We start from the raw sequence: 60,551 nt of genomic DNA, 5'->3' as shown, positions 1-60,551 counted from the left end.
GTTAGATGTTCATTGTAAATTGTGGATTTTACCATTGTAAGGTTTCACTCTTCATCTCATTTAATACTTTTGGTCTGAATTCTACTTTGACATTAGGATCATAACCCTCCATTCTTTTTTCTAATTGCCTGGTTTATATTTGTTCATCCCTTTAACTTTTTTGAGTTACTGTTTTAATGTGTCTCTTATATACAACATATAATTGAATTTTACCCTGTGAGTCAATTTGAAAATCTTTTCATGTTAATGTACCCATTCATATTTTTTGTATGACTGATATGTTTGGACTCAACTCTGGCCATATTAGTCTGTGTTAAAATTACTATGTATTGTTGATATTTGTTATTTTTTCTGTATCTAGTTTGTCTTTTTTGTTATTTTGCTATTTGTATTCAGGAAGGTTTGTATTTTTGTTGTAGTGGTTTTCTTTGTATAATTTTTATAGGGGCCTTTTCTCTTATTTCGCTTTTCCTGTCTTGCCTGTCAGTTTTAAATTCTATCCTCTGACTCCAACTTATTTATTGAACAGTTGGTGATGTTACTCTGCTTCTCTCTCTCTCTTTTTTTCTCCCATTTTATTTAATTAACATTCTTTGAATGTTAGAACATATGACATTTCCATACAGTCAAACAATGTCCCTATCCTTGTTTTATTCTTACCTCTACAATTATATATATTAAATTCATTTTTTTTGTTGTTATTCATACTTTTCTTCTAATCCTCTTGACCAGGTTAACTCTTACTCTGTTAAAACTTTTAAAAACTGTTTTGGAGGTAAGACTTTCAGAAAGCCATCTTTCTGCTTCGTCAGCTGTCTCTTTTGCCCCCATCCCCTGTCTCAGTGCAGCGCTCTAGGAACACATTCCAGAAAGCCATGAAGGCAGGATTTGATTTTGGAAAGAAATAAAAACTGGAAATAATTGTCCAGAGTAATTTTTTTCTGAGTTGATATGATGCTCTCAAATCTGCTGCATTGAAGAACCTATACTTCATTACTTTGGAAGTTGTGAATTCATTTTTTTTAACCACATGTTTCTACATGGTTTGGTTTTAATTTATTTAGTTGAGCCTGAATTGAGGGAAGTATTTAAATACTTTGTAAACTGCCATTGATTTCCTAGAGGTGACTAGAATTCAGTCTTCTTAGAATCTAGCATCCCAGCAGCTTTTGAAGTCCCACCAGTGTATAGTCTTAAAAATGTGTGTCCATAACATTGAAACAAGCATTAAACGATTTTATCTCTCTAGATGAGTTTCAGCCAAAGCCTATAATTTTTTTTCTCAGGCTATTGCATGAAAGTCAATAAAACCCAAGCCAAGCATTATTGACTTTTGATACCAAAACTTTATTTTTTAAAATGGCTGTCATTAAGATTTGGCAGTTGCATTGCTTTATCTCCCCTGACCCCTTCTGTCAATGAGATTATCACAAAAGAAGAATCAGCCTAAAACTCTTCTTTGACATATCAGGTATTTTTACTGTGTTATTTTAATTCAACACAACATCATGAATCAAACATTCTGGTTTCTACTGCAATTTCTCTAGTTGGTTTTCTCAACTATATTATGAATCTTAATAGTTGAAAAATTATTTAGACTTATAAAAATATATATTTGGTAATTAGTTGATAAGGATTGCCATTTTAATCTCACCACATTTCAAGAAGCTAACTAAAACTGTTCTCTTTTTTTTCTAGTTTTGTAACACTTGGAAAGAACTTAAAATGTTATTGTGCTTCTTGCAGGTTTTCTTTTTTCTTTTCCACATGGAAACAGAAGGCTGTGTAGGTGCCTTGTAAAAGTCTGTCTTGGTGACATCCCTAACAAGAACCTAAAGCAATCTTGCTAAAAAATATTTCTGAGTTACAGCTTTGAAATATTCTAAAACAGAAAATTCATTAACTGGAAAGAAAATGTAACCATTTGACCACATTTGCCAGTGAATTTCCTTCCTTGGTTAGAGGAGGAGAATTCTTTGTCTTAAATTACCTGGTAATTGTATTGACAATATCAGCTCATTTACCTTTGCAATACAAATGAAGGATGAGATGGGGGGTTGCTAATTGCACCAGTCTTTGTAAAGGTTTAATGGAGTTTAGTTTTTCTCTTGTTTATCCTTGTCAACCCTGAGTATCTCACTGGAGACAGAAAGTAGAGGTAAAGTGTTACATAGTAGAAAGGCCCTGTTCAGGTGGCAAGAAGTCCCATTAATGACCATGGGTTTTCTGGGCTTCATATTCTCATTTATAAAGTGATCCGATTAAATAAGATTACCTCTAGAGTCTTTTCTATTTCTAAAATGCTAAGATATGGTAACCAAAATGTTACCAGAAATGGATCCCAATCCAGAGACCAAGAGGGTTCTTGGACCTCACACAAGAAGGAATTTGAGGTGAGTCTATAAAGTGAAAGCAAGTTTATTAAGAAAGTAAGAGAATAAAGAATGGTTATTTCACAGGCAGAGCAGTGGTATAGGCTGCTCGACTGAGTATACAGATAGTTATTTCTCGATCATATGCTAAACAAGGGGTGGATTATTCATGAGTTTTCTGGGAAAGAGGTGGGCAATTACCACAACTGAGGGTTCCTCTTACTTTTAGACCATAGGCGATAACTTCTGGACATTGCCATGGCATTTGTAAACTGTCTTGGCACTGGTGGGAGTATCTCTTAGCATGCTAATACATTATAATTAGCGTATAGTGAGCAGTGAGGATGACCAGAGGTCACTTTTGTTGCCATCTTGGTTTTGGTGGGTTTTAGCTGGCTTCCTTTTCACTTGGTGTTTTATCAGCAAGGTCTTTGTGAACTGTATCTTGTGCTGACCTCCTAACTCATCCTGTGACTAAGAATGCCTAACCTCCTGGGAATGTAGCCCAGTAGATCTCAGCCTTGTTTTACCCAGCCCCTATTCAAGATGGAGTCACTCTGGTTCAAACACCTCTGACAAAAATCCTTCTAAACATGTTTAATATAGAAATTGAGATCTTCTAATATTTTTCTATTACTGTGGTATATCACTTCTTTCCCTTTGTGCACCCTACTTAAAATTTCAACTCACTCAGAAGATACAGGAGCTGACTGTCCCTGTGGCTGTGCTGTATCGGAACACTGCCTACCTTAAGGAAAGAACTTTGGAGGTCTCAGGCTTTGAATTTTATTTCCTGTAGTTTTTTTCTCTCTGAAATCTTATATAGGCTTTTCCTGAGTAAGGGTCATTTTCACTTAGCTTTTTGATGGTATAATGGACTGAATGTTTGTGTCCCCCCTCTAAGTTCAAATGTTGAAGGCCAAACCCTCCTTGTGGCTGTACTTGGAGATGGGGGCCTCTTAGGCAACTCTTAGGAAGCAATTAAGGTTGGATGAGGTCCTAAGGGTGGGGTCCTGCTAGGATTAGCGTCTGTATAAAAAGAGACACCTGAGAGCTTCGCCCTGCTAGGATTAGCGTCTGTATAAAGAGAGACACCTGAGAGCTTCGCCCTGCTAGGATTAGCGTCTGTATAAAGAGAGACACCTGAGAGCTTCGCCCTGCTAGGATTAGCGTCTGTATAAAGAGAGACACCTGAGAGCTTCGCCCTGATAGGATTAGCGTCTGTATAAAGAGAGACACCTGAGAGCTTCGCCCTGATAGGATTAGCGTCTGTATAAAAAGAGACACCTGAGAGCTTCGCCTACACGCTTCCCCACTGAGGGAAGACCATGTGACTATACAACAGGAAGGTAGTTGTTTACAAGCCAGGAAGAGAGCCCTCACCAGAAACCAAATTGGCTGGCACCTTGATCATGGACTCCTGGGCTCCAGAACTGTAAGAAAATACATTTGTGTTGTGGAAGCCACCCAGCCCATGGTATTTCGTTATGGCAGCCTGAGCAGAGGTGGTAGCTATGTGGACAATTTTTGGACTTCTCTATTGTAAGTACCTGAGGGAAATGTGTGTATGTTGAGGGTGGTGTTTAGGGATGCAGTATAAAAATATTTTACAAAGTACTTCCCTTTCTTTCTTGCTTTAGCTGAGAACAGTGTTTCTCCTGAGGATACCACTTAGTCACAGTCCCCAAAGGCTGTTCATTCTTTCATTAATCATTTATCTAGGGCTCAGAGGCTTGTGGATATTTTCTTAGCCTCCCACTGCTATCTCTTGCCAATAAACACTTGCCCTATGCGGAGTTCATGAGACATGGCCATGTAACACCCGACTTGTCTTTCCTATTGGTCATTTCCTATTCTGGTCGCTCTTTCTTCCTCATGAAGAGCTTTAGTATCTCTGAATCCCAGTCTCCTACTGCTGCTATTACCACAGGCAGCTTACTTGAGAATGACCCTTCCAGCAACTCAGGCTGAAAGAGCCTGGGCCTCTTCAAATTTTAGTATTATTCATTTCCATTTTACATCAACATCCCATGTGGCTAGTCATAATCTGTGCCTAACTCCTGACCTGCAAAATGCATCACCACTGAAATGTAAAAACTAATATCAATCTTTGGCTATGCTTTTCTATTCATCCAGCTTTTTTCATTTTTTTTTTTTTCCTTTCACTTCACCTTTTCTTTTACCTCGTAAAACCTCCAGACTTTGGACCGCATTCATTTCTGTCCAAATATCCCCCTTTTGGCCTATTATTATGTAGGCTAGACTCTGGCATGTCACCTCAGGTCCTCCTGCCAGCATCTTTAACTACTGGCCATCACCATTTTTCTCTCACCAATATCCAGCCAGTTCTTAGACTTGGATATATCCAACCACTCCTGCCTCTGGGGCTGGCCCTGCCTCGTGACAATTTTGCTAGTTGATGCTGTTGTACCTGAGCGAGTTAGAAAAATGCCACACTTTGAGACGAATTAATAGTCCTTTATTAGCCGGCGACCGAGAGACGGCTAACGCTCAAAATTCTCTCGGCCCCGAGGAAGGGGCTTGATTAACTTTCATACCTTGGTTTAGGAAGGAGGCGGGGGGGGGAGGGGGGGGCAGGCGGGCGGGGAGGGTCTAGTTGAAACAATTTTACAGAAGTAAAGTAGTCAAAAAGTTAAAAGGATAAATGGTTACAGGAAAGTAAACAGTTCCAGGTGCAGGGGCTTTAAGACTATTACAAGGTGATAGACCCGGGGCTTTGGGCGTTATCAATCTGACGAATTCCTGGGAACTGCGGATATAGCTTGCCACGGTATCTTATCAGTTAATTGCATTCTTGGATGTGCTGGGAGTCAGCTTGCACAAATTACGTCCTTGAGGAAGGGGCTGCCAGTGAAAGAGCCAAGATGGAGTCTGTCTGGCTCTGTTAGCTAAGGGAGTGTCAATTCAGGTGGAAACAAGGCTAGGTGATTAAAGGAAAGGGAGAGTCTAAAAACAGAGTTAGTAAAAACCAGGTTGGGCACTACAATGCTCCCCAATTCCAGAGTCGCCATTGTAGACTGCACCTTTAAGGGCAATGGACTTCATTAATAGGGAGCTGAGTTAATCATACTCTTCTGTTAAAGCCATGTTAACATTGTTTGTCCTTGCAAAGCACTCCTAGTCAGTTTGCTCTCTAATTTATTTATTCATTTCCCTTTTACCCATGCCTTCCACTCTTCTTCCACTGCTCCTAATAAGCAGCCATTTTATTGTATATATTTTGAAATTTGAATGTAGTTTTACAATATGTGTATAGTTTTATGGCCATTTAAATTCACATAACATTAGTTATTGCATTCTTATTCTCACTTTTTTCACCAAGCACTATATTTTCAAGATTACTTTTTGTAGCTCTGTGAATCTGTATTTCTAAGGTGTTGTTTCTGGTAGCTGCACAATCATTTAGTTTCCATCGAAAACATTTCACCTATCCTTTCTCCCAGTGATGGACACTCAGGTTGCCTGTAACTTTTCGACACCACAAACAATAATGTATGTCCTCATCATATATCTCCTAATGGACATAAGTTATAATTTTACTGGGATATAATTTTTTATTATCATTATATAATGTTACTAAATATATGTTATCATTATTTCATAAGGAATGTACCACATAACAATGTTTTGGTTAATGATGGACAACGTATATAATGGTGGTCCCATAAGATAAGATTATAATGGAGCTGAAAAATTCATATGGCTTAGTCTGGATAATCTTGACCCTGTGTAGGCCTAGGCTAATGTGTGTGTTTGTGTTTTAGTTTTTAACAAACAAGTTTAAAAAAAAATTTTAAATTGTAAAAAGCATATAGAATAAGGATATAAAGAAAAAATATTTGTGTACAGTTGCACAATATGATTGTTTTAAGCATTATAAAAGAGTCAAAAAGTTAAAAAAAAAGTTTATTCAGTGAAAAAGTTACACTAGGCTAAAGTTAATTTATGATTGAAGAAAGAAAAATATTTTAAAATACATCTAGTGTAGCCTAACTCTACAGTGTTTATAAAGTCTACAGCAGTATACAGTAATGACGTAGGCCTTCATATTCACTCACCACTCATTCACTGACACCCAGAACGACTTCCAGTCCTGAAACCTCCATTCATGGAAAGTACCTTATACAGGTGTATTACTTTGTATCTTTTATACCATATATTTACTGTAGGTTTTTAATGTTTAGGTATATTTATATACGCAGATACCACTGTGTTCCAATTGTCTACAGTATTCAGTATAGTAACCAGCTGTACATGTTTGTAATCTAAGAGCAGTAGACTGTGCTACATAGCCTAGGTATGTAGTAGGCTGTATCATCTAGGTTTCTGTAGTTACACTTTATGATGTGCACACAATGAGATTGCCTAACAACGCATTTCTCAGTACATATCCTCATGGTTAAGCAACACGTGACCTACTTTCACTAATGATGAACTAGGATGGTGTGCTAGTGGATTGAAATCCATTGGTGTAGTGTGATTATTCAGGAATTTGAAATGAATAAGGGGAATGATAAATATAAAGATAATTGAATTGAATTGTTGTTATAAATTGCATTGATAATCTGTAGATGGATAAAGAAAAGCTGAGGTCAATTAGCAAACAATTGAAAACTAAATAACAGAGCTGGTCTCTTTGGTAACTTACAATGAATTTATTGACTTGATGGTACTCTGTTGGGATATGCAATGTAACATTCTGATAAGGGCTTCAGGGGATGAGGCAAACTTGCTACAAGGGCAAAAAATGATGGCCCACATGAATGAGGCTGAAATTCCCGAATTGCTATGACATACATTAGTAAAAGATATTACAGTAAAGGATTGAGAACAGTGGACAGGCTGAACATATAATATTGTATATATAAGGCCAGAAGACACATCAGAAGGTTACGTTTTATAGGGAGGCACAGAGTGCTCTGAAGCATAGAGGCCAGATGGTGGTGCTTAACTGCCAGAAATGAGGGGTCATGATTATCAACACAATCAACAAGCTTGAAGTAACAGCCTAGGGAGTTTGACCAGTTGAGAATGATGGAGACTATTATCATCATTAGATGTGAGCACATAGAGCCCCCGCAGTGGTCCCCATGCTTTCCTGTACCATCTAGGTAATTTTAAAAGTCTCTTTATGGTACTGTGACCAGCTGAGATTGGAACTGCCATCCAGGTGGGATGCCCCAAGACTAGACCAAGACCCTCGTGAGTTTCGGTTCTCATTTCTCCGTTTTGACCCACTAAACTGCATGGGGAGTCAACCATATGCCAAGGCTTTGTTAACATCATCATGATGTGCCATAATATAGTCCAGATAGATCTAAACCATCTGGATACCCCAGAAATCATCATACCAATCCATTACATCAGTGACATCCTGCTGATCCGGCAGGATGAACAAGAGGTAGCTAACATGCTAAAGGCCTTGGCAAAGCACATATGTGATAATCCTTAAGCAGATTTAGGGACCTGTGACTTAAAATAATTAGGGGTTCAGTGGTAAAGATCATGCTGGGACACCCCCTCCAAAGTAAAAGACAAAATGTTTTATTGTGCATCTTTGCCTACAAAGAAGAAATCATAGTGTGTAGGAAATCTCTTTGAATTGCAGAGGCAACATATCCTACACCTAGGAATACTGTTTCACCCCATATTGTTGATGATATGGAAGACTGTCAGATTTGAGTGGGGCTTAGAGCTGATAAGAACTTTTCAACAAGTCAAGCCTATGGTGAAAGTAGCCTGGACACTTAAACGATATGGTTGGTAGACCCTATGATGTTGGCGATGTCAATGGTGGAAAAAGATGTAATACGGAATTTCTCCCAGTGGAGGAATGTCAAATCAGGCCCCTTAGGTTTTGGAGTAGTGTTGCCATCTGCAGCATAGAATTAATTGCCTTCTGAAAAATAGCTGTTGGTATGCTACTGGACCCCAAATAATCAAGAGATGGAGCACTTGATTATGGGCCCCCAGTTATTATGCATTTTGAACTGGCCATCATGATCTGGATTCTGCTGGTCCTACCAGATTAAAAACTCAGATGGGCCCAGTGGCAATTCATTTTAAATTTAAAATAGGAAACCGGGGTTTCCTAGACATGAACAGGATAGGAGATAAAAGCAGGTTGAATGGGTGGTTAACCCATCCCTCTATACTGTTCATCGTATTGGCACCATCACCCCTCCCCAATTTTATATATGGGAGGTCTTACGTGACCAGCTGAAGGTAAAGGAGAAAGCCTGGGCGTGCTTTATAAACAGGTGGCTTCATACGAGTGTAAGCTGGATGTGGATAGCAGCTGAATTACTGCTCCACTCAGGATGGTCTTGAAAGACAGTAGTGAAGGAAAATATTCCTAGTGGACAGAGTTTTGGGTGGTTTATTAGGTTATCCAGTTTGTGTGGAAGGAGGTTATGCTATACAAGGACTCATGGGCAATGATGAGCTGGTCAGAGATGGAAGGAAAGAAGATGTGAAGATTAGTGACAAGATCTGGGAGAGAGACATAGAGTTAGACATATGGGAGTAGGCACAAAGTTTAAGGATCTTTCTGTCATACGCTAACATGCCCCAAACATGGAATCCACCATGGACGAGCCACTAAACAACTAAGTAGACAAAATGGCTTGGCCATTTCATATTAGCCAAGCCATTTTGTCTACTTACTTTCATCAGTGGCCACCCTAGGGCTAACATGATGAGCACATGAATGAAGTGGTCACGTTAGCAAGGATGGAGGTTCTTTGTAGGCTCTATTTGAGTTCCTACCTACCAAGCCTCATCTGCTGCCTCTGAAGCTCTGACCAGCTAACAATAGAAAGCAAACTGAGCCCCTCATAAGACACAATTCCTCTTCATAGGTGTTACTCCCTGATGAACTTTTGTACTCTCTACTCCTTTTCAGTCTCTGCTCCCCAGAGAACATCACCTGGGACAACACATATTTCCCAAGAAGACATTATCTGCTGCGTTTTTCCCAAAAACATGTGATACTTCTAAAACCACTGTCTGACCCTTGTACCCCTCTTTCCCTAGCATTTGATCTTGCCTCTAATTTCACAAACAATTAAAATATCCCACTGCATTCCATCCTCAAAACTAAAAATATTATGGATCCTCCTCATTTACTTTTCTTCAGCCTCAGAAGTAAAAATGCTCTTTATCCCATTCAATACTAGTGACTTCCTTTATGTCCTCTCTTGTTCAATTATTTTCCTCTTAATAATGTTCCCCATAAGACGGGAAATGCAAATGTCTCTTCTTAAAACAAACGTGATAACAATAAATATTTTCCATTACCTGCACCCTTTTCAACATCATAGCTGAAGTTCATGAAAACTCAGTGTACTCTTGGTGTCTCCATTTGTTTATCTTCAGCTTTCATCTATTATGGTTTTAGTGATTTTTTTTGGTCTGAGCAAAATAATTCTCCACACAACTATTTTATATTTATTTATATTTATTCTAATGAGACCAGAGGTTCTTTGTGTTAAATATTTGATTTGTAAATCAATCAGTGGAAAATTTTTGATGAAATCTAAATGCAAACTTCTAAGCACTTGGAAAGAATTAATCTGTCCTCTAGTTAGGGGAGGGAAGTACAAGGCTGGAGATGTAGATCCAGATAGAGGGGTGGGCGTATGGCATAGATATTCTTCTTGTGCTACTTCCACAGATATCCTTCTTTTCTCCATGAAGAAGGGAAGTCTTTAGTATTCTCCAAGTCCCTGTAGTAAGAGTGGAGGTCTAATGGTGGGGTGGGGTGGAGTGGGGCAACAAAAGGAAGAAGGGTTATGTGAATAGTCTGACCCATAATATTGACAGATATCACCTCTTTCCCCTACCTCCCTCCTCTCCAAATAATTTCCATTCACTGACATTGACCTCAAGTACATATTGATTTGAGGACTTGACACTAAGGCACACGTAACCAATTGGCTTAACCTTCTGTAAAACTCTATAGGTCTTTCTGTTATTAAGATTCAGATGCTTTTTAAAATTCAGGTGAGCTTCCTATAGTCTCCTTGCTTGATGGCCTTAGGGACTTAGCAGCCTCCTTTCTTTTCTTCTTCTTCTTCTCTTAAAAATGTAACCTTTATTACCTCCCTCTCCCCCTTATTATTACAAAAGTGATACTTGTTCACTGGAGAAAAATCAGAAACTACAGAGAAACCAAAAATTAAATTATTTATATCCCTATTTTCATTTTGGTCTAAGTATTTTCCAGCCTTTCATTATGCTGGCTATCTGTTTGTCTGTGAATGTCATGTACGTACATAAGTTTATTGCATTAGGCCATGACAGAAATGAACCCACATGCACATACAGATGCACACTAAAAAACTGACCACAGTTGTTTTATAACATTTGTTTTGCTTTTCAGAAAAATGTTCATTTCATTTTTAATAGCTGCCTGAGTTTTATTATATGTTATACCATGATTAAATTTGGTAAGTGACTATTCTGGACATTTTAGGTTTTTAGTTTTCTTTTTTTTCCCGTCATATTAACACTGCTGTGAAAAACAGTATTATATTCAAATCTTTGTGCTCAATGTCAATTTCACTTCCTACAAGTGTAATTATGGGTCAAATGATATGCATGTTTCTGATATATTTTGTTGTACTTACTTCTGAAAGACTTAAATTTTTACTCTTACCTGAACTTTGAGAACCCTTGCTAACAGTAGCTAATCATCATTAAGAAATACCTGCCCAGTGTGCTAAGCCACAAATGGTATCTCCTTCTTTTTTTCCTTTTTTTTTTTTGAGACAGTCTTGCTCTTTCACCCAGGCTGGAGTGCAGTGGCACAATCTCGGCTCACTGTAACCTCTGCCTCCCAGGCCCAAGCAATTCTCATGCCTCAGCCTACCTAGTAGCTGGGATTATAGGTGTGCACTACCACACCCAATGAATTTTTTGTATTTTTAGTAGAGATGGGGTTTTACCATGTTAGCCAGGCTGGTCTCAAACTCCTGGTCTTATGTTGATCTGCCTGCCTAGGCCTCTCAAAGTGTTGGGATTACAGGTGTGAGCCACCGCGCCCGGTCATGTATCACCTTTTCTTCATTAAAGCTCTGGGCACCTGTATCTTGTGGAGATCAAATTCCTACAAACAGCTGCAGAGTAGAAGGCAGCCAATTTTCCTTATATACCCATGCCTTACTGGGCACTGTGCTTGGTTCTGGGACTTCTGAAATAAATACGGCACAGTTCAGTCTCTACCCTGCCTTGGAGTTTTGGGGAGCTGGGGGTAGGGGGTTATAGAGAGACCAGTAAATGCATCATTACAATACAGGGAGTTAAGTGTAGTAGTGTGGGAATGCTGTGGGAATACTCAGTCGGGGAGTGAGCCGAGTCATGAGTGTTAAGTCTGAATTAAGACTAATCAAGATTGGGAGTTAACCTGGCATAAAAGTGGGTTTTCAGACAGGGATACAGCTTGTACCAATGCAAGGAAGTATGGAGTATGCAGTGGCCTAGTTGGGAACAGCAAGGCCTGGTTTGACTGCAGCAGCCTGTGTAAGTTGGGGGAACAGCAGTGAATGATCCTAGAAAGCAGCAGGAGTTGTATTATTAAGAAGTTGGCTGTTAGCATTTAGTATTCTTGTGGGTGTTAAGAAGTGCTGGAAGATATTAAGTGGAAAGTCACATGATTCCATGTGCATTTTGGAGAAGTCGCTGGTGCAGTGTGGAGGGTCAGTTGGAGGGGCTCTGGACTGGAAATAGGGGGGCTAGCTAGGAGTCTAGTGCATCAATCCATGCCAGAGATGACGACTGCAGGGGCTCACACAGGAGGAGAGGACAGGAGGGTGAATTTAAAAGATAATACGGGAGAATGGTAACAGCATTTGGGCTACTTGGACTGTTGAGTATAAGAGAGATAGAATGTCCTGGCTTGGGTCATCTGGCTGAATAGCAGGGCCATTACAGCCATAGATTCCTTTTGGTTTGACAGTCCAATCCTTTCCTGTCGTACGGTGCCACATTATATGAATATATTATGCTGCTTTGTCACATGCTGTAAGAAAAGTAACTGCTATGGAGTTGAGAAGGTACGAGAAAGGTGAGTAGAATGCTCAAAAAATATAAGAGTCAGAAATTATTATAAGATCAGTCAGGCAGGAGATATAATGGTAAAGGGCGACAGGGCAAGACTTCATCTCGGAAAAAAAAATACTATAAAACCAAAGGCAAGAAATTATTAAGAATTTTTAGTAGAGACAGGGTTTCACCATGTTGACCAGGATGGTCTTGATCTCTTGACCTCATGATCCACCCGCCTCCGCCTCCCAAAGTGCTGGGATTAGAGGCGTGAGCCACCGCGTGGTGGTGGGCATCTGTAGTCCTAGCTGCTTGGGAGGCTGAGGCAGGAAAATCGCTTGAACCTGGGAGGCGAAGGTTGCAGTGAGCGGAGATCACGCCACTGCACTCCAGCCTGCTGACAGAGCAAGACTCCATCTCAAAAAAAAAAAAAAAAAAAATCATTAAGTATTTGCACAAGGTGAATAAGAATTTGTTAATAAAGTCTTGAAATACCAAATTGGAAGCTAACCCTGAATATATAAAGGGAGAAATTTGGGACAATGAAGCATAGAAATATTGAGACCTTGTAACAAGTGGGGGTAGAGTCTGAAAATATTACAGGAGTCAAAGTTTATATCACAAATGAGAAATCTCCAATCTGAAGCTTAGATATGGCCTTTAACTAAATTACACCTGGCTCAAGCATAGGGACGATACCCCCACAAATGCCTACAGGTGTGAAAAAACATCATCGTTTGAGTATTTAGGGGCAATATCCTAAAAGACCACAAGGTGGTAATGTAATTTCACGTCTGTTTTTGAGTCTTTAAATTCGTGTTGCTTTCACTCTGATAGTGCCCTCTTTTTCTGTTCGTGTTTATGGCTTTATCTCTCTGTATTTTGTCTTTTACATTTTTCTGCTGTTTTCTAATTTATGTATCCCTCTTTTGAAATTTTTTCTCTCCGTCACTTCTTATGTTATCTCCTTAACTGGCCATCACTAGAACTAGTGGAATTTTTCCATTATTCACTGAGTAGAATTTAGTTTTGTCACTACATTCAACAGAATTTATTATAGAAAAATTAAAACCTATATGAAAGTGCACAGAATAGTATAATAAATCTTATGAACCTATCATAGGAACCAATCACAGCCTTCACCATAGGTCAGTCATCCAGATTCAAGGTCATAAGTTCATGGCCCCTCTTATTTCACCTGTATTCCACTCACTTTCCTGCTTCCTATTTTATTTGAAAGCAAGTTCTTGTTCAGTAACAAGTCCATCTATAAATATATCTGTATATGTCTATCATTCGTGAGGACTCTTGAACCTAATCATGATGCCAGTATTGCTCCTAAAACTAGTAACAATTTCTTAGTATCACAAAATCCAGTTAAAGTTCCAATTTCCAACTGCCCCTTAATGTCAATTAAAAATAATTTTATAATGTGTCCATTGGAATCAGCATTCAAATAAAGTTCAATTTGTGGTTGGTTGGTTTTTCTCTTAATATTTTTTATTCTACAGGTTTCCACTTTCTGTCTCTTTTTTTCAACTTGCAATTTATTTGTTAAGGGAACAGTTATTTTTCTGTAGTTTCCTTCTGTCTGGATTTTTCTGATTGCTGTCAACTTTTAAAATGGGTAGTGAAGCATTTTGTAATTTTCCAAAAAAACTTAAGATGAAACTAACAACTTGCTTTCTTTGTTCCTGTTGCTGGGCTTCTGAACGTTGCAGAAAAAAAAAATTATATACCTGTACAATTTGTGGCACTAGTATTTAGCCTCAGGCGAACTATCAATGTGGGTTAGATCATCATTTTTCTTGCCTCTAATAAATTTTATATTTTTCTGTTTTAAACATTTACCATGCTTTTTAAACTCTGAGGTGCATTTTATTTTTCTATCTCCTCCTGCACCATACTCCATCTTTTCTCATTATCTCAGATTGACTTCTTCACTGGTCCTGGCATTCTGGTCTCACTATTTTAAACAAATTCCTTGTCTGAATCCCGGCAAGGGCCACTGCATGATGTTGGGCAGGCTACACTCTGCACAAAGGAACTCAGCTCAAGAGGAAGGGGTGCTCCACCTGTCAGCCTCTGTGCCTTTGTGCCTCTGCCAGGAAGGGGTGTTTTTCTCTAATTTGCACAAATGGGTTAGTGAGCTGGTGGTAGCCCTATTCCTGCCTTCTCTGTAACTTTCAGCAATTCACAATGAGTCCTCCCCTCCATGCCCCACAATGTCCTCTATAAAGATTGTAATGATCATCTGGTTTCTAAATACAGATGGTCTATTTTCTATCTTCTTTCTCTTTTACCTATGTATAGTCAATAGCACATCTGATTGTCCCCAAATGCACTGGGTTCTGCTTTTCAGGACGCTTTCCTCTGGTGTTTTCAGGAACACCCTTCTCTCCCAGTTCTTTTATCTTTCTCATTATTTCTTCCTTGTTTCTTTTGCTGGCTTCTCCTATCTCATAAATGTTCTGTTTGCTCATAGTTTTTCTGCTCCTCTCCACTGTTCTCCTCGTAGGCTCTGTTTTTTTTTTTTTTTCCTGCTTCCATAGCTTCAGCACCATCTCTAACTCTATACTGATGATCCCAAAATCTCTGAAACCAGTCTCCACCTTTCTCTTGTGCTCCAGGCCCAAACTTCCAACAGCTTTCCACATATGTCAATCTGGAATCCTGTAGATACTTCAAAACCTTTCTGTCTTGTATTCTTGATCTCTGTCATGATCCATCCAGTTTCCCAGGCTAGAAATTTTATAGCAATCTGTCAGTCACTCCACTCTCTCGTGTATTAAATCCAACCAACCCCTAAACTCCTTCTAGTTTACTTCACGTATGGAGGTTCTGTAAGGCAATGTCCTCAGCACTAAGAATTCAGCAAAAATCCCTACTCTCATGGAGCATATAATTTTGTGGGAGACAGAAAATAAATCAATAAATAAGTACATGGTATAAAATATGGTGATAAGTCCATTGGAGACACTTTGACATGTACCTTGTCTGGTGTTGCCTTTCCACCTGCTTTCACTGTTGTCCTGGACTCCAAACAGGTGTCTCTGCTTCTGGCCTTTCTCTCTACCACACTTCCACGTGGTTAGTATTCCTTAAAAAACCCCCAAAAGTCAGGCTTCATAATGCAATGCTTTTGCTCAGAAACAATGTGTGTCCTTACCTGAAAAATAATATTTAGACTCTTAAGCATTGCCACTAGGGCCTAACCTAACCTTTTCCTGTCACTCTCCTCCTCTTCCTTCCTTTCCTCTTCCTGCCTCTATTGCCACTATTACAGTCAGGTCAAGCTTCTTGCCTTTCCTAGCACGTGCCGTTTTCTAACAGTGTGCTTTAGGATGGTGCCTGTTCTGCTTTGAATACTCTCTTATCATGTTCACGGCTTGAAGGTCACTCCTCTGGGGAATATTTCTTCAGTCTTCTAGGCTAGTTCATATCTGCATCCTCCATGCTGGACTATAACTCTTTTCTTAGCTCTGTAATAGGTTTTAACCTGTTTTTATTGGAATATAAGCCCCAGGTGGTGGTGGAGCAGAAATATTATCTTATGCATCCATGTGACTTGTCATCCACGTGACTCCAGGGCCTACTGTGGGCTTCACCGTTGGTGAAAGAGAAGGCAGTCATCAGTGAGAACAGCCCAGGCTTTGGGGCCAGGCAGCCCAGGGTCTGACCCGCTCTTGGCACTCGCTAGCTTTGGGCAGGTTACTTACGCTGTAGTGCCTCAGTCTCCTCATGTTTAAATGGATGTTGGTAATTGAACGTATCTCAGAGAATTGTTGTAAAGACTGGTAGAAATAATGTATATAAATTGCTTCACACGGTGCATGGTATCCATAAATGCTTAGTAATCCTGGCTTTATCAGATGCTTATAAAATGAATGGAATTAGTATGACCTGTATTCTTAGGATCCCCTGTTAAATGATTATCCTGTAAGCTAGTAGTCCCCAAGGGAAAAAGAAAAGATTGCTCACCACTGGTTTAGAAAATTCAGAGGGAGTAATTCCATGAAGTACAGTTAAGGGAATCTGGGAATACTTTGATATTGTATTAAATAAAATGGCCCATGCCATTTTATTTTTATTTTATTTTACTTTTTATTTTTTGAGACGGAGTTTCCCTCTTGTCACCCAGGCTGGAATGCAATGGCAGGATCTCAGCTCACTGCAACCTCCACCTTCTGGATTCAAGCGATTCTCCTGCCTCAGCCTCCCAAGTAGCTGGGATTACAGACATGCACCACCATGCCCAGCCAATTTTTGTATTTTTAGTAGAGACCACCATGTTAGCCAGGTTGGTCTTGAACTCCTGACCTCAGGTGATCTGCCCGCCTCAGCCTCCCAAAATTCTGGGATTACAGGCGTGAGTCACCATGCCTGGCCCTCATGCCATTTTATACCTCCATCTGGGTCTAACCTGTACCCTTTAGTGGGAGTCAAAGTCTCAGTGTCACTTTCTTTAGGGCATCATCATGGCTGTTATGAACTGGGGCAAAGAGTTTGTTTTAGAGGAATAATGGAGGTAGAGGCTCTAAGGGGACCATTAACTAGCCCAGCTGCCATTTCAGATGCAAGCAGGAGCAGGTTCACAGCATGTGCCACTCAGGGAGGGAAGAGAAAATGTCAAGGATTGTACTGGGAAGGTGTTGGAACATTTTGCGTGAATGTGGATATTTGGATGAAATGCTTCTAAGGCCTCAAGATGACACCACAGGCTGTAAATAGACAAGGGAGAAAGACAACAGAGAGGGGTGCGCTTCTTTATGATGAGCACATGGGTTGTATATGGCTCAAATGGTGCAAGGATCCCTGGTATAAAAAATGTTAGCGACAGCTCTGTTTTCAAAACAGCATCACGGAATAGCTACAACTCTGGATTTGTGGTTTAATGCTGCCGCTGCTCCTGATGCTTCTAGAATGACTAAAAATGGCTGAGTTAATGAATTCTGTTTTACAACATTCAGGAGGTTTGATACACTTGTTAAAACCTCTGGTTCTAGTGCAAAACAGAATTCCTATGGATGTTCTAAATATTAATCGGAAATGCTTCATTAGTATGAAGAGTATCAGGGTGTGTGTTTTCTTAGGTTGATTAGTAGCTGACTTATGCCATCATGTGGGGGGAATGTCTGTCAGCATCTCCCCCAGACCTTAGATACCTACCATTAATCACTTGTGTTGATGTCACCCACTGGTGCGCAGCCTGGAAGGCTCTGCGAAAGGTTAATCTTTCGTAGTTTCTTGGGATTTGGAGGGCAGCATTCTGAAAACCTAGTTTTAATTTTGATAAATGAATTTAGCAAGTAGTTAATCCCTGAAAAGATTCAAGATTTACAAGTCAGTCAAGAGATGAAGTTAGCAATTTATTATACATGCGGGCCTCTCCAATCACAAGATAACCCCTAAGCCCTTTGACAAATCAAATGAGAAAGAATCGAACGCCGTGTATAGAGATAAATTCATTACTAGGATTTGCCCCTCCTCTCTGCAGAGCTATAGTCTGTCTTCCCTTCATCAGGAGACCTTTTTCTGCAAACCCTGCTGCGTACGGTTCACTCCCTCATTTTGACCTCTTCTGGCTCTTAGTTTACTACTTAAAATAATGCAGATGATCCACGTGAAAAGTTTTGCTGAGTCTCACTCTCTGGAATGTTGGTTCGTCCCCTAAACAATTTTATCCTGTGGACCCAATGTCTTTGTAACTGACCAAGTCTCTTGTACCCCTTTGACTTCAAAAAAATTTAAGAATATTTCATCCTAAGTGGAAACCATAAGTGAAGATACAGTATACATTTTGGTGTGCTAACCTTCTCCCCTAAATTTTATTCCCTTCTGCTTATTGACTTTTGCCCTCTCTCAACTATTTTTTCAAAAGCCATGCATGTACTTTTGTGGCATGTTAGGAGAAGACGGACATATGACTGTTTTTCTGGTTATAAGCTTTGTCTCTGGGTGTAGAATAGATGCCCAGCAATTGTTTTTCAAATTAAAGAATTTCTAAGGGCATGGCATAGTATCTGGAGGGCAGCTTCTAGAGTTATTTTTGTCGCATGCTCCCCTTCCATCCCACAAATACATGTTCAAGTGGAACCTCCCTCTTTCTCCTTCTTACTGCCCCCTAGGAGCCATCTTTCTAAAGTGCAGATTTGACCATTTGATTCTGACATTTTTGTTCTTAAAAACCTTCGAGCCCTTCATTGGTTTCTAACTGTTGCTGGGATGAAGGTCACATTCCATATGTGGTTTGTAAAGTCCTCTGTGATTCGGCCTTTATTTCTCTAGCTTTCTCCTACTCATGGCCACCTGTCACTTTATGCTGCAGGCATTTTAAGTAAGTTGTGGTTTCTGGCTTAATTAAGGTCTCTAGTCATTGGAATGTGTGTTAATCAAAAGGGATATCCTAGGAGGGCCTGACCTAATCAGGTGAGCTCTTAAATGAAGTTAGAGAGATTTGAAGCATGAGAAAGATTGTCCTGCTGTCTTTGAGGAAGTAAGCTGCACCTTGTAGGAGGGTTAGGACCTGAGGGCAGTCTCTAGGAGCTGAGAGTTACTCCTAGCCAACACCAAACAAGTATATTGGACCCTTAGTCCTATCGATGAAAGGAACTAAATTCTGACAACAATCTGAATAAGTTGGGAAGGGAACTCTGGGTCACAGATGAGATCAGAGCACTGGCTGACAGCTTACTTTCAGCTTGGTGAGACCCTGAACAGAGGGCCCAGTTAATCTGTTACTGGCCTCCTGACTCACGGACCTTGTGAAATACAAATTTTGTTTTGTATTGTTAAGGGTTTTTGTTGTTATTGTGTTTTTAAGGATGGGGTCTTTCTATGTTGCCCAGGCTGGCCTCAAACTCCTGGGCTCTAACGATCCTCCCACATCAGCCTTCTGAGTAGCTGGGACTAAAGATGTGCACCACTGCACCCAGATAAGTTTTTTGTAATTTGTTATGCAGTGTTAGAAAACTAGTACAGAAGGACAGAGAGAAAGGATAGAAGGAGGAGAGAAGGAACATGAAAAGGAAGGAGCAGAGGGATGAAGGAAGAAAGAAAGGAAGGAAGGAAAGAAGAAAGGAGGGCAGGGAGAAAAAAAGGACATTTGGTTAGGATTTTGTCTCCCTTCCTGTCTTTCCAAGGACAGAAAGGCATACTTAGCCATAATTCATACTTTTTTTTTGGTAGAGTAATAAATAAGTCTTCATGAAGTCCTGTGTGGTTTGTAAGCTTCTAGATTATAATTTATTGGAAATTTGCAAATTTACCACAGTATATCATAAGCACGTGCCACTTTTGTTTTAGCTTGATTCTTTTAAGGTTGAGGACCACTAAAAGTGTTAATTTTCCTAACGGAGTTTGTGTATTTCTTTCCTCCTGGATAGGCTTTTTAGATTTTTCATCCTTTCATCCTTCTGCACTTGCCCATTTTTTGCTGTAGGGTTGTTTGTCTTTTTCTCAAGGATTTATAAGAGTACTTTATAAAATATGGATAGTAATCTGTTTTCAGTTATATGAGTTGAAAATAATTCTTTGCAGATTGCAGGATAATCTTTTACTCTCTTGATGCCATCTTTTGTTGAATAGCAGTTTTAAATTTTAATGTAATAAAATTGATCAGTCTTTTCCTTTATGAGTTATACCTTTTTGCTATTAAAAACTTTCTATTTTATAAAGATATTTAAAAGACATTCTCTTACCGTTTTCTTAAAAGTTTTAAAGTTTTGTCTTCAATGTTTTCTTTTCCATATGGATAACCAATTTTCCTCACACCATTTACTGAATAGTCTATCCTTTTTCCAGTGATCTCTAATGTCGGATCTGATATAAATTAGGTTTTTATAGATGCCTGGTCTGTATCATATTCTGTTGATTCAGTTGTCTGTTCTCACACCAATACCACACTGTCTTAATAACTTTCACTCAAAGCTTTCCCATGTGGTAAAGCACTTTGTTCTTCCTTTTTAGGAGCATCTGGGCTTTTCTTAGCTATTGGCTTTTCCAAATGATTTTCGCCCCACCGAAACATTTTGCTATTAAAAGTCCAAAAGTAGAGTTAAAAGGATTTTACAGTAAACAAACACTCATGAACCCACCACCTAGATTCTATAATTCACATTTTATTATTTTTCCTTGTCACATAACTATCCATCTTTCTATCTGTCCATTAATTCTACATGAGATTTTTAAAATTAGCTTTTAATGTCCCTTAAAAACCTTATTGGACTGTGACTGAAATTAAATTGAATGTATAGAATAATTAGGGGTAATTGACATTGTTATAATACATACCCATTCATATAATTCATGAACATGGTATGTCTCTAATTTATGTAAGTTATCTTTCATACCTTCCAGTAAGGTATTATGTTTTTCTTCATAGAAATCTTGGGAAGCTTTTGTTAAGTTTATTCACACAACTTTCTTTTATTGTTGGATTTTAAGTGGTATTTTAAAAAGTTATTTACATATTATATTTTTGAGATGGATTCATAGTCTGTTATCCAGGCTGGAGTACAGTGGTGTGATCTCAGCTCCCTGCAACCTCCACCTCCCCGGCTCAAGCAATTATCACGCCTCAGCCCCCTGAGTAGCTGGGACTACAGGAGTATGCCAGCGCACCTGTCTAATTTTTATATTTTTAGTAGAGACAGTGTTTCACCATGTTGGCCAGGCTGGTCTTGAACTCCTGGCCTCAACTGATCTGCCTGCCTTGGCCTCCTAGAGTGCTGGGATTACACACGTAAGTCACCACACCTGGCCCTAAAAATTATACATTCTAAAGGTCTATTTCTGGTATATAAAACTATAATTGTACTTCTTACCTGGGTAATAAAATAATCTGTGCACCAAACCCCCATGACACAAGTTTACCTATATAAGAAACCTGCTAATGTAGCCCTTAACCTAAAGTAAAAGTTTTTTAAAAACTTAATAAAAAAATAAAATGCAGTTGCCTTTTTAATATTGATCTTCACACCAATAATCTTATACCAGGCTATTTAAAATTTTTTATGGTTCCAACATTATATATTCTTTCTAGTTTTCTATATATACAGCCATATAGTCTGTAAATAATAGTTGTTGTTGGTTTTTCTTTTCCAGTTATCACACCTTTTTTTTTTTTTTTTTTTTTTTTGAGACAGAGTTTCGCTCTGTTTCCCAGGCTGGAGTGCAATGGCGTGATCTCGGCTCACTGCATCCTCCACCTCCCAGGTTCAAGCGATTTACCTGCCTCAGCCTCCTGAGTAGCTGGGATTACAGGCATGTGCCACCATGCCTGGCTAATTTTGTATTTTTAGTAGAGACGGGGTTTCACCATGTTGGTCAGGCTGGTCTCGAACTCCTGACCTTAGAAAATGCGCTCGCCTTGGCCTCCCAAAGTGCTGGGATTACAGGTGTGAGCCACTGCGCCCGGCCCTGTTATCACACTTTTGACTTCTTTTTTCTTTGTTATTTTACTGGCTCTGATATCTTGTATAAAGTGAACATAGTGATAGCAGGCATTTTTGTCTTAGTTCTAATTTTAAAGTTAATGCTTTTACTTTTTTCGCATTGAGTAAATGTTTGCCGTAGAATTTATTTTTTGGGGGGGGGGTAGATGTTTTTGTTTGTTAGCAAATTTGACGTTGATTTTTGAAACAGATTATGAGTTCCCATGCAGATCTGAGTGTTTTGGAGTTTGAAACTATGAGTTCCTGTTAGAATGAGAATAAAATTTCTCAGAGGAAGGTCTCTGTCATATTTTTATTTTTAGCCACTCCTCAAACCCCCACTCCCAAGTGCCACCTTTCCCTCAGCCTAATATTGTATAAGCACTCAATAAACACCCATTGATTGACGTCTAGGTTTTATTTATTTATTTATTTATTTTTTATTTTTTGAGACGGAGTCTCACTCTGTTGCCCAGGCTGGAGTGCAGTGGCGTGATCTCGGCTCACTGCAAGCTCTGCCTCCCGGGTTCACGCCATTCTCCTGCCTCAGCCTGCCGAGTAGCTGGGACTACAGGCGCCTGCCACCACGACTGGCTAATTTTTTGTATTTTTAGTAGAGACGGGGTTTCATCTTGTTAGCCAGGATGGTCTCGATTTCCTGACCTCGTGATACGCCCACCTTGGCCTCCCAAAGTGCTGGGATTACAGGCGTGAGCCACCGCACCCGGCCAATGCCTAGGTTTTTATATGCTTCTAGTCCTGGGAGTTGATGGTACATTCTGCATAAAAAACCCTTGTCAGCTTAACATTGTTCATCCTGAAGCTGACCTATTATAGATGTCCATTTGTTTGTCTTTACATCTCAGGTGAAGCAAGCACCCACAAAAAGGTTCGTGTGTGTGTGTTTGTTTGTGAGTGTGTGTAAACTTTTAGCTCTTTTAGTAATTCAGAGCTTCTGTGAGTTACTCTTAGAACTCTTTCAAATAAAATCCTTAACTTCCAGCAATGAGCACAGGTTAGAGCTAAGGTATCTAAACTGAGACAAATAAGCAGTATGAAAGAAAACTGGGAATATGAGTATTTTAAAATTTATTTCAGCCTTGGTGATAAGCAGACATTCTTTCTCTTTGTCTAGACCTTTGTATTAGTCAGCCATTGCTAAAATAATGCCGTATACCAAACTGTCCAGAACTCAGTGGCTTACCACAAGCGTTAGTTTTCTTGGTTCATGGGCCTGCAAGTGTTTTGGGGTAGATCTGCTTCAGGATGTCATTGGTGAGCCTTGGCTCTAGGCTCCAGGTTGAGTTTAGGTTTGCTCCGTATGTTTCTTCATTGGCCTTGTCCAGCACCAATCTCAGGAATGCAAGATGACAAGTCAAATTACACAATTTACAAAATTAGAAAACAGACTTTACTCTTGTATTTGTGTGACATGTGTTAACATCTCATTGATCAATGCTAGTCACGTGGTCAAGCCCAGTATCAATGGGGTAGAGAAATGTACTCTGCCCACTACAGTGCATCAGAAAGTTACACGGCAGAAAAAGGGAGTGAGTGAAGACCCGAGAGCAATAATCTAATCTACCACAGCCTTTCATATATGATGATTAAATGAGATAACATTATTATGAAGTGCTTAAAACATAGCAAATGCGCAGTAGGGTTTTTTGTTACTATTGTTATTATTTTATGTAAGATGAAGGTATTAAACTAGTTGATTTTTAGAATCCTCGATATATTTACATTTTTATGATTTTGTTTTTCAGTTTACCATTTAAGATTTCTTCTCTTTTTCCTTCTTTGTCTCTCTTTTTCTTTTCTATTATAATATAAACAATAATAACTTCAGCTTATACTTCCAGATTTTGGCTTTAATTAACAAATCTCTTTGGTATTGGTATGATTACATTCTTGTAATCTTTAATACCCTTAGAATCTTTAACTGCTGTAAAATTCAGTGCTGTGCCTGGTTGAAGAAACATGGGTTGTTTATTTACTCTTCCGTGTCTGCACTGGTTGAATGTTATCTTGTGCAGAAAACTGCTTTTGATTCAAACAGGCAACATGATTTCAGACCTAATTACTACAGAAGTAATTGCTCCTTGGCAAATGGGGCCTGCCAGTCTGCCCAGACTTTGAATGTCAAAGAGCCAACTGGAATACAGGGCATGTTCAGATCCTCTAATGGAAATCCATTGACCGTCTTGGTGTGACAGTCCAAAGGACTAGGGCTTTAGCCATCAAAATGTAAAATGGGACTCTCCAAATCCCCGTTTCATCTAAGGCCTCCAGACAATAGTTGCACCATGTAACATTTTGAGAAGATGGTGCTATAAACTGATTTTGCAGATCACCTATATTCAATCTGTGAAAGAAATGGAAGAGATCAAAAGATACTGATTGGAGATTAAAGAAAAAATCTTAGAGTTTTTAGTATGCTGCTGATACCCTGCCTTCATGGCTATGGAGTAAGAGGAAGAGGCTTCCTCCTCACCTAAAGTCAAGCAAAATAGGCTTCCCAGGGATAAATTGAGGTTTCTGATAGGATTCCCTGCTGTTTGGGGGATACAGTGGACTGGTATCTGACACATGGTTAAAGCACCTAAAAGCAAGATGCTCTGGCCAAAGCTTCCTGCTTTGTTGGTGCGACAGGGAATCACACGTGAGTCTTTTTCATGGATCAAATGTGGGCAACAAGTGAGAGAGAAAGCCATCCTTAAACTGCCCTAAGCCCTGCCCATGTATCTGATAGAGGGAAGGCAAGGAGACCTCAATAGAAAAGGCTGAAGGTGTACAGTGAAAGTCAGGTGCTCAGGGAATTGTGAATCACCAGCTAGAGGAAATGAATCCACCTAGTTCTGCAGGTGAGACATCTCTAGCGATGACAGGAGCTCTTCAAAGAACGCTTAATGCATCTCATGAGCAAGAATTAACCAGCCAGGGGGAAAGAGGGTCAGGTTGCATCAATATTGGTCAGGTAAGACCTTTCTCTCTGTAACCTTACCTCTCTTCCTTTCCTACCCCGGCGCCTAGTCCCACTTTCAATCTTGCATGGGGGACAGGACGCTTATTGAGTGAGGGAGAAGAGATGGAGAAGCAGGAGGGGAAACTAAGAAGAGGTTGAAGGTGCAGGCCCAAACTGGGGGAGGAGATCCCCAGTCGGAGAGGAGAGAAATTTTAACTTTAAACTCTATGGTTTTTGACTTGACTTTTAATTGTAACATGAGACTCTTTCAGGCAAAATGATTTTATTATCTGAAAATGCCAGGAAAAACCAGTTTCACCTTCTCAGAATTTCTTCCAGGAGCAGAGGAAGAACTTGCCCCATAGAATGAACCAGGGTTGAGATGGGTGTTGTTATATTTGCACCCAACTAGTTCACACTATCAGAGCGAGAGCATTTTGTTTTGTTTTGCTTCGTTTCTCTCCAGGCAGTTCCCTGACTCTCCATTCCAAAGACAGTGTTTTTCAATTCCTACTCACCCTGTGTACTATATTCCCTTTCCAGCAGAAAGCACGGAAGAAACTTGGAGGTAGGAGCGGAGGATGTATGAAAATTGAAAAGTTACCCAACCAATGACTTCCATTTCTAGCACCAGCACCTCATTTGAAAATTTCTCCTACAGATAGACCATTAAAGATTCCTTTAAATAGTTCCCCAATGTGACCATCAGAATCACTCGGAAAGATTTTTTTTAAATGACGTATTTCCCTTTCTAGTGGTGACTACATATCCATGAGAACATGCCTCTCACAAAAGACCTCTTTTATCCCTCTCCAGAAGAGGAAACACAAGGAGTGCCTGATGCAGAGCCCCAGGCACTTCATGGATATGAAATACCCAGGATGCTATAAAATCGCCAGGGTTTTTAGCCAGGCACAAACAGTAGTTTTATGTGTTGGTGGCTCCACTGTTCTCTGCCAGCCTACAGGAGAAAAAGCAAGCCTTACAGAAGAATGTTCCTTCAGGAGGAAGCAGCATTAAATCACCCTCTATCAAGATGAATAGGAACCATCTTGATAAGCATATTCTGTATTTAAAAAGAATTACAGATTACTATGCTCCACCCTGGATCCACTGACCGAGAATCTCTGGGAAGTTTAGGAAATGTCTTCTAAATCTTTTGAACAATTGTGGCCAACTGGGCTACAAGTTGGGCATTTGGGAAGATGGGTGGGACATTTTGAGGGTGCTGGAATCTGCGGTAAATTTATTGCTCTGAAAAGACCATGTATTCAGGTGAAAGGAGTCAGGCGTAAAGAGTTTTTGCTATGTTTTCTATTTTTTTCCCCTTCATCTTTAGAACATTTAGATTGCTATTTTAAGTCACTGGATGGATGTTAGAGTGTTTACTGGATTGGTCTTTTTCCACTGTATTGGAACATTACTTCTGTTCTAGTGGCTTTTTGGCCATCTGGTAATTCTGTGGATGGGAGCAAAAATGGAAAACAGAGGGCACTATTAGCCCACAACTCCAAAACATAACAGTTGTCTGACTTTCCACCAATCCTGCCAAAACTAGGCCAATGACAATATTGTTTCTAACCCACATGCATCCCTCAGGCCAATTTGGAAACCCATCCCTTGTAGCAGAACAAGTCTGTCACTAAATGGAAAAGGATCAATAGGTTAAAAAATAAAGATTAGGTCCAGGAGTTTTGCCAGCATCAAGAAATATGCTCCATCAGGAAAGCTGGGTGTAGGATAATAATAATTCTAATTTTCTTTGTCTTTTTCTTTGGAACTCTTTGCAGTTGTTGAATAAGGACCAAATGAAATGCAATGCACTGCTTTATTAGTGTTCTCTTAGCCAGTATACTAATTATTTTTCCTGACAAATGTCTGTGAAGAGGGTGTTAGAGTAGCCTGATTTATGGCTACTTTGCTTTGCAAGTCATATGCTCATGTTAGGAAAGCACAAATAGAAGAATATTTTAAGTGCCAAAAATATGAAATGTTAAACTTTATTTTTGAGTGACTTTATTTTTGTTCTTGATTTAGAAGCATTAATATATTTTTTTGAGAACTGAACAGTGAGGGAGATCTTTTGGCTGGTGTGAATTCTTATAGGCTAGAGAGAAATACATTTATCTACTTCTTGAATTTTGAGTAGGTTGTTGAGAAATTTTAGATAACGTACCTTCTATACCCACTTAAACACTGGGAGATAGGGGGACTGGGGAATGGCATTTTATTGTACCCAGGTTGAAGGACAAGAATTGGTTTGTTTGAGGGGTGAAGGAAAGAAGGTGATAATTATTCTTAAATGACTGAAGGGTTGTCATAGGAAAGACTTTTGCGATGCTCCAGGGGACAGAACTACAACCTTCTCCTTCACTGCCCATACTGAGTTGATTACTAAATACTGATGAGAATCTTATTTCATATCTCTCGGATCTGTTGATTCATCCACATCCTCACTTCTGCTACCTTAGCCTAGACATATTTTCTCTTGCAGGAGGAGGGAACAGAGAGAGGGCAGGAGGAAGAGTGGGGAAGAAACTCATACACTGTTTACAGGTATCCTCTTGTTCTTTCTTATGTTTTCTCTTTTCTCTGATTCATTCTCTTTACTTCACTCAGAATAATTTTTCAAATCAGAAAGCGAATCATGTCACTTGTTCACATAATATTTTCTACTGACTCCCCATTGCCTGGGGAATAAAGTCTGAGCCCCTCATTGTGATGTACAAGTCTCTTCTTAATATGTGTCTTACAGATTTTTGCCAGTCTTAGCATCTAGTCCACAACTTTAATTTTGGACATACAGAGCTACTAGAGGTTTCCTAAATGTCCTTCTCTTCCATGCTTCTGTGCTTGTATCCATACTCTTCCTGGTACCTGGAATGTTGTTTCTCTTTTGATTCCTATTCATCTTTTAGGGCATCCTCCTCCAGTTTCTCAAAGCATTCTGTACATCCATACATTGGCATTTATTAATTCTGTCATCAGACCCTCTGTCCCTACCTCCAGGATACCGTGAGTTCCCTGAAGGCAGTTGTGTCTCTATCCCCAGTTCCTAGCACAGCGCGTTTCTGCAAGGAGCTCTGTTGAAGCTATTTACAGGAGGATTTCATCTTAATGTGGGTTAGAACTTTTAAACAATTATGGCTGTTCAAAAATTGAAGAGGCTGTCTGATACAGAGGAGGTGCTTAGCAAATAAGTAGAATATTGAATGAGTTGTGAATACTTGAATTTTCCTATCACCAGGAAGTACTCAAGTCAACTTAGACAGGCTTATTGAAACACTGTAAGAAGTGTTTCATGATGAACCATTGAAAAATTTCCAAGAGTTATTGCAGTGTACTTTTACTATATATATGTGTAAAATACACACACACACATATGTATTTTGAGCTATATAGATCAGATTACATAAGAAGTATAAAATGTTATATATTTTATGTTATATATAATTTTGTATATAAAATAACATATATTTTATGTTACATATAATTTTATATATAAAATAACTGATTTTTTCCAGGTCATAATTCTTTCTCTTTTTTCTTGTTTGAAGAACAGTCAACTGTGAATATTATTTAAGATATTATTTTTCTTACTTTCAGCACTAGGGCTGTTCACACCTTTTCAGTTCCCTTAAACAAGTCTTCAGGGTAATTCTGGCTGCTATTGACAACTAAAGCACCTACATGATGGGAGCAGATTAGAAAAAGTAAATAGTTTGGAGAGGAAAAAAATCCCATATTTTCTCCTCAAAGTTAGAGAAAAAGAAAATTATGCAAAAAGGGAAAATATGTAACTCTCATAATTTTTAAGACTAACATGTATGACAATTTATAAAATTATCTCTTTGAATATAGCACATTATGTCGCTTTATTGTTCATCCAACTTATCAAAACATCACAAGTTATATAGGAAAGGTACTACCAATTATTATGATGGATCCCTCAGTATAGGCAAATACTAACCTTGACATGTCGTAGTGGTAATCTTGATACTATCTTTGAGATAAACCGTATGTCCTGAAAGAAACTTGTCTATACAAGGTCAGGATAATATTATAGACAGGCACAATGGAGGTATAATTAGAGATAGATGAGGTGACAAAAATTACAAAGTCTCAAGCAAGACAAGTTTGTTTCTCCATCATGTAAGAGGGTGGAGACAGTCCTGGGAGAGTAGGTGACTGCTCCAAAAGCATATTCAGCCAACCGTGTTCCAACTGATACTTTGTGGTCTGTGCCTGGATCACCTGGAGGGTTTTTCTTTTAAAACACAGTGCTGGGCCCCAACTCCAGAGTTCCTGATTGAACAGTTCAGGGGTGGGGCTTGAGAATTTGCATTCTCAAGTTTTCGGGGGAAGCTGTTGCTGCTGGTCAGGGAAGTACACTTGAAAATGCACTACCCTATGGTGCTGTCCTCATCTGGACCAGCCCATGGGAAAAGAAAAACAGAAAAAGATATGATCTGGAGATAATGCACACTTTTTTGCTGAGATTCTTTTAGGCAGATCAGAGTCAAATGGCCTCACCTATCTCCAAGAAAAATAAAAATGCAGCAGCTTCCATTATTAAAGGGAAGAAGAAATCATTCCAATATTGAGTCTTCTGACCTGTGAACAAGATATAGCTCTCCAGTTATTAGGGTTTTCTGTAATTCTCTCAGCAATGTTTTGTGGTTTTCGGGTACAAGTCTTTCACATCTTTTATCAGATTTATTTTTAAGTATTTCATAGTTTCGGTGGTATTACATGTGGTATTTTTAATTTTTGAGTGTTTCTTACACATATAGAAATACAATTCAATTGTCATTCTCTTCAAATTGATCTAAAGATTTAATAAAAATCCAATAAAAGCTTAGCAGGTTTCTTTTTGGGTCAAAATTGACAAGCTGATTCTAAAATTCATGTGGAAAGGCAAAGGACCTAGAATAGTCAACTTGAAGAAATTGGAAGGCTAATATCACCTGATGTCGAGATTTATTATAAAGTAATCAGTTATGGAGATGGAATATCTAGTAAAAGCACTGTTGGATTGAAGTAGAAATTATCACTATTACTACATCTTTCCTTCTTCTTACTCTACCCTCAGACTCTCAGGGCATGAATACTATGGTTTTATGGACTGAATGTTTGTGTCCCCACCCCCATACCCCCCATTTACATGTTGAGGCCCAAAGGGTGGGGTCCTATGATGAGATTAGTGCCCTTATAAGAAGAGGCACCAGAGAGCTTGTTCTTTCTCTCTCTGCCATGTGAGAATACCATGAGAAGCTAGGCTGTCTCCAACTCAGGAAAAGAGACTTCACCAGAAACTGACCATGCTGGCATCCTTGTCTCAGACTTCTGGCTTCCAGAAATGTAAGCAAATAACTTTTTCTTGTTTAAGCCACACAGTCTATGGTATTTTGTTATGGCAGCCTGAGCTAACTAAGACAATGGTAAAGACATAAGGATAGACAAATAGGTCAATGAAACAGAACACAGTACAGAAATAGACCCACATATACATGGACAACTGATTTTTGACAAAGGTGCGGAGACAATTCAGTGGCGAAAGGATAGTCTTTTCAACAAATGGTGCTGGAACAATCGGACATCTACATGCAAAAGAAACCAAACAAACATCCATCCAAACCTTAAACTATATATAAAAATTAACTCAGAATCCCAAATTGAATCATAAACCTAAATGTAAAGCCTAAAACTCTAAAACTTGTAAAAGAAGACATAAATAAAATCTTTGTGACCTTGGTTAGGCAAAGATTTCTTAGATATGACACCAAAGGTTTGGTCTATAAAACAAAAAGATGGATAAATTAGATCTCATCAAAATTAAAAACTTCTGCTTGCCAAAGGATATTAAGAGAATGCAAAGACAAGCCAGAGACTGAAAGAAAATATTTGCAAAGAATATATCTGCTAGAGAACATGTATCCATTATATACATAGAACTCTCAAAAGTCAATAATATAAAAATAACACAACAAAAAATGGGCAGCAGATAGACTTAACCAAAGAAGATATGTGGATTTGAAATAAGCACATGAACAGATGCTTCATATCATTATTCATTAGGGCAATACAAATTAAAACCATAATGAGATACCACTGCACACTTGTTAGCACTGCTAAAATTAAAAAGATTGATATACCAAGTGTTGACCAGAATGTGAAGGAATGGGAATTCTCATACTGTGGTGTTGGGAATGTAAATTGGCATAGCCAGCTTGGAAATGTTTGGCAGTTTCTTAAAAAGGTAAACGTACCTTCTCAGAAGACCTAGGCATTCCACTCTGAGGTATTAAAATCATATGTCAATAAATACCCTTTGGCATTATTGTTCACAATAGCCTCAGACTGGAAAAAAATCAAAAGCCTAACAATAAGTGAATGAATAAGCAAATTGTGTCATGTTCATATAATGAGATGCTACTCAGCAACACAATGGGAGGAACTATTGGTAATACAACAACATGGCGATACTTTGAGATTATTATGCTGAATGAAAGAGGTCAGACATAGAGTACATATTGTATGAGTCTATGCTTATAAAACATTAAAAATGAAAATTTATTTCATTGACAGAAGGTAGATCAGTTGTTTCCTGGGGTGAATGTGTGGGAAGGGGTAGACAAGAGGAATTACAAAGGACGTGAGGAATTTTGGATGTGTGGAACATACCGTCGCCCCTCCACATCTGTGAATTCTGCATCAGTGAATTCAACCAACTGTGGATTAAAAATATTTGGAAAAAATTTGTGGCCATATTTAACATGCACAGACCTTTTTGTCATTATTCCCTAAACAACATAGCCTAACAATTATTTATATAGTATTTACATTGTATCAGGTATTATGAGTAATCCAGAGATGATTTAAAGTATATGGGAGGATGTGCATAGGTTATACACAAATACTACAGCATTTTATATAAGGGAATAGAGCATTTGAGGACTTTGGTACCTGAGGGAGATTCTGGAACCAATCCCCCAGTGATACTGAGGGATGACTGTATTGACTCTCTTAAATGTGGTAATTATTTTATGGGTTTTACATATATCAAAACATCAGATTGTATACCTACTGTGTTTATAGTATGCCTGTTTTATTATACCTCAGTAAAGCTGGAAAAAGAAAAAAGTATACAAGGAGATAATGGCATATGATGTTATCACAGATTATATATATATATTTTTAATGCTAGAATTCACTTGAACTAAATGGATATCTGACTATTTTCAACTATTTTTTTAAACAGATTCATGTGCATAAAAGCCTAAGTATGGATGTGGCTCAAGGGATGTTTTAGTTATGTTATCTTCCTGTTACCAAATGGGAAACACATATCTAGAGTAAGAACGATTGAGAGGAAGATATCAGCAGACCAGGATTTTAGTTCCAATTTCCCCAAATGCATGGGGAAATTTATCTGACCATTCTAATTTTGCCACTTGTTAAAATGGCCAAAATAATACTTAACGCAGAGGACATAATGGAAAAAGGAGAAGAAATATCTAGTAAAAGTACTGTTACATTGTTTGAAAAAGGAATTATTACTCTCACTACATATTCTTTTCTCCTCCCTTCTCCTTAGTTTTACCAGTCCCTGGAAATCTCTTTTACCATTCAGCTTCAGTTGGCATCTTTCCTATTTAAAGCAAAATGTGTTGAGTCGGCAGATTTGACTGACTTCTAAAGCCTCTAGTGACTTGAAGCTGACAAACTCTTAACTCTTTTTGGCCCAGAAACTGAAGCTAAGGGATTTGTCAGTTTCAAGTTGCTTTTGAGGCTACTGTGGCTTTTCCCCAAGCTTGGTCTTGCCATAGTGGCAGATTGATTGAAGAGTGAGTGAATTAGTGTTTATGTCTAAGCTGAAGCTTTGACTAAAGCTTAGCTACCGTAAGAAGATTAGGAGGGGAGGAATGAAATGCATTCCTTCACAGATGGGGATGTTAGGATTTTCCAGAGGTGTCTATTTAGGGCGAGCCATTTTGGCTGTCTGTCAGTGCCCAGCACAGGGACTGCCCACCCATGAGACGCTTGCATAGGTGCTTCAGAAAAATAGCATCGGCATGTCCCTAAGTAACATTACTGTAGCATTATTACCAAGCATGAGGGTATAATGAGCAGCCTATGAGGCTGACAGAACATAGAGGATTATGGGCATTTGTAAAATGCCTCCGCGGTGATGACCTCTCCCTTTCTTACAGGATGGGGGAGCGCTTCAACCAGTAGTATACTGGTAAATGTTTAACAACTGGCTCTGGGGAGTGGGGAGAGCCCTGATTTTTAGTGTTTGCCAATTTCCATGGTTTAAATATTATTGCTATGGCCAATTTTAAGCTTCCAACATATTGTCAGTTGGCTCACAAAATTCCTGAAGATTTAGGTTGGCTCTCAAAAGCTGGTGAAAGCTGGCTCCAGAGCAATACTGGATCCAACAAACCAGCGGGCGAGGCCCACCCATTAAGTAAAGGATAGAGCCATTCTCTATATCTTGCTCCCAGCTCTACCCTGGACACTCAGGGCATGAAGAAATGCCTGTTACGGTTCATGAATTGCCTAAGGTAACACAAGCTCTCAGAGATAGAAATGAAACTTTAAAAATGAAAGCATGGATGTGATACTGTCTTTTTCCTTCTCATCCTTTTTGATTGGCCATCAGTGTGTCTTGTACAGTTTGAGTCATACCAAAGAAGATTTCTCAACTAGCAGGATCAAAGTTCTTTTTAAAGAGTTGATTTTTTTTTTTTTTTTTTTTTCCGGAGCTAAAATGGTCTCCCCAGCTGCTAAGAAAAGAGGAAACTGTGGTGTTTTCTCTGGAACTTTCCCCAAGCACTCTAGTTTTCAGTGGGGTCAGTGTGATACCATTCCCTAAGAATGTTTTGGAAATTCACTGGGAAGATGTTTAATCATCCCAGTGATTTTAGGTTTCACAATGGCTTGGCTATTAACAATAGCATGCGAGAAGGCAGGAATGCTAAGGATCTTGTGGAGCACAGGACAGTCTCACACAAAGAAATGTCCTGTGTTCTGTACAACTTCAAATGTTCCCCCCAGCCATTCTTGTAGGTGAAAAAAGCCACTTACAATTTTCTAAGCTTGGAATGTAACTTCATTTTACCTATGGACATGATAGGCCCTTGTACCGCCTAAACATACATGAAATTTTTTAAGAATGCAGCTGCCGTGTAAGCTGAAGGGAAACTACCTGACACTTTATTGAGAACATTATTGAGCATGACATCATGTTTAAGGGTTATCCCCCAGTTTGGAGAAGCATATCATTGCCAATAAGATGACCCAGCATTGGTAGCTGTTACACATTCAAGGTGATTTTAAGTAATAGGAATACAGTTATTAATTACCCTTTGTTTAAAAATGTCAAATATAAATTAAGTGTCTCTTAAATGCAAAGATTTATTACAAATAAGTGCAAGCACGTGACTGCTTCCTGAAGTCTTTGGACGTAATTGTGTTTGAATATTTTCCTTTTGAAATACATATAATGTTATTATATTTAATTGGTTTACTATCTGCTCAGACTACTCAGGAAATCCTCAACCTCTCTCTCCTCCTTATTCCTCAGGGTCATTCATTTAAGTTCTGTTGGTTCTATTTCCTAATTTTGCCTTCTCCTGTTTATACCAATGCTGCCTTAGTTCAGGCTCACACTCTTTCTTGCTTGACTATTCCAAAGTCTACCCTCATTGTACAATTCCTTACTGTACAGTCTTTTATCATCCCAGTCCATTCTCCACATAAATGTTAAAGTGATCTTCCTAAAACACAAGTCAGGGAGTGTTATTTCCTCACTGAAAACATCACTGGGTCCTAGCTGAATAGAGAATGAAACCCAGACTTCTCAGAATGGCACATGTGACAATCACTGTTGATCTTCATCTGCCCTCAAGTCATGTGTCAGCCACAGTGGCCAGACCACCCATGCCATTCATTTGTCTAGGTTTGAGCATGCTATTGTCTTTGTTTGAGGAATCTTTCTCCTCCCTCCTACCAGCCTGGAGAATTTCATTCATTCTTTCTGACTCAATCCAAGTTTCTATTCCAAAACTCACCGACTTGAATGGTTTCAAGTGATCTGTGTAGTCATCTCTATTATGATGCTTAGTGTACTCTATTAGAACAGGCCTATGACCACCAGGCATGACCTAAGCCCATTCCCCACCCCTAATTTGTCTATATGAGAAGACTGGGAAGTCGGGGAAAGAAAGACACCAGGATCCTTTGCCTCAAGGGGAGGGTTTGGAATGTAACTTCATTTTACCTATGGACATGATAGGCCCTTGCTTTCCCAGCATGTCAAAGACAAATGAGGAGGGATCCAAGAGGACTTCTTGGAAGAAGAGGACCACCTGCATCTTGACCTCTGCCTGGATGCTTGCTGCACGACAGAATCCATAAGGTCACTGGGTTGCTTTAATAGTAAATTGTGCCAAGAGATTTCATGCCAGAACAGCAGTAATAAATACCATTCATCAAGAGATTATTGTGTACCAGCAATATGCTGGTACACAATTTATGACCCACAAAAAAACCTTCTGTGGTAGACATGATGTTCTGTTTTGTAGAGATGAGAAAGCTGATGCTTTGTGAAGCTAAGTTACTCTTGGTGACCAACCTGTAAATGGCGAAGGAGATCACTCTGTTCTAGGGCTGCTGAGGTAAACTTCATCCACTTTCTACTATGCCAGGCCACAGAGTTTAGAGGGTAGGAGGAAAAAGACCTGGTCATTTTTAAAGATATGCCAATTATATCAAAGTAATGAAACGAAAACTGAGACTAAATAGGCAATCCGGAATTATTACCTTTTGCAATTTTTAAAGCCATTCTATAGCAGGTACAGCAGTATTTCCATTTCTAGTTTTAGAAAGGACAGTAACTAAATAATATGTTGCTAATGTTGTTATTTTAGTTTGTTTTAAATATTTCTTTCTGGCATGTTATAAGAATTTCTAATTTCTCCACCATTTCTAGAAAACAGAATATTTGTGTTTTTGAACTAAAAATCATATTCCTCTTCATTTTTTTGTAGATTTCAGAGCACATATACAAATATTTGCTAATTTGTTCCTCACAATCACACTATGCTGGAGAGAGGTGGCTATCATTATCTTATTTCGCACATGATGAGATCCCGGGTGCAAATCAGAGATATTCAGCAACTCCCTCAAGGTCACACAGTGATCCAAAATAGAGTTGAGACTCAATCTTACATCTTCCCTCTCAAAACCTTCCTTGTCATGCCTCACTAGCAACACACATTTTTTATTTACTGAATAAGTATATTTCATGTAGCTATTTATCAGAATTTAGAAGCTGGAAGCTGAGGGTATGCACAAGTTATTTCTGAAATTCCACTTATAAAAATGAGTCTTAATATAAATTACAGTTGCATTACATGGTTGTCATAGCTAAAAGCTATGAGGTTTTCTTATGTTTAAATTTTTGAATAATTAAATGAACAGCAGCACGTACAATGTAAATTCCTTAAATTTAATTAAATGATACCCCTATATAAAGGACTATTGTGAAAGTATGTGTAATGATTAAAGGGTTTAGTACATACAGAGTAATTTTCCCTAGTGCTTAAAAGGTCACCAGAAAGAAAAAAGTGACAAATATGCTGTTTTAAGCTTTTTTTTTTTTTTTGCCACTTTAAAAATGTCACAGTGAGTGAAAGGAAAAAGCTGCCCGATAGCAGATGAATGGGTATTGACAGCTGCACCAGTGTTAAATGCTGCATGGCAGAAAAATCTAGTGAAGAAAAAACAAACTGTATTCACGTTTCCATATTGCTTTTTATTAAATTTAAGTACAGCGACTTTAACTTTGATTTATATCTGAATTTGGTAATGAAGGCAATTTGTTAGACAAATCTATGTACACACAGAAAAGATAGGTATATAATATAGGACATTTTAATCATGCACTAAATATAAAATTATCTTGACAACACATGTGATATTTTATGGTGTCCATATGGTATTGCATATGCAGTTTATAATATACAACTGGTATCTGGATAACATATGATATAGATATAAAGCACACCCTACAAGCTTAGAATTCTATGATTACACGTACACACACACACACACACACACATACATACAGAGAAGCGATATGGTTTCTCTGCTTTAAATATACATTTAACCTCTGCACCCATGTATTCATATTATGAAGGGCTCGAGTTACTTCTGGGGGTGTGTGAGATTTCTTTTGGTTTGAACAACTCTTTCCCCAGAAGCCTGGAAAATTCATCATATTGGATAGCCAGGTGTTCTCCATTTGCAAATATTATTACCTTATAGGATTAGAAAAAGGTTTAATTATGAGAAAGGGAAAATAAACAATGCAGTCGGCAGAAAATGTCACCATACTCCATAGTCAGGCAGTGTCCTATAGATGGCATTGTCTTTGGGCATTCATAATGCACGGGGTAGGAGGTAACTTTTAAGCTGGAAACCACAGAGTTTCTGCTGGCAGTCTCTAATGCTGTCAGGCTGCCGCACTGGAGCTCTGAAACTAGACTTTTTGCTCTTTGTCATTCTTAAACGTGACCATCTTCCTCTGAGGCAGGCCTGACTAATGTTTTTCCTGAATAACCATCGTTCCCAGGAGAAAGTCATCTTCAACATGCAATCTTAATCACCACAAGCAAATTTCTTGTGTATCTGTCTACCCCACTAGACAAGAGCAAAGACCCGTCCTGTTCATTCTCGGATCCCTACCACCATAGTGCAGTACCTGTCATCTACTAGGTGCTCAACAAATAAATTCAATGAATGAATGAATGATTGCAATAGTATTTCTACCTAAAGTGGAATACCTTTCTGGAGTTCTTTAGTACTGGGGGTAATTTGTTGTACTTTTGTTGCCAGAATCACAAATAAATGAAGCCTGTCTTCAATTTTCATGAGTTTCTCAACTTTAGGAGTCTATTTTTGAAATAACTCTTTCATACTCTGCTGTCACAGTTGGCTCTGGTAACAATACTCCTGCAAAGATGATGTTTCTCCTTGTGCTTGGGGCGTTTGGTTAGGCAGATTAAGAAAAAGACTTGAAGAATGAACAAACATCACCTTAAGCTACATAGTTATAATCCATAAGAAAATAGTGAATAGTGCTAATGGAAAATACCTGAACTTTGGAGTTTTAATTTATTTTAACTTTGCAAACATCTGCAGTGTAAACTAATATCAAAAAAATTACATGAACAAAATTACTTTGTTGTATAATTAGAATATTCTACTAGCATACATAAATTTTGAAGTGAATGCTGTCATTTTTTGTTTTTAAAAATATATTTTGTGATGGATGAATAATAATCACACCTGGAAACAGTTTTATAAATAAAAAATTAAATTGCATAAAATTATATTCAAAGGTGCTATTGAGTGTCAGAATTGGTTAGAAAAGATTATTATTTAGACCCTAAATACAAGCTTATGTGTTTACTAGATGTATTTATTTTTTCACAGCCAAATATGCTGTAATTTAAATGCGTAGAAACGGCATTAATGCATTCTGAGCTATGGTCATTTTTATTGTTTTCCATGATAGTAATGCCTCTAACTCTATTACCAAATAAATCTCCCCCTAGATTTTGTAGATCTCTTGAGCTATGTGTTGACACCAAAACAAGCATATGAAAAACCAAAACCCTGTCAATCTATTAATGCCTATGTGATGTCAACCCATAGCCTCAACTCATTTTTCCTCACTGAATCGACTGATTTTTCAAATGGAATCAAACAAATATCTAACTATTTAGTTTCCTATTACACACTTGTAAGACTGAGGATGACTGAAAAATTATCTACTCCATGGCTTCCCATTCCAAGTTTTAATGGAGACTGGTAGTCCACTACATGTATTTACCTTACTGGCCCAGCCACTTGATGTCATGTTGGTCTGCACCCCCATAAAGAGTATCTACCCACGATGTTCTTAGGAAAAACGTAAAGATCATATTTCTGGGTTAGGTAAAATAATGAAATTGTTTGGTGTTTTCTAACCTCCACTTCTGGACCAGTAAGGCTAATGTCTGTTTCCAAGGGGAGTAACAGCAAGGCTAATTATTTATTACCCCTTCTTCCAGAAGGAGTCGAAACTCAACAGCTTTGCTCCCTATACTTCCCCTTCTCTCTATCACAACTGGAATGGCCTATAGAGAAATTAGACAGCTGTAAATGAACATCTGTCAATGTTCTGTTCATTTGATCCTGCCAATGGACTAACTAAAGACACATCTCTTACTAAAAAGGCTTAAAATATGTAGATTTATATTGTTGAGTGTATGATAGTTGAAGAGGCTTATTCAAATCCATGAAGACTTCTGTGTTGTTGAGTTAGACCAGAGAGAGTTTATTTTGGGGAGATTTCCCGCAAGGGAAGCTTGTGGTTGGGAGAAGCATATTAGCTCAGGGTGGTTGTCCTTTGGGAGTAGGCCACTTAATCTGAGGGAATTTGGGAAGGGTAGACTATAAATCCATAAATTAGAATTTGGCTGGAATACTAGGATCAATACCTCTCTTTTTAATAAAATTACCAAGGGACTGTTAATAATCCCTGAAGTCTGACCAAGAGCCAGACTTATAGAGCACTTATTACTTACTAAAACTGACTACATAAAACCAATAAGTGAACCATTCTTTATTTAATTGGCTTTGCTTGCTGATCATAATGGCCATTTGGACTAGCCACATGGTCAATAGGTTCTGTCTTTAATCTGAATATTTCAGATTGACCCTTTTCCACTCTTTTGTCTTTAAGCAAGTGAACACAGTGGCCTAAGAATGACTTTCACTTGTTTAGTTGGATTTTCCAAGTGGCCTAAATTATTTGTCAATAAATTGATTAGCACTATTGGGAGTCACAGGAACTCTTGAGTGATCAGGAGACTATATGGTTTCTGGAAGCCATAACCTGAGCCCAGGGAGTAAATGAAGTTCTGAGAGTAATTTAGGAGCTAAGAAAATTTAGTACATCAGATAATAACTTACTAAACAGTACCCTGGAGGTTTGAAGAGTTAATGTAATTTCTGAACCTGTGTAAGTTGTTGCCAGAGAGTAGCTTCACATGGATGGAAGAGAATTCAATGTACCATCATAATCTTTTACAGTATCTGGGTTTACCTTTGACATCTATTTTGGACTTGCTTCATCTCTAATTTTAAGTTTATGAAATGTGGGCTTCTTGGTAGCATTTTTAATCACCTCACCACCTTAGAAATTCTTTCCCATTCATACTATCTTCTCAGAATTTATAAAATAGATTTCAGAATTCACTATAATAAATTCCTTGCTCTAAATTTCGTTTGGATTCTAATTATTTTCCAAGTAGAAATGGTCACTGGTTTTTAGTCATATCAACTGTCTCTGAAAAGTTTCCTTTGAAATATCTCATTGTTAGAAGCAATTTTAAGAATATATTTTAAAACATATATGAGATACATGAGTTGCATGAGATATACAAGTTTTGTGTATTCCCAATCTGTATTTTAATACCACATATACTTCATATATATACTATGTGTATATAATACTACATATTTTTATACTACATATATAGTAGATGCAGTGTACATCAAAACACATAGTAACGTTTTTTTTTTTTTCTGGGGAGAAAGCAGGGGAATTGGACTAGTATAGGAAATAGAAGGAACTTTAAGTATATATGGAAGGCTTTATTTCTCTCAAAAAAGTATCACAAAATGTTAGCATTTATTAAAACTGTATAGTAGATATATAGGTGTTTATAATATCATTCTTTGCACTTCTCTATATTCTTAAGAAATTTTCAGTAGAAGAAAATGATTTAGAATGTTTTCCTTCATGATACATTCTTAATGAACTCTTTCTTGGAATTAATTTTCGTTTAAATTCTTAAATTTTTGTACTTTTTTCTTCTTTAAAATCAGAAAGTTACTTTGGCATTGTTTAAAGATGATGAAAATCTCATTTAGATCTGGGTTGAAAAATCCTTTCTAATTCATCAAAGCATTTATATTTTTTTAAACATTAATTTAAGTCTGTCCCTCAGACTGTCACATCTTTCTTAGGGGGTTTCTCATAGTCTTTTGACTACTCCATCTGCTCTTCTAAAAGGAGAACATCAAACTAGTTTGTTTGACGTGACACAATTAGATCTCAGATGCTCAGTTGCCTGACCATTTGTAAAAGCATTTTCTAGAAATTAGGAATAGACCAAAGAACTTCTGACTTTCTCTAAGGCCTTTATTTAGTTGATTTTCCATCACTTTGGTTTGTATTTCTATTCAACATCTTCAGTTGAAAACAAATAATTTTTGTTCAGGGTCCTTTTTCCCAAATAGCACTCCCATTGGTAATTAATCAGTGGTTATTTCTCCTCCTTTTCTACCTTTTTCTTTATCTTTTTGTTGAATTGTGTACTTTAGCATTAATGGCATCTAGCCCATAGTCAAAAGATGTGCTTCCTGAGTTTTAAAAATTGTGTTGGCTTGGAAAAACAATGCATGAAAAAAAATGAACACACATATATTTAGTTAGACACATAATAGCTATGTCATCTAGAGAGGTGGGGAGGTCAGCCACCTTCCCAACAGTCTCAGGATGGCAATACTTTGGTGTGGTTACCACGTTTTAGGTCGAATAACTCAACTTTGACAGCTTAGTCATATGAACAGACTTGATTTATTCCAACTCACAAAACACTGATGTATAAGCCAGTTGCCAGTTTATTAATTTATTCTGAGAAAGCTATGAAGTGATGCCAATGGTTCCTTCATTCCTTTCTTGTAGGGAAAAAAAGAAAACATAAAAAATAAGGCCATGGGCCAGGCGCGGTGGCTTACTACTGTAATCCCAGGATTTTGGGAGGCAGAGGAAGGTGGATCACCTAGGTCAGGAGTTCAAGACCAGCTTGACCAATGTGGTAAAACCCTGTCTCTACTGAAAATACGAAACATTAGCCGGGCATGGTGGTGAGTGCCTTAATTCCAGCTACTCGGGAGGCTAAGGCAGGAGAATTGCTTGAACCCGGGAGGCGGAGGTTGCAGTTTGCACTCCAGCCTGGGCAACAAGAGCGAAACTCCATCTGAAAACAAACAAAAACAAATAAACACAAAAAGAAATAAGACCATGACCAGGAAACTTGGTAATTATGGTATTAGAGCAAGAGGGGTTGGTTGAATGGCCTTGATCTGAAACATCCCTCCCTGAGACCAAGTGGTTTGGACGGCTCACACCATTTGGCCAGAGTGCTGTCTGCCCTGGACTATCCTGAGTAAACCTTAAGAAATCCTTCCTGTTTCTAGGCTTTTTTTTTTTTTAAACGGAGTCTCGCTCTGTCGCCCAGGCTGGAGTGCAGTGGCGCAGTGGCGCGATCTCGTCTCACTGCAAGCTCCGCCTCCTGGGTTCACACCATTCTCCTGCCTCAGCCTCCCCAGTAGCTGGGACTACAGGCGCCCGCCACCACGCCCGGCTAATTTTTTGTATTTTTAGCAGAGACGGGGTTTCACCGTGTTAGCCAGGATGGTCTCAATCTCCTAACCTTGTGATCTGCCCGCTTCGGCCTCCCATCTAGGCTTCTTGATGTTGTTTTTTCAGACTGGCTGAAATAGAACTGAGCATGACCATTTATTTATGTTAATAGTTTGGATGATGGATATGAAACACTCAGCATCAAGTATCGAGGAATAAATGTTGCTTGCTGGTGCTAAGGAGTCTACATTTTAGTGGCAAAAGCTTGGGCTCTGCAGACAAAGCTCAGATTTGAATTCCAGTTCTTCCCCTTCAAGTTGTATGGCCTCGAACAAGTTACTTATCCTGTTTATGCTTTACTTAGGGATAAAATGGGGAAAATAATTGGACCAATCTTATAGGATTGTTGAAGATTAAAAGAGACGACGCACAATGGCACTGAGTGTGCATTTAATATTGCTAATTTTCGTTGAGATTACACTAATCAGTCATCATTGGTCTTTTGTTCCTTTTAAAACTCATCTATCACTCATAGTTTTTCTCTTTGGTAATTATGCATCCATCTTGTCATGCATTTCTTGTTGATGCTGAAAATATTTTTTCCTCTGGATTTGCTAAGTTCCGGTATGGAGATGTTAAAAAATAAATGTAGGCACATTAAAATTTTAACAGGTTTATTTGAGCATTCAGTGACCTAGGAACTGAGCAGTGCCAGACCGCGAACAGTTCAGTGTTCCACTGGGGTGGTGGAGGTGGGCAAGAGAGAAAACTTTTACAAGGTGTTTGCCAAACCAAGACAAAGAAAATACATTTATTGGTGAAAGTGGAAAGTCCCTAGTTGGAGGTTAGTTGGCAGTTTCTGGTTAGTTCAGCTTAAGTATTGTTTTACTATTTACATTGGGGTTTGATTTGGTTTGCTCTTATAAGAACCCAAGGCATTGGAGCTGTCTCAGCCTAATGGCCTCCCAATTAATTTTTTTTTCTAACAGCAACATACCAACTACATATTCTATAGGTTATTGTTGTAATAAAATAAGACTCCCAGCAAGGTAACTTGACTCATTTAATGTTATGAATACTCCTTATTATAAAGCAGGATAATTGGGGAAATGCTTAGAAGCTTACAATATGAGACAATCATTTAAGTGGTTTTTACAGAGCCAGATGGATAACCTCATTCGTTCTCTAGCAGTTAATGAATAGCATCGATATTTTCCTGAGGCAATATGTTTTCATCTTCATTGTTATTGTATGTATACCCATATAGATTTAAAGATAAACATTCTTTTCTTTTCCTTTTCTTTTCTTTTTTTCTTTTTTTGAGATGGAGTCTCACCCTGTCGCCCAGGCTGGAGAGCAGTGGTGTGATCTCAGCTCCTGGCAACCTCTGCCTCTCGGGCTGAAGCGATTCTCCTGCCTCAGCCTCCTGAGTAGCTGGGATTACAGGCATGCGCCGCTGCAGCTGGCTAATTTTTGTATTTTTAGTAGAGACGAGGTTTCATCATGTTGGCCAGGCTCGTCTTGAACTCTGGGCCTCCAGTGATCCGCCTGCCTCGGCCTCCCAAAGTGCTGGGATTACAGGCCTGAGCAACCATGCCCGTCCTTAAAGATAAACATTCTAGATCAAAATGAGCTGGAATCCACTTGCCCTTTTTGGCCTTCTGCCTCCTGCAGTCCTCTCCTGTGGGTCCTCTTCTCTCAAAGGTCCCTTCCCAGACTGTAGAGTCGCACAGCTCCAGGGACACCTTTCACATTGCATTCTATGTTTATAATGCTCCCTGGAGCTGCTGTGCCTCAGGGTTGCCCTGAGGGTGGCAGCTCAGTGGCAAGTGCATCCTGCTTTCCGCTTCCCATCTTTCTACCTACCTCTTGATTGGCACCTGAGGCTTGTGGCCCAAGCCCTGGAGCTGTCGCTGACAATCTGAGCTACTGTAGGAAAAGGGGAGACATGAAGCAATTAAACGTCACATCTCTGGTGAAGAGTGAGAAACTGGACATAGCCACAGTTTCTGCGTGCTTCACCCGACCCTCCCCGTCCCCGGCCCATACCTTGAACTCCGGTCTTTACGTTTTTTGTGTTTGTGTAAATTTGAGCTCAAAAGATAATTTTAGGGGCTAAAATGAGAGATTTACCTAACCTCTGGGCCAGTAGCCTACTTGAATAGATTCAGTCACTCTGACCCTGAAACAATCAATATTTTCAAAAAGGGGCAATCTATTTGACAGCATCTTGAGCTTCATTGGTATGACGGCCATGGTGAAGAATGATGAACCCAGGCACAGGGGAGGGGCCAGGCGAAGTAGGAACCATCTTTGTGTCTGCAGTGTTTGCAAGTCTTGGAGCAGAGGGGGAGGGATTAGCCTTAAGGAGTGGGTAGAGTGAGGGAGAGGGAAAGGGGCAGCCAGTTGGTGCGATCTGTGATGCCTCAATCTGTGATGCTTGAACAGTCTCTTTCAAACTCCTGAGTTCTTGGGGAGTTGGTCTCCTGTGGTTGTAGCCAAGGTCTGTCTCCTCTAGGACATGAGGATCCTCAAGAAGGTGCCAGAAGGGAGGCATCTCATCCAGCCTCATAAAGCTATGAGGATGGCTATAACATGACATCATGGGTAAGAAGACAGCCCTGTTCCCTACATATTTCTCCTGCTTTGCTCACTGATTATTGAAACTTTTTTTTTTTTTTTTAACAGAAGCAAAGGCTTTCACTTTCTAGAGTGAAAAGAGAAAGGGACCATGGACATGCTCCTTGAATGGTTAATCACCCTGCCCCCCACTGATGCCTGTGTGACCCAAGCTTTCCTCCTTCCTTGCTAGTCACTTGCCCCAAGACTTCTACACATCAACTCCCCACTCTGGTGTCTCCTCTGTTGTTATAAACCATTGGGTTGTCCAGAATCTTGGTTCTCAAAACATGGTCCATGAACCAGCAGTATTAGCATCACCTATGAATTTGTGTCCAACTTAAGACTACTGAGTCAGAATCTTCATTGTAACATGATATGTAGATGATTTGTATGAACATTAGAACGTTAAAGTTTGAGAAGGTCTGGCCTGAAACACTTCTTCATATCCAGCCTTAACTGAAATCTGATTTATAATGGTAATCATGATTTATAATGACACCATGATTTATAGTGGGGGTAATTATCACTATACTTTTAAATAGTACATGTGTTAGTTAATTTTATCATGTTTTCAGCAAGTGCCTACTGTATTCCAGGTACTACAAGTGCTGCAAGTTAGGGATATAAGAATAGTATCCCCACAGAGCTCACGGTGTAGCAGGCTTATGAAAACAAAACAAAACAAAACACTCAAAAAAAAATCACAAAATTGTATTTCAAGCTGTACAAAGCTATGCCCTCTAATTAATGCTATATTTCTCTCTTCACATCTTTCACTTTTCTCCCAGAATCCATGTATTCTGTGAGAAAAAAATCTGACTTGAAATGTTACCCTGTTTCCACTTCTTTTCCATTTCAATGCTGTTGTTGCATTGCTGGCACAAGCCTCTAGAAGTAGTATTCTCAGGCCCAATTGGAAAGGCAAATAAACAATTTTTTAAAAATTGGATTTTAAGAGAGCATTTGTGTTCCATTTTCTCAGATGACTTTCTATGTATGTGTCTCATCTTCAATTAGCAATGCTTCTGCCATTATTACAGGGCATATTCTGGAATTTTTCTTGTTTTGGTTTTGTTTCTGTTGTGGGGTAGGGAGAAAAGGAATGATTGAACATGTTTATTAAATGCAGCCAAGCCTGTTTAGGTTTTGGAGATACCAGAAGGTTATGTTTTGTAAAATATAATTGACACTAGCATCACAGGGCATGGGCTCCAAGGATAACATTACATCAGGACCTTAGTGTGTTTACATGAGCATAAAAGAGCTGGTTCTGGTGAATCAGGAAATGATTTGGAAAGAGTAGTGCAAAGAGGCTAAATCTTCCATGGGAAGACGCTGCTGCTTCTGTTGCCAGGGCTGCTGCAGTTCTTTGAAGTAAAAATCTGTAACTGATTTGAGTTTAGGTCTCTTGATCAATATCAGAATACAAAAAACCTGATTTTCTTATCTTACGGGAATTTATGGCATCTCCCCTAGTCTTGAGATCACTTCCTAGCATGTATTTCAAGATAGTTTTTTGTATATGATCTTATACCATTTTGTATATGATCTTATTCCACCATTTTGCTTTTCCCGGAACTGAATACTGATATAGTTACTAACACAGCACTCAATGAAATTTCCAATATTTTGGCTTCTCTTCAGTAGTTTTTGCCTCCTTTGACTTTTACTGCCTTTGTTGGCTAGAGTTTTAGCTGGTACCGTGCTGATCCAGCAGGTCACTTCAGTTTGGAAAAGAGTGAGTAGCATTTGTGTTGCTTACTCAGCATGTTATTTCTCTTTGGAGCAAAGTGCAATGGCTTCTGGTCAATTTTTGAATTGATTTTAGGATGGTTTTAATGATTTATAAAGGAGCATTTAATCCTATACATCTAGGCTTTGTTTGCCTCATGAAATCAGCTACTACATGAAATTGTCTAAGGTTATATAGTTCATCCCCTAAAAACAAACACACAAATTACTCCTTGGAGAAGAGTTGGTGTCAATTTCTGCTTATAATCAAAGCTTCATATGTGGTCATTTGACTTTTCAAAAATTGAATTTCAGGCATTTCATCTTTTAAAAATAATATATTTCAAAAGATGAAAAATATAACTTATATAAGTACAAAATGAACATGCATCAAACAAATCATTTGTGTTTCTGTTGAATATAAATCTGTAAGTTAGCATGTAACTACACATGGATTATAATCAATGGTAAATAGTAAGTCAAGCACAAATACATTCTTGCAGAGAATAAATAGGCTTTGGGTGGGCCTATTAGAGAATGCTATGTTGTGACAGTAAAAAGATTAGCTGTCATTATTTTGCTTTATTTTCAAGTTTTGGATAATTTTTCTTAACAATCCTCCTTTCTCCCAATAATAAGTAATACCTGAAGATTATTCTTGATCACATGAAAGGTTAGTTACATTGTGTTTTGTCCCTGTTCATTTATATTGATGCAGCAAGATATGAGAATTTTCATATATAGGCCTCTTCGGAGTATAGTCAACAAATCTAGAGCCATGTGGTATTGAGAGAATTAACTTCTATCTGGTCACCTCTGGGTCTCCAGTTACACATATTTATACAATTCGATATTGTTCTACAAGTTCTTGAGGCTTTGTTTACTTTTTTTCCCAATCTTTTATTCTCTTACTGCTTCACATTGACTAATTTCTGTTTGTCTTCTAAGTTTGCTGATTCTGTTTGTAAAAAATAGTTAAGGGCATAAAAATTCAGCACAAAGTAGATAAAGTTATTTTGGTGAGATACAGAATCCTGTTACCTGGGCAGATAACAGAAAACATGAAGAATACTTTTTTTACTATCTCTTATTAAGAGCAGACCAATTACTCTAAGAATAATTTTTCATTTTCAAAGTGAGAAACCTAATTCTTAGCCTTTCATTAAAGCATTATATTTGGAGTTAGTATATCAAACTAAGCAAACTTTGCTGATTTTCTTTTTACATATTGCATTTCTTCTTTTTAATTTAATTTTTTAAAACTATAGATTCGGGGTGTACATGTACAGATTTGTTGCATGGGTATATTGTGTAATGGTGGGATTTGGTCCTCTAGTGAACCCATTGCCAAAATAGTGAACATGGTACCCAATAGGTAGTTTTTCAACCCTAACCTCTCTCCTTCTTCTCCCCATTTTGGATTCCCCTGTGTCTATTATTTCCATCATTATGTCCATGTGTACCCAATGTTGAGCTCTCACTTATAAGCAAAAACATTTGGTATTTGGTTTTCTGTTTCTGCGTTATTTCACTTAGGATAATGACCTTCAGCTTCATTCATGTTGTTGAAAAGGACATGATTTCATTCTTTTTTTAATGGCTGTGTATACGTATACATATGTATGGTGCATATATACCACATTTTATTTATCCAATCCACTGTTGATGGACATGATTTTGATATTGTGAATAGGGCTGTGATAAGCATATGAGTGCAGATGTCTTTTTCATAAAATGATTTCTTTTCCTTTGGGTAGATACCCAGTAGTGGGATTGCTGGGGTCAGTGGTGGTTCTAATTTTAGTTCTTTGAGAAATCTCCATACTGCTTTCCACAGTGGTTGAACTAATTTATATTCCCACCAACAGTGTATAAGTGTGTTTCCTTTTCTCTTCATCCTTGCCAACATCTGTTATTTTTTGACTTCTTAGTGATAGCCATTCTGACTGGTGAGATGGTATCTCATTGTGGTTCTAATTTGCGTTTTTCTGATGATTACTGATGTTGAGCATTTTTTCATGTTTGTTGGCCTTGTGTATGTCTGTTGAGAAGTGTCTTAATTTCGTTTGTCTACTTTTTAATGGGGTTGTTTTTTATTGTTTTTTTAATAGATTCTGAATATTAGTTCTTTATCAGAGGCATAGCTTGCAAATATTTTCTCCCATTCTGTAGGTTGTCTGTTTACTCTATTGATTGTTTATTTTGCTGGCAGAAGCTCTTTAATTTAATTAAGCCCTATTTGCCTATTTTTAATTTTGTTGCATTTGCATTGGCTGTCTTAGTCATAAATTCTTTGCCTAGGCCAGTGTCCAGAATAGTTTTTCCTAGGGTTTGTTCTAGGATTTTTTTTATAATTTCAGGTCTTAAACTTAAGTCTTTAACCTATCTCGAGTTAATTTTTGTGTTCAGTGACAGGTAGGAGTCCAGTTTCATTCTTCTGGATATGGCTAGCTAGTTTTTCCAATACCATTTATTGACTAGGGCGTCTTTTCCTCATTGTTTATTTTTGTCGACTTTGTTGAAGATCAGTTGGTTGTAGGTGTGTGGCTTTACTTCTGAGTTCTCTGGCCTGTTCCATTGATCTGTGTGTTTATTTTTGTACTGGTGCAATGCTGTTTTTGCATTTCTTTTTAGACATTTTTTGCAGGTATTCAAAACCAAAGCAAATAACATTCACTTTCCATAGCCTTCTACAACTTTCTATATCCATTTAAGTTTTGTCTTTCATTAATTTCTTCCAAATTCTCAAACAAGACACTTTACTTCAAAACAAAACCATTTTCCTTTTCTTTTGAAAAAAAAATCTCTCTCTCACACACACATCTCATTTTCTTATGCGTTTCTTATGCATTTCTTATGCATATTATTCTAGTATAGCATCAACAACTCAGCATTAACAAAGCAACTAACTCCTATTAATCAGAACAACATTGAAGGTAGGTAAATGTCAACTGTCTGTTATATACAAGCACTATGGCAAACTACAAAATACGTGAGTACATGCAACCTCTACAGCTACACACTCCCTTTTATACCTTCTTAAAGTAGCGCAAATGAATACATTTGTTGACGGAGCTCAGAGGCATAGATTCCCTAAAATGTGTAAAAATAAGAAACAAAAGTACATACTGTGTATTAAAACTATGCTTACTTAGAAACTGAAGATATACAAGAATTTTCCATCAATTACCTCAATTTATTATTAGTATTTTTGTCTAAAACTTAAAAAATGATCTTGGAAAATCAGTTTTAACTGACACAGTACAGGACATAATAACTCTTGATATAAAATGCTTATCAGAATTATAATTCTATTTCACTGAACATATAATTTTATATTTTCCTCAATTAAAAAATGTATGAGAGGAATAGTGGCTTATCTGAACTTATAAAGCAGTTAAAAAGTCTAGGAACTTCAGATTCCTAGTTTCTTAGTGAGCAGCAAATACAGTTAAAAAAGTATTTTTTTATTATACTCCACATAGATAAAATTAGGAAAAAGATGCAAAGCTCTTTTTAAGCAAAATCATGAAAATTCATTTTGATTTGTCCAATGATATTCACATTTATTACATGAACTTGGATACTTATATAAAAATGCTTCTGAGTTGGCAGTTTCTGTAAAAGGTTTTGTTTTTGTTTTTTAAAGGCTAACACACTCAGGACTAGAAGTTCAGTTTCTTTATTTTACAAGAATTCTGGAAACATTAAATGTATGCGGTTCTTATTGTTCTCTACGAACCAAGCAGAACAGAGCTTCTTTAATTTAAGAGGTTTTATAGCTTAATGTATTAATACTCTCCAGAGGTAGGAAATATTTCATGCACACACAATAAAAAGGAAATGCCTTTCTCAATTATTGACACAGAGACACACGGAGAGCTTGCCGCTTCAATTCTACAACTACAGACAAAGGTCTAAAGTAAACAGAAAAATAAAATTTACTGGTAACCTCAAACAAATTTTCTCTTTTCCAGTGGGCATAAAGTTTTTCCTAACTAGGTTAAGCTCACAAAAAGCCAAAGCAACAAACCTAAAAGTGGAACAATGTAGATGATCTTTCATCTCTTACCTGGCCAAGAATGAGTTCTCATTATATTGAAAAAGGTTGTCAAATAGTCCTACCATAAAATCAGATTTCCAGTGGTCGTTTGTTCCAATGGGTAATAACTTATCAGCCATGTATAGACTGGACTCGTGTGTACACAAGGTGTTCTATATACTACCTAAGGATTCATTATTTACTAATAATCCCTGGCCTTGATGGCAGAAAAAGTCATGGCTAAAACCATAAATTAGATGAAATACAGACGACAACAGCAACCAGAATTGGCCAAGAACAAAAAACAAAAATAAAAACATAAAATCAGAAGAATAAAAAACAGAGATTCAATGAAGGAAAAGTTATATTGTCCTTAAGATTCACTCCAAGATCTCCATAAAGATGTTCTCAGGAGGAAACAGCTTATAATGTATACTTCTTGGACAATACATTAGAATAGACTGTAGCAGACAAGTCTATCTTAGTGGGAAAACCCCCACAAAGCTGGGCCCAGGGGTTCATGCCTGTAATCCCAGCACTTTGGGAGGCTGAGGTGGGTAGATTGATTAAGGTCAAGAGTTCAAGAATAGCCTGGGCAACACGGAGAAACCTCGTCTCTACCAAAAATACACAAATTAGCTGAGTGTGGTGGCATATGCCTGTGGTCCCAGCTACTCTGGAGGCTGAGGTGGGAGGATTGCTGGAGCCTGGAAAGTCAAGGCTGCAATGAGTTGTGTTTGTGCCACTGCAGTGCAGCCTGCATGATACAGCAAGACCCTGTTTCAAAAAATAAAAATAAAATGAAATTATTAAAGTATACTTTTCAAAAAATTATAAACATGGCATTATTCTCATACAAATATAAAGTAAGATGTCAAAGATTCATTTACCTCATGAATGAGGTATGTAGCTGGAAGGTAAAGCTGGTCTAAAGAATAATTTGAGGGACAAAGATTTATATAGTCACCCATGAATAGCGTGATGAAATAAACTTATTAAATTGAGAAAGTTATGGCTTATGCAGCTATAAAATTATAAGAGTTAGGATCATTTTTTCTATTGGAGAGAAATCATCACTTAAGACAAAAATCTGCAAATAAACATTTATCTTCATAGAGCCTTGGGGCTGTAATGAACACTAAATAATCGGTCAAACAAAGATATATTTCCCTAGAAAATTAAACAAACCTTGGGAAGACCTATTAGACCAGTGGTCCCCAACCTTTCCAGCACCAAGAATTGATTTTGTGGAAAACAATTTTTCCACTGACAATTTTTTCGTGGTCGTCCCCCAACATCCGTGGAAAAATTTGAGCGTGCAACCTAGATCCCTTGCATGCACAGTTTATGACAGGTTTCGCAGTCCTATGAGAGTTTAATGCTGCCACTGATCTGACAGGAGGCAGAGCTCAGGCACTAATGGGAGTGATGGGGAGCAGCTATAAACACAGACGAAGCTTCGTGCTTACCTGCCACTCACCTCCTGCTATGTGTCTTGGTTCCTAACAGGCCATGGACAGGTACTGGTCTGTGGCCTGGGGGTGTGGGACCTCAGTGTTAGATAATGCTCCAGTATAACATTGAAAAGTAATTCTGGCATATTTTGCCTTATTTCCAAGTTTTGGATAATTTTTTCAAACAGTTCTAACTTCTTTGAGTCCTAATAACATTAGCCAGTGTTTCTCAGTCTTACAAAGGCTTATTAGAGAAATGTTTAAATAACATTCATTTGCTACATCATGAAATGTTTTTACATCTTTGAAATCCTTTGTTAAATTAATTTACAAAGAAAGTCCCAGAATTGGATAAGGCTTAATTTGGTTGAGGCTTATGTCGGTTAAGGGAGACCCATTATTTATTTGTACTATTCAAAATTTCATTGGTGATTTTTGGAAATGTTCCCAAATTCTTTGACACTTCTTTCACTCCAAGAAATGAAGGTAAATTCTTCTCCTCTTGTGGGTGGGCTGGACATAGCAACTTGCTTATAACAAATTGAATATGGTGGAAGTAATGGTATAGAGCAAATAAGGTGAGATCATAGAAGACATTTAGCTTCCTCCTTACTCTATCTTAAATCACTTGTTCTGAGAGAAGTCAGAAACCATGTTGTGAGGACACTCAAGCAGCCTAAACAGTGAGAAATGGAAGCCTCTTGCCAACAGCTAGTAAGGAACTGAGGCTTCTAGCCCACAGCCATATAAGTCAGTCATCTTAGAAGGAGATACTCCAGCTCCAGTCAAGCTTTCAGATAATTACAGTTCCTACTGACATATTTTCTTGAATTTTCACCAAAGACTTTACCATACCACTCAGCTAAGCTGCTACTGAATTCCTGAACCATAGAAAGTATGAAATAATAGATTTTTGTTTTCTAAGCTGCTAAGTTTTGGAGTAATTTGTTGCATAGCAATTAATATTTAATATAAGCCCTCATAAAAATTGTCCTCTCTTTTGGAAGGTGGAAAAGTAAATTTTTTTCTCAACTCTTAAACCGATTTTCTCACACGCTAGAGATAAGGAGGCTTATATTTTGTGTGGTTCCAAACTACTGTTTGGTTCTTAGGTGATCTTGAGTATGGCTTCCTCTTGGTTACCACTTGCTCACTGGACATTGCTCAAAACACGTCTAAGATGGACTTCTGAGTCTACATCTAGAGAATATATAGGCTGAGAGGTTGAACACGATATTGAGAAAACCCTCTATGGTGATTATCTTCTATGTCATGGAACATAAAACCTAAACACCAAAGCTGCGTTTGATTCCCTTGTCTGAGGGTTGAGCCCTATATTTGTTTGGATAGCTTCTCTCTCCCCATCTCCCATGGCTAATAGGCTGGGACATGTATCCATTTATTATGTGTGATATGTTGACACTTGTAGAAATACATTTTTGGGCAAATTATAAACTTAGATTCAGATTTTTCATTTATTTTTTAGACTGGGAAACATCTTTAATGTGGTGGAAAAATAAAGATAAATTTCTGACAAGATAGTGAACCAACATGTCTTGCTCTCTCCCCCCAGAGTTTAAACCTAGAGAGCCACATAAGGAAGAAACAGTGGTCAGATACATAAAGTAATGACTATAAGAAACATTCAAGAAGAGGCCCAGCGTGGTGTCTTGTGTCTAATCCTAGCGTTAAGGGAGGCCAAGGCGGGTGGATCACTTGAGGTCAGGAGTTTGAGACCAACCTGGCCAAGATGGTGAAACCCTGTCTTTACTAAAAATACAAAAATTAGCCCAGTCCCAGCTACTCAAGAGACTGAGGCAGGAGAATCGCTTGAACCCAGGAGGCGGAGGTTGCAGTGCACTGAGATGGCGACAGCGGACCTCCAGCCTGGGTGACATAGTGAGACTCTGTCTCAAAAAGCAAACAAACAAAAAAAATAAACACTTAACATGGTGAAACCCCGTCTCGACTAAAAATACAAAAAATTAGCCGGGCGTGGTGGCGGGCGCCTGTAGTCCCAGCTACTCAGGAGGCTGAGGCAGGAGAATCGCTTGAACCTGGGAGGTGGAGAGGTTGTAGTGAGCCGAGATTGTGCCACTGCACTCCAGCCTGGCGACAGCGAGACTCCGTCCCAAAAAAAAAAAAAAAAAAAGAGAGGGAAGGTGTGTGTGTGTGTGTGTGTGTGTGTCTGAACTGAACTGGGAAATGAGTTGGGAGAGAACTTCTGAGTTGTATACTTTTCCTTCTGGATATATTGCCCTGGATGGATTAACGTTTGCTCACATGTAACTGTGGAAGAGAGAAAATGGTAGAGCCAGCCTAGTGCCTTGAGGGCTTTTGTGGCAACAGAAGGGCAATTCCAGAGACTGGCCTGAGTGAGGAGCAAATAACAGCAGATAAAGAATGACTTGCTGCCCCCCAAGCATTTCCCCCTTCATGCCCCAAGTTATGCCAGTATGTCGAGGAAGAAATGTCCTCTGAAGAGAGCAGTGTCAAAGTTAGAGGAATAAGAATATCCCCCAAGGAACAGGGTCAGCAGGAAAGAGGGCAATAAAAAGGACTGGGGAAGACCCTGGGCTCCCAGGCCTAGAGTTGATTACACCTCATAAACCTATGAAGAGAGCAGAAGCTGTGTGTGAGCTTTGCATATTTCAGCTAAGACTGATAATTCTTTTTTTTTTTTGGAGATGGTGTTTCACTCTTGTTGTCTACGCTGGAGTGCAATGGCACGATCTCAGCTCTTTTTGGAGATAGAGTTTTGCCCTTGTTGCCCAGGCTGGAGTGCAGTGGCGTGATCTCGGCTCACCCCAACCTTTGCCTCCCAGGTTCAAGCGATTCTCCTGCCTCAGCCTCCCGAATAGCTGGGATTACAGGCATGCACCACTATGACTGTAATAAAAAAATACTAAAAATTTTGTATTTTTAGTAGAGACGGGGTTTCTCCATGTTGATCAGGCTGGTCTCGAGCTCCCGACCTCAGGTGATCTGCTCGCTTCGGCCTCCCAAAGTGCTGGGATTACAGGCATGAGCCACCACACCGGGCCTGATCATTCTTTTAGGGGGAAGATAAGCTTCAATTGGCAGCAATAGCCAGATAGCTGAGAAGTACAACATGCCTAAAGAGAGACAACAAACTAGGCTGTCTATAATAGGTAGATCAGAACTAATGAAACAGATACAGAGTTTAGAATAAATATAATACATGTCCTCAAAGAGATGAGAGAATTTTGGTTATATGAAACATGAGGGAACAGTTATAATGAAAAGCCAAATGGAAACAATGAGTATAAAAATTATAACAAAATCAAGAATTTCAGTGAGGGATAAGTAGCATGGAGGTTATAGGCAAAGAATAAACTAGTAAACCGTAAAACAAGTCTAAGAATATTTTGCAGAAGACACAAAGAATGAACAAAAAAAAAAAGAAAAAATAATGGTAAGAAGGATAAATAAGAAGTGCTAGTATATCCATGGTGTGGTCTCAAAGAGATAGAAAAAAGTATAATAGAGGTGAGGAAACAATAATAACCAAGGATTTTCCAGAATTAGATAAAGATGAATGTCTTAATTTATTTTCTGTTGCCTATAACAGAACACCTGAAACTGGGTAATATATAAAGAAACGACATATGCACATGAATGTTCATTGCAGCACTATTCACAATAGCAAAGACATGGAATCAACCTAAATATTCATCAATGACAGATTGGATAAAAAAAATTTGGTACATATATACTATGGAATACTATGCAGCCACAAAAAAGAATGAGATCATGTCTTTTGTGGAAACATGGATGGAGCTGGAGGCTATTATCTTTAGCAAACTAACACAGGAACAGAAAACCAAATACTGCATGTTCTTGTTTATAAGAAAGAGCTAAATAATGAGAGCTCATGAACATAAAGAAGGGAACAACAGACACTGGAGTCTACTTGAGAGTGGAGGGTGGGAGGAGGGAGAGGACCAGAAAAAATAACTCTTGAGTACTCGACTTAATACGTGGGTGATGAAATAATCTGTACAACAACCCCACTGTGACATGAGTTTACCTACATAACAAACCTGCACATGTACCCCTGAACCTAAAATAAAAGTTAAAAAGATAAAAAGAAAATATATTTCTTACAGTTCTGGAGCCTGGGAAGTCCAGGGGCATGGCTTGGTGTCTGATGAGAGTCATCTTCCTTGTGGGGACTCTGTACAGAGTCCTGAGGCAGTGCAGGGTGTCACATGACAAAGGGGCTGAATACGGTACTTGCTTGCTCAGGTTTCTCTTCCTCTCCTTATAAAGCCACCAGTTTCACACCCATGATAACCTATTAATCCATTAATCCTTAAACCATTAATCCACAAGTGGATTAATCCATTCATGAAGGCAGAGCTCTTGTGATTCAATTACCTCTTTAAGATCCCATCTTTCAATATTGCCACATTGGGGATTAAGTTTCCAACAGATGAAATCTGAGGGACACATTTACTCCATAACAATGAGTAATAGTTATATTAAAGAGTTTATGGGGTACCAAATAGGAAAAATAAGAAAAATCTCACACCTAGAGATGGGCAATTTAAGAACATCAAAGAGAAAATTCTGAAAGCTTCTAGATATAAAGAGTTGATTCACAAAATTAAGTCCGATTGAAATTAAACTTCTCATTAGCAATACCGGAGGCAAAAAGACAATGGAGTAATAATGCCAACATGTTAAAGGAAAATAACTTCAAACTATAATGTTTTATGTTTTCTAGTAGCTACCATTTATTGAGTACCTGCTACATTCTAACTACTTTGCACACATCACCAACTGCCCTGGCAATGTTGCAGAGTAGATATTAGCATTCTTTCATTACAGATGAGAAAAGTGAGGCTCACGATGTTAAGCAACTTGCTCAGTGTAATACCGACAGTGGTAGAATGGGGATGAAAACCCAGATCTCTAATTCCAAAGTCTGTTTAAAGTATAGTTTTATATTAGGTTAAACTATCTTTTCAATGGAGAATCCCAATACAAATATTTTTGGTTATGACATGGTCTTAGAGTTTTGACACATAAAGACCATATTTGAAAATTTTCTTGGAAGAAGTGCCCAGGAAGAAGAGAAATAAATCCAAGAGGATGCTTAATTGATATATGAAGTACAGGTTATAAATAACGTAGGAAAGCTTATTATGATCCAAACAAGAAAGGTCTCCTCATAAAGAAGCAGAAGTGTATTATTATAATTCAGAACTAAACTATAGTATATACCAACATGGCCACAGATGGGAGGTAGGGTACAGCAACTACAGGGAGAGTATTATGAATTGAATATTCGTGTTCACCATCCCCCTAAACTTGTTTGTTGAAACTTAATTCTCAATGTGATGGTGTTTGGAGGAGGGGCTTTTTAGAGATAATTAGTTTGTAAGGATAGAGCCCTCAAGAATGGGATTAATGCCTTTATAAGAAGAGGCCAGGCCAGGCGTGGTGGCCCATGCTCGTAATCCCAGCACTTTGGGAGGCCGAGGCGGGTGGATCACCTGAGGTCAGGAGTTCGAGACCAGCCTGGCCAACATGGCGAAACCCCGTCTCTACTAAAAATACAAAAATTAGCTGGGCGTGGTGGTGGGCGCTTGTAATCCCAGTTACTCGGGAGGCTGAGGCAGGAGAATTGCTTGAACCCAAGAGGTGGAGATTGCAGTGAGTCAAGATCACGCTGCTGCACGCCAGCCTGGGTGACAGAGTAAGACTCTGTCTCAAAAAGAAAAAAAAAAGAGGAGGAGGAGGAAGAGGAAGAAGAAGAATAAGAAAAGAAGAAGAAGAAGAAAAGAAGAAAGAAGAAGAAAATAAGAAGAAGCCAGAGAGCTAGCTCACTCTCCCATGTGAAGATACAAGGGCAAGTGGGCAGTCTGCAAATGGAAGAGGCCCTCACCAGAACCCAACCCTGCCGGCACCGTGATTTCAGACTTCCAGCTACCAGAACTGTAAGAAATAAACTTCTGTTGTTTATAAGCCACCCAGTCTGTGGTACTTTATTATAAAAGCCCAAACAGACTAAGACGGGAGTGTGATAAAAATACTTTTTCCTTTTGCAGGAAAATATTCTGAAGTATTAGATATTTAGTATATTGATAGGGACAAATGGACATGAATATGGGCCTTACTAAGATAGAGGTATCTGCCAGAGAATCCAAACAAAATTCTTAAAATTTTCTTCAGTAGAAGAAATTTTGATTTCCTGAATAGGAGATAGAAAAGCAGGGGAAAAGGTATAAATAAGTGAATAGAAAATATGAAATGAGATAGCAGGAATATCTTGTAATATATTAAAATACAATAATATATTGTCATAAGACAGAAATTTCAAAGAAATGAAAATATTTGCTAGGTAAATATGAACTAGAAATGATTTTAATATCAGACAAGTAGAATTTAAGGCCAAAGTCATAAAGAATGAAGAGAGACATTATACATGGCAAAAAAGGTAAACAGATAAAAAGATATAATAAACACACACACACATATATTTAACAATATAGGTTCAAAATATACAAAGCAATGACAGATATATGAGGTGAGATAAATGGCTTAATCATGATTGGAATTTTAATTCACTTTTCTTAGAAAACAATAAATCAAAGAGATAACAAAACTTTGTAGAACATTTGAATAGTATAATTAATTTGCTTAAACCTATACATAAAATGTATTACTGGATATAAAGTTTTATAGATGTCATATATTATTTTTATACTGTAAATCTATATGTCAGCATAGATTTCTTCAATAGCAGGAAATATACACTTTTTTTTGGAGACAGAGTCTCACTGTTGTCTAGGCTGGAGTGTAGTGCTGCTCTCTCAGCTCACTGCACCCTCCAATTCAACCAATTCTCATGCTGGAAAGAGCAGGAGGAAATGCTTGGGGGGCAGCAAGTCATTCTTTATCTGCTGTTATTCAACCTCCAGTTCAACCAATTCTCATGCTTCAGTCTCCCGAGTATCTGGGATTGCAGGTGTGCACCACCACACCCAGCTAATTTTTGTATTTTTATTAGAGACCAGGATTCATCATGTTGACCAGGCTGGTCTCGAACTCCCAACCTCAGGTGATTCACCCCTCTAAGCCTTCCAAAGTGCTGGGATTACGGGTGTGAGCCACTGTGCCTGGCTTAGGAAATATACACATTTAAAAAGAATGCAAGAAACATATGCAAAAACTGTGACTTGTAAAGGAAGTTCTAATAAATTCTAAAGAATCAAGATCATGTTGACCATATCTTCAGTCTACCAGCCAATAATAAAATGATAACTTTAAAATCTCCTAAAGCTGGGCCAGGTGTGGTAGCTCACACCTGTAATCCTAGCACTTTGGGAGGTAGAGATGGGAGGATCGCTTAAGCCCAGGAGTTCAAGACCAGCCTGGACAACATAGCGAGACTCCATCTCTTTAAAAAAAACAATCACTTAATTACTTAATTCTAGAAACCAGTATTGCTATAAAAACCATTATAGTAAACATAAAATATTAAGTAAATTTAAAAAGAATGGGAAAATAGTGAAAAATTACATGATACAATGCGTATAACAGTTAAAGTACTTATACTGTTTTTACACTGAGCTAAACCCTCAGCTCAAGAAGTTCAAAAGATACTAATATAAAAGGCCCAAAGGAAAAAGAGAGTATAAAAAGCATAATGACAGAAATCAATGAAATAGATGACAATAAATAGAGAGTAATAGAACTCAAAAAGTTTTTCTATGAAAAGATTGATAAGATACATAAGTCTTTGGCAAGACTAATCAAGAAAATTAAAGTGAAAGTGCAAATAAATAAATAAAAATGAAGACATTGTTCTAGATATGGGATTTAAAAAATATGAGTATATGCCGATAAATTTGATGACAATGTAGATACCTTTCTGAAAAAATATGACAAAAATGAAATAACAAGAAAAAGTAAATAACTGGAAAATTGAAATTGAAATCATATATCTTCTCTCTCAAAATCTTCTCGCTCAGACAATTTTTCAGATAAGTTTTATCAAAATTTTAAGTATCTGATAATCTCTCTCTTATTGCACCATAACAGAAAACAATTTAGAGCTGCCATGCTTCCTTTACATAACTAGAATAACCTTAATCTCAAAACTGCATAGTGAAGTACTCTCACTCACTACATATATAGATATGGTGTGTGTGTGTGTGTATATATGTGTGTATATATGTATATATATACACGGTGTATGTATATGTATATATATGCGTACACAGTTTTATATATATATGTGTATGTGTGTATGTGTATATATATACACACACCCATTTAGTGTATGCACATAGATGTAAAAATCCTAAATAATATACTAGCTAGTTGAATCTAATGATTCATTA

At 38.2% G+C, this 60,551-nt stretch overlaps 1 long non-coding RNA gene and 1 pseudogene across 1 annotated transcript; both read left to right on the top strand.

Annotated features, from left to right (window-relative positions):
• Positions 1-3,645: 3,645 nt before the first annotated feature.
• Positions 3,646-53,231, top strand: LOC134728443 (uncharacterized). Its single transcript, XR_010108842.1, has 3 exons — positions 3,646-3,914; positions 44,846-44,934; positions 45,016-53,231. It is a non-coding gene; the product is annotated as an uncharacterized LOC134728443 (long non-coding RNA).
• Positions 25,616-25,856, top strand: LOC112441401 (small ribosomal subunit protein eS27-like; annotated as a pseudogene).
• Positions 53,232-60,551: the final 7,320 nt, after the last annotated feature.

The sequence above is a fragment of the Pan paniscus genome, chromosome 10 (assembly GCF_029289425.2).
Source record: "Pan paniscus chromosome 10, NHGRI_mPanPan1-v2.0_pri, whole genome shotgun sequence".
NCBI lineage: Eukaryota > Metazoa > Chordata > Mammalia > Primates > Hominidae > Pan > Pan paniscus.
This window is presented reverse-complemented; position numbering and strand designations above follow the sequence as displayed.